We start from the raw sequence: 72089 nt of genomic DNA on the forward strand, positions 1-72089 counted from the left end.
ACAGATTATTTTTTATTAACGTGGACGCATTGATCAATGTATGCAAACATTTGTTCATTCTCTAGTCTTACTGTGTAAGTGATCTCTTCTGCTGTTAATATATGACTCGTGACGGACTGTGGAATAATGTTGTTTGTTTCATACATGTAAAATATTGTCTAGGTTGACGCCATAATATAATTTGAAAATATTATTCTGTATGTAACGTAATACTATAGCCCTGTTAGATGTATATTTTATTTACGTTAAATGTTGTAGCTACTGAAATCCTTGTACGTCAATGTCGACTTACGAGCTGAATTTCACAAATACAATGGCAGAAAAGTTATCACTTTCGAGAAACAAGTCTTTTGTAATTAAACATAAAAAGGAACACTTCAACTGTGAAAATTTAAGTAATGTAAATAATCAACATTCGTGATTGTTAATAATACACTACTCGCCACTGAAATTGGGTAGATCACATAACTAATGATGAGATATTGAATAGAATTGGGGAGAAGTGGAGTTTGTGGCTCAAGTTGACAAGAAGAAGGGACCGGTTGGTAGGACATGTTCTGAGGCATCAAGGGATCACCAATTCAGCATTGGAGGGGAGCTTGGAGGGTAAAATCGTAGAGGGAGACCAAGAGATGAATACACTGAGCAGATTAAGAAGGATGTAGGTTGCAGTAAGTACTGGGAGATGAAGAACACAGGACAGAGTAGCATGGAGAGCTGCATCAAACCAGTCTCAGGACTGAAGACAACAACAACAAACAATGAACAAACCAGTGATGGATTTAAGCGTTCAGTGACTTCTATACCGTTGTCTCAGGTCTTTCACTGCGTGGTCCGTCTGTCACCCAGATTCTGAAGAGTAGTCTCAGTTGGGGGTTCTTTCTTGAAGCGATTAAAAAGGTTTTCCCTAATTTCATCAAACGTCTCACCCGTTCTAAGAAGACGTTATTCAGTTGTATCTTACTTAATTCATATCAACGGTCCAACGAAAAATTAACACTAATACTCTTATAAAAAATGGTACAGGCCCAAATGCTGCGGCAAGGCCGCAGCCTAGATAGCCTGCGCGTAGGTGAGGGACTGGTCCCTTGTTAGCACTAATTGTTATGGGTCCCACACTCTTGAGCAACATACTAGCACAAGGTTGCACATGAGTTTTGCAAACCTTCTCCTTAGCAGACTGATTACTGCCACCAGTTTTACCCACTGTTGAGACAATGTTATCATTCCATTTCATACTTCCATAAATCTTTACATCCAAATATTTGTACCAGTTAATTCATTCCATCTATTAACAGTTTTATTGCCTATAAGGGCACGATTAAGTAGCGTAGGAGACTCACGTTTATCGCCAAGGACAGTAATGCGTAGAGCGCGGCAAGGACGTGCTTGCGCGGCTCTGCGTAGCTACCAAAGAAAGGAGGCGGATTTCGACACCATATACAGATATCAGTGATGTTGCCAATGGTAGCGTCTACAAGGTGCGGGAAACCAAGTGTAACAATGGTCTGCAGAGCACTGAGAGGATCAACATGCTTCGAAGAGTGCACCGAATACGCTCCCTGGAATTCTGGTTGAAGAAGCTGGCCGGCCGTTGTGGCCAAGCGGTTCTAGGCACTTCAAACCGGAACCGTGCTGCGGTCGCAGGTTCGAATCCTGCCCCGGGCATGGATGTATGTGATGTCCTTAGGTTACTTAGGTTTAAGTAGTTCTAAGTCTAGGGGACTGATGACCTCAGATGTTAAAAATTGAATGTGCTGAACGGTTTGCAGCTGGCGACTCTAATCCACGGCAAGAGCGGCATCTGCTGGAGCGTTATCAATTTGTAGGATGAAGATACCATCTTTTGCATCTTCATAAGGTCGCTCACAAGCGTACACGGTGTCATCTTCACCATTCTTCTCTCCAATACGCATTTCTGTGCTACGGACAGATGATAGAGGCTGTCTACAGCACCAGTAATTCGCGTGTGTGCCAGATTTGAAGCCGAACGATGATAACAATGTGCTAATTTCTCGTCCCAATTGCTTTACGCTTTTATCTGTTATCAATTTGAATTTATTGAAAATTTTAAGGATGAGACCTGCAGTAATGGCCGAGATGCTGCAGCTCGTTTGTCATCACTGCATGGTAAAACATCTGGAAAATATTGCAGCAAGAATCCCTCTACACATATCTTTCCCGCTGCCTTTTTATCGTGTTTTGATATGCTGCTTTCTATTCTCTTACTGTTCGCTGTGTACAACTCAGACATAGAATTGGAAATTTTATAATTTCAAATGACACGTCAATATAATATCTTTATTTCACCTTAGAGCTTTGATTAAATGTATTTCTCATTCTGTCCATGTGCATCATGTCTTGGATCGGCGCTGCCCGCGGTTTCTTGTAAACTTATTTGGTACGTTCGTTGTGTCTGTGAGCTTTTTATCTTTTGACATGCTGCTGTCAATTAACTTTATCTACTGCAAGCTTCACAGACACTTATTTGCAGCTACGTTTTACAATTGATACTAATATTTCTCTTTGGACCCATGCCGAAACTGTATGTCTTTCTTTGAATGCATTTAATTGCATCCGATTTAGATCGAGACAGAATGTCTAAGATCATATTTCTGACTCTGTATTACGCCATTACAAATTACCCTCGGAAAGCGACATCTAGCGGCCACACCCTAAGCTGTTTGCTCCGTAGTTGAAAATACAATACGCCAGCGATGACTCAACATTACGGGTAATGAGTGTTTACCATTTTGTCTTGATTTTACTCTATGTGACGATGCCATTGTGGCTATACATTTTATTTGCTTACTCTGTTAACTTCATAAAGTCATGTATGTTTCGATACCTCGCAGACAACACCACGACGTCGCATGTAATATTTGTCAGCCTACTACTGCCTGCATTTGCCATAAAAATGCTTATTTGGTCTTATTGGATCAATGTGACGATGATAATAACATTTGAAATTGGCAACTGATTAAGAGAGGCTGTAGTGTTATTTACAAAATTTCACAGCACTGCATCGCTGCCACCTTTATACTGACTGTGTCATCTCTTACCATGTGTTTTTTTGTTGTTTTTTTTGTTTTCCTGTGATGATGGTGACAAAAACCGAACCCAATTGGTTGACTGATTAGTTTCAAGTTCCGTGGGTCATTTGCACGTTGCACGATAGCGAATAATTTGTAAATATGGCTATATGCTAAACATTTATAGGATTTTTAATATAGAGGTTCACACATGTATTCCTATCTGTCATCTCTTACGCACTATAATAATAAAAATTCTTCTGCAATGTACTTTTTCCTGTTTAAATTATCATCGATATGGACACCTAAGAATTCTGAACTTTCCGCCTTGAGACCATTAGCAGAACACCAGGACACTTTTTTACCATTTTTCTGTGTGTATGGCTGGCCTAATAACAATGCTAATGTCTCCCAGTTCTGATCGCTGTATATCAGACGGCGGATCAGTTACATATATGAGGAACAACAATGGGCCCGCGACGGAGCTTTGGGGAGGATATTAATTTTGCTTAGGCGAGATACTTTCCAGAATACATCACCTTCTGAAAAATTTTGGAAAACGATGTCAGCAGTGAAACAGGTAGTTACGGACATCTGTCCTACATTCTTTCTTAAGGAAGGGTCGCTGGAAAAATGTCTTGAGTAAGTGATGCATTACTAATTTAGGATAAGACAGGGCTTTTATATGCAAACAAGTGTTAGTACTATATTGGAAACAGCATCAAAACTAGATGCGATTTTATTTTCGAGAGAATATATAATTTTTTAATTTCAGAAGAAGTCGACAATATGGATGAAAATTGGGAAAGTTGCTTTCTCAACATAAGGCTGCGTTTTTTGTCTTGAACTGTTAGTTCCTACATTTCCTACTACATGATTAATAAATATATTTGCTACCTGTGATCAAAATTAATCTTTAGATTATGTGTAATTAGTAACAACAATCTCGTTTAGAACAGTTTATTCGCGAACTTATCTAACACCGATCAATAGGATAGGTAGGCTAAAAGTGAGAAGTAAAGTGATCCATTTGCCCTGAACATCGGAGACCGCATTAGTGACATTTAAAAGCCATTGATATGACGGCATTACAGAGAAAACCGCTGTCGTCGAATGTGGACATAGTAAAGCCTGAAATGGCAAGTGAAAACCCATAAGTTAAAGGAGTAAAATTTCAACATTAATAGGAAATTTAATTTGCGTTAGCGCAGGACCTCGAAGCAAGAAAACACCTCACCCAACCATGGCAATGTGCCTTGCGAAGATAGGCTAGCGATCACAGCCATATATTACTGCTCTAGACAACGCATATGCTGAAGCGAGGCGGCCTCACAGTATACTGACGTGACAACGAATTTAATGAAAGCGTCGAGTAGCGGCGCTGTTGGTAAAAGACACCGAAATAAAACAAATACTGTACGGAGCCAATTAAAATGATGGGATAGCATAAAAATGCTCTTATAATTTAAAACTAGACAAACTAGTGGCGACTTAGAAAAAAAGTATTTCAGTGAACTGCCATGTACTAAGGTGCACCGAAATACCAATGTATATGAATAGGAAGAAGGTGGAAGGGGGGGGGGGCGAGAAGGTGAGAGGTGAAGGATAGGGGACAGTAAAGATATGGAGGGGCGGGGGGGGGGGGGGGGTAGGAAGGGGAAAAACATAAAAACCTAAATAACGAAAAAAAATTTAAAAAATTGCAATATTGGGAAAAATGAGGATCAGCGCCAACAGTCTCGAAAAAAAGAATAAAGAAAACTATTTAAATTTTCGCTTTATTGCCATTACACCAGTGGTTTTTCAGTGTGACTAATGCGGTTTCCTCTGTTCAAAACAAGGAAATCACTTTGGTCGTCATCTTTAGCTTAGCTATCCCATTGATCGGTGCTAGATAGGTTCGCAAATCAATTGTTATGTAACAAGATTGTTGTTACCAATTACAGATAATTTGAAGATGAGCTAGCCGCGACGAAACGTGTCATTTTTAATAAAGCACTAGCAACCTAGACTGTTTTCTGTTTTGGAATACTGAGCCGCTGTCAAAATGGAGTGGAGCAATGTGTCCTGCCTGAAACTTATCATTAACAGAGTTTCGATTCAATTCAGTAGTGACGTCATCCTATTCTGTGGCTTCTTGTGCTGTCTCTCGTTTCACTAAATTCCTTGTTCTTTTTTTTAAAAAAATAACTTTTCTTAGTAATTTTGACAATTTTTTGTAGTGTGCAACTACTGCAGGATTGCTAGTTATTCTTGCCAACAGATACTTAAAGTTGAATGTGTACAGGTGGTGGCTACAAAACTGTTTTTCTTCAAATCCAGCAGGTTTCAGATCCAAAAGCATAATACTATTAATACCTTACGTTTTACCGATGGCCTAGCTGCTAATGCCTCCACTGAATATACAAAAGCAGTCCACCTTCAGCATAACATAGAAGCAAAACAAAAAAAGAAAAAGGAACTGGGGCATCTCGAAACCTAGAACTAAACTTATGGTCTTTAAGCGAAAATAAATTGTATCAAAAAACATACTGATACGAGTTCTGCCTCTAACAAATGTCAGATTTTAATTACTCAGTCGGAATGTCAATTAAGAAGACGACCGAGATATCGAGAGGAATGTGACTGGTTTCTCGGGTAAGTGCGGCACAGTCGGTTGACCACTATGTAAAACCTACCATACAGACACGCGGTTGACTTTTACAACGCAATGGCTTTCCCAATTTTTCTGTACGGCAGTAAAGTAAGGTTGCCAAAGGCCAGCGACAGGAGCAGAATTCAAGCAGCAGAAATTGGTTTGAAAGAAAAGAACACTTGTAAGAGGTTGGATCACATCCGAAATGGAGAAGTTTGAGGAGAATTGAAGATGTTCTGCGAATTAGAAAAACTTCAAAACAATGGAGACCACCATACAAAATCGCATTTCCGAAAAATTCATTCGTTTTCTTCTACACAAATGAAAGTAGAAATTTCGTGTTAATTTTTTTAAATTTATTTTCAACAGAACTACCACAGTTGAGAAGAGTGTATCAGTTACATGCAGGCACATATAATTTTTGGATATTTCTTACGATTATCTTTAGGATCCCCCCCCTCCCCCCCCCCCCCCCCCCCCATGAATCATGGACCTTGCCGTTGGTGGGAAAGCTTGTGTGCCTCAACGATACAGATAGTCGTACCGTAGGTGCAACCACAACGGAGGGGTATCTGTTGAGAGGCCAGACAAACATGTGGTTCCTGAAGAGGGGCAGCAGCCTTTTCAGTAGTTGCAGGGGCAACAGTCTGCATGATTGACTGATCTGGCCTTGTAACACTAACCAAAACGGCCTTGCTGTGATGGTACTGCGAACGGCTGAAAGGAAGAGTAAACTACGGCCGTAATTTTTCCTGAGGGCATGCAGCTTTATTGTATCATTAAATGATGATGGCGTCTTGGGTAAAATATTCCGGAGGTAAAATAGTCCCCATTCGGATCTCCGGGGGGGACTACTCGAGAGAACGCTGTTATCAGGAGAAAGAAAACTGGCGTTCTGCGGATCGGAGCGTGGAATGTCAGATCACTTAATGGGGCAGGTAGGTTAGAAAATTTAAAAAGGGAAATGGATAGATTTAAGTTAGATATAGTGGGAACTAGTGAAGTTCGATGGCAGGAGGAACAAGACTTTTGGTCAGGTGAATACAGGGATATAAATACAAAATCAAATAGGGGTAATGCAGGAGTGGGCTTAATAATGAATAAAAAAATAGGTGTACGGGTAAGATACTACAAACAGCATAATGAACGCATTATTGTCGCCAAGATAGACACGAAGCCCACACCTACTACAGTAGTACAAGTTTATATGCCAACTAGCTCTGCAGATAACAAAGAAATTGATGAAATATATGATGAGATAAAAGAAATTATTCAGATAGTGAAGGGAGATGAAAATTTAATAGTCGTGGGTGACTGGAATTCATCAGTAGGAAAAGGGAGAGAAGGAAACATAGTAGGTGAATATGGATTGGGGCTAAGAAATGAAAGAGGAAGCCGCCTGGTAGAATTTTGCGCAGAGCATAACTTAATCATAAAAGAAGGTTGTATACATGGAAGAACCCTGGAGATACTAAAAGGTATTAGATAGATTATATAATGGTAAGACAGAGATTTAGGAACCAGGTTTTATATTGTAAGCTATTTCCAGGGGCAGATGTGGACTCTGACCACAATCTACTGGTTATGAACTGTAGATTAAAGCTGAAGAAACTGCAAAAAGGTGGGAATTTAAGGAGGTGGGACCTGGATAAACTGACTAAACCAGAGGTCGTACAGAGTTTCAGGGAAACCATAAGGGAACAATTGACAGGAATGGGGGAAAGACATACAGTAGAAGAAGGATGGGTAGCTTTGAGGGATGAAGTAGTGAAGGGCAGCAGAGGATCAAGAAGGTAAAAAGACGAGGGCTAGTAGAAACCCTTGTGTAACAGAAGAAATACTGAATTTAATTGATGAAAGGAGAAAATATAAAAATGCAGTAAATGAAGCAGGCAAAAAGGAATACAAACGTCTCAAAAATGAGATCGACAGGAATTGCAAAATGGCTAAGCAGGAATGGCTAGAGGACAAATGTAAGGACGTAGAGGCTTATCTCACTAGGAGTAAGATAGATACTGCCTACATGAAAATTAAAGAGACCTTTGGAGAAAGGAGAACCACATGTATGAATATCAAGAGCTTTGATGGAAACCCAATTCTAAGCAAAGAAGGGAAAGCAGATAGGTGGAAGGAGTATATAGAGGGTCTATACAATGGCGATGTACTTGAGGACAACATTATGGAAATGGAAGAGGATGTAGATGAAGATGAAATGGGAGATATGATACTGCGTGATGAGTTTGACAGAGCACCCAAAGATCTAAGTCGAAACAAGGCCCCGGGAATAGACAATATTCCATTAGAACTGCTGACAGGCTTCGGAGAGCCAGTCCTGACTAAACTCTACCATCTGGTGAGCAATATGTATGAGACAGGCGAAATACCCTCAGACTTCAAGAAGAATATAATAATTCCAATCCCAAAGAAAGCAGGTTTTGACAGATGTGAAAAATACCGAACTATCAGTTTAATAAGTCACAGCTGCAAAATACTAACTCGAATTCTTTACAGACGAATGGAAAAACTGACAGAAGCCGACCTCGGGGAAGATCAGTTTGGATTCCGTAGACATGTTGGAACACGTGATGCAATAATGACCCTACCACTTATCTTAGAAAAGAAAGATTAAGGAAAAGCAAACCTACGTTTCTAGCATTTATAGACTTGGAGAAGGCTTATGACAATGTTGATTGGAATACTCTCTTCCAAATTGTGAAGATGGCAGGGGTAAAATACAGGGAGCGAAATGCTATTTACAATTTGTACAGAAAGCAGAAGGCAGTTATTAGAGTCGAGGGGTATGAAAGGGAAGCAGTGGTTGGGAAGGAAGTGACAGGGTTGTAGCTTATCCTCAATGTTATTCAATCTGTATATTGAGCAAGCAATAAAGGAAACAAAAGAAAAGTTCGGAGTAAGTATTAAAGTCCATGGAGAAGAATAAAAACTTTGAGGTTCATCGATGACATTGTAATTCTGTCAGAGACAGCAAAGAATTTGGAAGAGCACGTGAACGGAATGGGCAGTGTCTTGAAAGGAGGGTATAAGATGAACATCAACAAAAGGAAACCAGGATAATGGAATGTAGTCGAATTAAGTAGGGTGATACTGAGGGAATTAGATTAGGAAATGAGACACTTCAAGTAGTAAAGGAGTTTTGCTATTTGGGAAGCAAAATAACTGATGATGGTCGAAGTAGAGAGGATGTAAAATGTAGACTGGCAATGGCAAGGAAAGCGTTTGTTAAGAAGAGAAACTTGTTAACATCGAGTATTGTTTTAAGTGTCGGGAAGTCGTTTCTCAAAGTATTTGTATGAAGTGTAGACATGTATGAAAGTGTAACATGGACGATAAATAGGTTAGACAAGAAGAGAATAGAAGCTTTCGAAATGTGGTGCTACAGAAGAATGCTGAAGATTAGATGGGTAGATCACATAACTAAAGAGGAGGTATTGAATAGAATTGGGGAGAAGAGGAGCTTGTGGCACAACTGGACCAGAAGAAGGGATCGGTTGGTAGGACATGTTCTGAGACATCGAGGGATCACCAATTTAGTATTTGAGGGCAGCGGGGTGAGTAAAAATAGTAGAGGGAGACCAAGAGATGAATACACTAGGCAGATTCAGAAGGATGTAGGTTGCAGTAGGTACTGGGAGATGAGGAAACTTGCACAGGATGGGGTAGCATGGAGAGCTGCATCAAACCAGTCTCAGGACTGAAGACAACAACAACAACATGAGAATCTAAGAATCGTATAGGACCAATAAGGGATACCGAGCGTATATAATGAAGGGCAGCACGAATGGTCACAGGTTTGTTTAACATACGAGAGAGCGTCACAGAACTAGCATTCACCTGAAAACGGGCATTAACCATCGCGCAAAAGTTGTGTGTGATGAACACACAAAACAGATTCAGAAGGATGTAGGTTGCAGTAGGTACTGGGGGATGAAGAAGCTTGCACAGGATAGAGTAGCATGGAGAGCTGCATCAAACCTGTCTCAAGACTGAAGACCATAACAACAAAACAACCTGTAGGATCAAAATTTTTTCCTACCTTTCGCAAATAGTCATTGTATCCTACACTGCGACCAAGATACACACCTAGACGATAGTCACGCGCGTCTCATACTTCTGCGAGCATGTCTTTAGTTAATGCATCCATTGCATTCGCTTTGCGGCATCGCTTTTCAACCAAAGTTGTTGAAAAAGGATGCATATAATCACAGTCTTTTACAGTCTGACAAAAAAAAAAAAAAAAAACGGTTACCTTGAGAAAAGGCGACCTTCAGCGATCCACATGCCAATTACGATCGATCCTGTGCTGAGATAGCTCTATGTTAAGAAACGCTCTTACATACAGTGCAGTGCATAAAGCTCCGTTGTGTGGAAAAAGAAAATTTTCGGCGTGTTCTAAGAGTTGTGAAAATACTGAGACTTGTAAAATATCCGGTTACGTGATTCCTGGAACCGCCATTTCTGCAAAAAGGCACGGACTGCAAATCGATTCTCGGGAAAGTCACAAACCACACAAAGCTTTGGAGAGGTTCCCTCGTGCTAGGCTACGGTATGTGGCCTTTGCTTTCCCCATATTAGTACGTTGAGGTGGTTCGCTTTTCCACTTAAACGGAACATAGCCTCTTCTCTAAACACAAAACATGAAGAACTTTGTTATCTTACATCTCAACGCCTGTAATGAATTCACTTATCTCTACACGTCCTAGTTCATCATCATCATCATGAAAGATTCGGATTCTGTATAGTTTGAAGCAAAAACATGGCCAGAGTACGACTCAGACAAATGCATGATTACTGGCCAACTCTCGGCTGGCAGGACGAGTACACCTCTGTGGGCTTCGCACAAATCTCTATTGAATGCGCTGTACGTCTTGTACGAGCACACGGGGGCGATCTATGAGTTTCCTCTTACTTACCCCTGTGGCACATAGCGTCTACTACAATGGACAGCTGTTAATGGTCGGTTCTTTGGCATTTTCAATCAGTCCTGAGGCTGCAAATACACAGTCCACTACAGTGGGCACTCCCTACTGGTGTTGTGTCCTGCATGCATTTGCAGCCTCGTGACTCATTGAAACCGCCAGAGAATTTACCATTAAAAGTTGTCCACTGCATTGAAACTCACGCACCGCAGGGTTAAATACCCATGTCGTGATACCGCAAACGCCATCATCGAAGACTTTCAGCTGTAGGGGCTGTAGTGCCGAGCTCTAGACGAAAATCACGCAGCACTGATGTAATTGATCTGCACCTGTTGAAACTGAGAACGGAGAACACCTTCTCTTACTGTATTATTGAACCGTGTAGTATTATCAATTACGCTACGTTATATTCGAGCCGTCTTTCAGCTATTGTCAAAGACCTGAGCTATGCGGTATGTATATATACCGTTCAGCCACATTAATATGACCACCGCCTTTGTTCGATGTCAGCGTTCAGTAACCACTCACAGACGACAGGTGGCAGCACAAGCAATAGAGTGCACGTAATCATGTCGGGGGTGCGTCAGGCTGGTATTCGCGTAGTGGGATGTAGGAAACCGCCGAAAACCACACCCAGGCTGACCGGCGCATCGACCCTCGTTGGTTATCCACTGCGCAGATTCGATCTGATGCCCCGTCCCAGAAGCGGCGCAGGAACATGTGCAGCTATCCTACGATATTAGGTTCAAAGCCTCATACTAAATGAAAATTTTATCATCAATATTTTGCCCGCAGGTTCTGATTTGTACTTCATGATCACACCACTGACCTGTGTTATATCCCAAGGTCTCATAAAATAAATACTTTTTGACGGTGATCGTCAGTCGGGAAGGAACGTTAAGCTCCAATCAAAACAAGGGTTGAAAAAATTTCAAATAAGGGATAAACGATTCGTCACAGACATATTTGAGTGTCACAAAAACCCTAAGTATCTCTAATAGGACTCGGTACAGGAAATATAATTTCCGACCGCAGCTTCTGAGAGCATATATTCCAAAACGAGAAACGTACTACCATCTCCCACATAAAAGTTCGGTAATGATCATGACTCCAACATAAGAGATATTCTAACAGAAAGGCGTTCCTGCAGTCATCTTTCAAGCACATTGTAGCGAATTTAAAATGACAACGAAAAATGATAGTAAGCTGCAAAGTTTCATCACACTTCGGAAGTTCTAACGTAACATGACAGTGAAAAAAGTATACTTTGACCTTGCATTCCACCAATGTTAATTACAACCTGGAAATGGAGGACAGCTTAACATACGGTGGATATGCAAAAACACTCGAGGCAATCCAGACCGTAGGACTTATCTTAGATTGAAGAAAGACACTTATAGGATGTGTAAACTTAGGGAAACTTTTTTAACCATGTCGACTGGACTATGCCCTTTCAGATTTGGAAGACAGTAAGAATAAAATACAGTGGGCGATAGGTCATTAGGGATTCGTACAGAAAATTTTAAGAGTCGAGGAACAAAAAGCGAAGCAGTTGTTGTGACAGGAATGAGACTATGATGTAACCATTAACTAATTGTTATTAAATCTGTATACTGAGAAGTTTAGAAAGGGAATTAAAGTACAAAGAGAATACAAAAAATTTGCTGACGACATTGCAAGGACTTGGAAGTGTAGCGGAACATAGTGGATAGTGCTTCAAAATTATAACATGAGGAGCAACAACAAAAGCAAGACAGTGGTAATGTCACGTATGCTATGCTGAGAGAAACAGATTAGAAATAAGAGATTAAAAGTAGTAGATAAGCTGTACTGTTTAGGAAGCAAAATAACTGATAGTGGCCAAAAAAGACAGGAAATAAAACGCAGCCTGGCCATAGCCAGAAGAGCAGAATTTTTAAAAATCTAATATACATTCTGAGACCGTAAAAACAACTCACCGCGAATGAATTATCCGGATGGGACAGAAATTGGTATGGGTACGTGTACAGGCAAACAAATAATTACAATTTCAGAAAAACTGGATGAGAAAGAGCTTTACAAGTTGAGCAAGCGAATAGCGCGTTCGTCCACTTCTGGTCTTTATACAAAAGTTACTGGCTTGGCATTGATTGACAGAGTTGTTGGATGCCCTCCTCGGGGATATTGTGCCTAATTCTGTAGAGTTGGCGCGTGGAGGGAGTGCGAGGGGACCGGTGACAGGGGGGGGGGGGGGGGGGGGAGGGAAGGGGGAGCGTGTCCATAATGCGCCAAACGTCCACAATTTGGAAGAGATCCAGCGAAAACCTCTGTTATGATACACGGAAAAATGTCAAAAGCAATGTAAACAAAAAAAAAAGTGTTTCTTAACGTTAACGGGCCGAGCGGTTCTAGGCGCTTCAGTCTGGAAGCGCGCGACCGCTACGGACGGAGGTTCGAATACTGCCTCGGGCATGGATGTGTGTGATGTCCTTAGGTTAGTTAGGTTTAAGTAGTTCTAAGTTCTAGGGGACTGATGACCTCAGCAGTTAAGTCCCATACTGCTCAGAGCTGTTTGAACCATTTTAAGGTGAACAGCCGTATGAAGATGAGCACTTCGGTTCGAAACCTTTAACGACGTTATTGCGTGAATAAATAACAGTATTAAAAAAAGCTGGTTGCTGTTTTCTTCTCTGCAAGAATCAGCCTTTAAGAAATTTCTAGTTTGGAAACGGACGGACTGTGGGAGTGAAAATGTAGAGTAACACCTCGGCATGAATACATTAAGTAGTTTCAAATTGTAAGTTTCGTAAGTTATTCAGTAGACAAGCCAGTCTTCTGACTGAAGACCTTAACAACAACATGACGCAATCGAAAACATTCTGCATTGTTGAGTGAAGATGTAAATGCAGTTTTTAACAGTAATGGTTGATTCAAGGCCTCAATAGAAGAACATACTGTTATGATTCCTGAAGCGAAATATTAACAACTTTGTAACTCACCGATTTCTTGAAAAAAAAAAGTTCAAATATGTGTGAAATCTTATTGGACTTGACTGCTAAGGTCATCAGTCCCTAAGCATACACTAGCGCAAAATGAAAAAGAATTCTTCGGTTGCAAATTCAGTTTTTGCTTGGAGTACTCACAGATATACACTCTTGCACTGTACAATGTCTAGGGACCACGCTATCACCATCTGAACGTCGAATCCGTAAAACTGAACGGTTGTTTTCCGACCAACCCCGCTTCCTAATTATTGTTGATATAGCTGAACGCCATCGAACAGCATATTTTGTGCAGTTAATTAAATTTCAGCGCAGTCGCATTGCAGATCTATGAGAGGCTGAGGGGTCTTAACGAAAGCTTGATCCAGACCTTTGTCTTGAAATATCAGGTGTACATCTAGGTTTTGCGATCTAATGACGGTACACGTTGTGAGCATACATCATTATAATAATGTCCGTCATGGCTGAAATAAGTCACAGGCATAACTCATTTCTTGACAACGTGATAAGGGGTTCTCAAAAACTATGTTTCTATATGTCTACCGCTAGGTCTCACTGAGCACTATCAGAATATTATAGAATATTTCTTATAAACATTACATATTTTAACTTACAAACCGGATTGTGCCTTCCATGCCTAAAAAGCTGATTTTTCACATAAATGATAAGTTAGATGTTCATCGGTTCGGCTTTAGGAAAGATACAGGCACCAGCAAGGCAGTTCTGAGGTTGTGGTTGATAATGGAAGCAAGACTGAAAAAAAAATCAATACACGTCCATAGGAGATATAGATCTGAAAAAAGTGTTCGACAATATAAAATGGTGCAGCATCTTCGACATTCTGAGAAAAACAGGGGTAATCTATAAGGAAAGAAGGGTACTATTCAGTTTGTACAAGAACCAAGAGGGAACAACAAGATGGAAGACCAAGAAAGAAGCCCTAAAAATATCCAACTAAAACGTTCATATTTTTTTACGTACTACACGAATATGTAATAAAAATGGGGGTTCCTATTTAAGAAACGCAGTTGATATCCGTTTGACCTATGGCAGTGCCATAGAACGAAACTTGTGTAGCTTGAAGGGGGAAACCAAATGGCGCTACGGTTGGCCCGCTAGATGGCGGTGTCATAGATGAAACGGACATCGACAGTGTTTTTTTAAAATATGAACCTCCATTTTTATTACGTATTCGTGTAGTTAGTAAAGAAATATGAATGTTTTTGTTGGGCCACTTTTTTCGCTGTGTGATAGATGGCGCCGTAATAGACACAAACGTATAAGTACGTGGTATCACGTAACATTCCACCAGTGCGGACGGTATTTGCTTTGTGATACATTACCCGTGTTAAAATGGACCGTTTATCAGATCCGGAAAAGGTCGATATCGTGTTGATGTATGGCTATTGTGATCCAAATGCCCAACGGGCGTGTGCTATGTATGCCGCTCGGTATCCTGGACGACATCATCCAAGTGTCCGCACCGTGTGCCGGATAGTTATGTTTTTTAAGGAAGCAGGATGTGTTGAGCCACATGTGAAACGTCAAGCACGACTTGCAGCAAATGATGATGCCCAAGTAGGTATTTTAGCTGCTGTCGCGGCTAACCTGCACATCAGTTGCAGACTAATTGTGCGAGAATCGGGAATCTCAAAAACGTCGGTGTTGAGAATGCTACACCAACATCGATTGCACCCGTACCATATTTCTATCCAACAGGAATTGCATGGGGGTGACTTTGAACGTCGTGTACAGTTCTGCACTGGGCACAAGAGAAATTACAGGGCGATGACAGATTTTTTTGTACGAGTTCTATTTAGTGAAGAAGCGTCATTCACCAACAGCGGTAACGTAAACCGGCATAATATGCACTACTGGGCATCGGAAAATCTAAGACGGCTGCGACAAGTGGAACATCAGCGACCGTGGCGGGTTAATGTATTGTGCGGCATTACGGAAGGAAGGATAATTCGCCCCCATTTTATCGATGGCAACTTAAAAGTTGCGATGTATGCTGATTTCGTACGTCATGTTCTGCCTATGTTACTACAAGATGTTTCACTGCATGACAGAATGGCGATGTACTTCCATCATGAGGCATGTCCGGCACATAGCTCGCGTGCGGTTGAAGCGATACTGAATAGCGTATTTCATAACGTGTGGATTGGTCGTCGAAGCACCATACCATGTCCCGCACGTTCACCAAATCTGACGTCCCCGGATTTCTTTCTGTGGGGAAAATTGAAGGATATTTGCTATCGTGATACACCGACAACGCCTGACTACATACGTCAGCGCATTTTCAATGCATGTGCGAACATTACGGAAGGCGAACTACTTGCTGTTGAGAGGAATGTCGTTACAAGTATTGCCAAATGCACTGAGGTTGACAGACATCATTTTGACATTTATTGCATTAATGTGGTATTTACTGTTAATCACGCTGTAACAGCATGCGTTCTCAGAAATGATAAGTTCACAAAGGTACATGTACGACACGTCCCCTTAGAAAAATTTATGAGTGACTGTGTTGGAAAACCTCTTACGTTATTTGCTTTTCAAACAGCTGAGCAAAACTGAACGTACTCAGACATTAGTCTCTTTACTTATTCTGATCAACACTTAACTGACATACAATATTTTTAGCGCAAAGCAATCTGACTTTCAATAATACCTACAAAAGAATGGCCCTGACTAACAATAACCTATACCTTTCACAAAAACCTTCATTACTCGAACTACTGCAATACATCTAGGCGCGCAGTCCGGAACCGCGCTACTGCTACGGTCGCAGGTTCGAATCCTGCCTCGGGCATGGATGTGTGTGATGTCCTTAGGTTAGTTAGGTTTAAGTAGTTCTAAGTTCTAGGGGACTGATGACCACAGCTGTTAAGTCCCATAGTGCTCAGAACCATTTGAACCATTTTTTTTTTTTTTACTGCAATACAGCGAGCGCCACTACTGCCAGGTAAATAAAAGATTCAAACTACTGATAGGCATACTTAGCAAACGAAAGATTTTGATAGAGAACAAACAATGTATTTACCTTAATAGTGTTCAAAAGTCAAAATATATATAACAGTTCATGACATCCAGTCTTACAAATTTACTCTCTCTGATGGAGATACGTCCAGATCATCCGCTCTCAAAACTCCGCCATCTGACTCTCCACATTCACCACTGCTTGCGGCTCACCTCCAACTGAGCAACGCTACACGCTGTTCACATGAAACTGCCCAACACTACAATAGCGACTATTCCAACAATGCCTTCACACAGCACAGTCAGTGATTTTCATACAGAGCGCTACGTAGCGTTACCATCATAAAAACTTAAACAGTCTACTTACACATGTATCACACTGGAACAATCGAAATAAAATGTTCAAACGTACCTACGTCCTGTATTTTAATTTAAAAAACCTACATGCTACCAACTGTTCATCTAAAATTGTGATCCATATGTTTATTACAGTGCCATCTATCACAAAGCGAAAAAAGTGGTCAACTAAAACATTCATATTTCTTTACGTACTACACGAACATGTAATAAAAATGGGGGTTCCTATTTAAAAAAATACGCAGTTGATATCCGTTTGACCTATGGCAGCGCCATCTAGCGGGCCTATCATAGCGCTATCTGGTTTCCCCCTTCCAGCTAGACGAGTTTCGTTCTTTGTAGTTTTTCGTTTGATGCTTATTTCGTGAGATATTTGGCCCGGTCACTATCAATGGACCACCCCGTAGAGTGCATCAACCAGTCTTCCGGCTGAAGGCCAAACAACACAAGAATAGAAAAATAGTGCTGTATGTTTGGGTGGGAAATTCGTCAAGAATTTTGGCAGGAGTATGGCCGAGCAGCGAGTTTGAGTAGTGGCGTACCCAAAGCAGCAGTGGTCTGGGCCTGTGCGGCCCGTGCTGTAGGCAGATACGGCGGGCAGACGACACTTGGCGTGCGTTTCGCTGAGTGCGCAGGCGGCCCGGCCGCCGCCGCCGCCGCCGCCGTGGCACACGAGTCGTTGGCCGGCGAGCGTTCACCCTCCCACGCGCCGCCGCAGCCTGCCTCCGCCGCTCTGGGAAGAGCAGGCTCGCGCGCCCACGCCGCCGTCTTCCTCGTTCCGCGCCGCGACCGCTCCGCCGGACGCCCGGCTCCCTGCACGCACTCTCACTTTCAGCGCGCGTCTCCGCGCACATACGTATTCCGCGCGCGCAGCTGCTTGCTGACCGTAACAACACCAAACGCAAGTCGATATGACAGACGTAGGGGATCCAGTCAGAGTTTAACACAGCTTTGAAAGACTTGTGATCAAATGAGACAGGGCCGTAGGCACACGGACCGTGCTGTCGAACGTTAGCGTTGAGCGTGCCAAGTTCAACGTGCTCTTGAATGCTCAGGAACGATGCGACTTCTGCATACGGTACGTGGTATTCGCAATCGCAACTCACTCCAGCGGCAGTTGAGGCAAGTTTCTAGTTCGTAAATTACACTGTTTACTCAACCGGCGCTCATAAAATTCTCACGTTTGCTCTATTGAAACGCATATTTCCTCCATCGTCCACGAAAAGGAAAGTACCACGTCCAATCAGTAAGGACACAGGCTTATAAAAGTTCCATTACAAACAGCGCGGTACAAATTTGGAATACTTCTCAGCATAAGATAAACATTATTTCATCATTCCCACATTTTAGTAAAATCCCAAGGTCAGTCTTACTTGATCACTGTTCCTACCCAGTAGCAGAATCTTTGCAACATGTGAATTACGAAATGTAAAAGAAAAATGAGCAAATTATCATTATACAAGTAGCGCAAATGGTCATGTAAAATAAGCCAACCGAGCAAAGTCAGCCGGCCGGAGTGGCCGTTCGGTTCTAGGCGCTACAGTTTGGAGCCGCGAGACCGCTACGGTCACAGGTTCGAATCCTGCCTCGGGCATGGATGTGTGTGATGTCCTTAGTTTAGTTAGGTTTAAGCAGTTCTAACTTCTAGGGGACTGATGACCATAGATGTTAAGTCCCTTAATGCTCACAGCCATTTGAACCATTTGAACAAAGTCACCCCTCAAAATGTGGTGAACTTAAATTTACATAAGATCAAATATTATAGTATAGACCTATATTGAACTAATAATAAAGTACGCGAGTAAAAACGCAAATGTTAGGAAAAAAAATTTGAAGTGTCAATATGCGAACCACCACCCCAAAAAACAACTCAATTCAGGATAGTGACGATACTCATTACGATTTTTTTCTTTTTTTCATTTTGGTCGTTGTTGATCGTTGTGTTTGGTCATTGCGGACGTCACATGACATCCGTTCAAGTTCGTTTGTTGATCCTTCCACTCAGTTTTTTTGTATTATTATTATTATTATTATTGTTATTACAGAGGCCAATCGGTTAAAAATTTTTTTCGTTGATCTTATTTTGTTCCATATTGTTCGCTGAACTTGTTCGTGGGGGACGTCCGAAGAGACTAGTTCAGGTTGTTCGTTGATCCTTTCACTCACTTTTTTTCATTATAGAGGGTAGTTAAACCCTGTTACCGAACACGCTGAGCTACCGTGCGGGCTGCGATAAATCAACAATCCACACATTGCATCTAGTCATATTATGTTACCCTTGCTGAAAACCTTAATCGTATACATGTTACTAATTGAAATTTAATTATAACAAACTGTATCAAGAACAATGAGTTTTGGGTGGATCTTCAATGTGTCGCTGCCTTCTAATAGCCTAGTCTCATAATACGCAAGTTACAATAGTTCTTTTGCCACGAATATGCCGTTTCTCATTATTTTATTGGAACGAATCATACAGTTAAAAACGGGTTTTCCAGTGATTACGTTACCGCTGTTGGTGAATGACGCTTCTTCACTAAATAGAACTCGTACAAAAAAATCTGTCATCGTCCTGTAATTTCTCTTGTGCCCAGTGGCAGAACTGTACACGACGTTCAAAGTCGCCCCATGCAATTCCTATTGGATAGAAATATGGTACGGGTGCAATCGATGTTGGTGTAGCATTCTCAACACCGACGTTTTTGAGATTCCCGTTCTCGCACAATTAGTCTGCAACTGATGTGCAGGTTAGTCGCGATAGCAGCTAAAATACCTACTTTGGCCTCATCATTTGTTGCAGGTCGTGGTTGACATTTCACATGTGGCTCAACACATCCTGCTTCCTTAAATAACGTAACTATCCGGCGAATGGTCGGGACTCTTGGATGATGTCGTCCAGGATACCGAGCGGCATACATAGCACACGATAGTTGGGCATTTTGATCACAATACCCATACATCAACACGATATCGACCTTTTCCGGATTTGGTAAACGGTCCATTTTAACACGGGTAATGTATCACAAAGCAAATACCGTCCGCACTGGTGGAATGTTACGTGATACCACGTACTTATACGTTTGTGTCTATTACGGCGGCAGAGCGAAAAAAGTGGTCCAACAAAAACATTCATATTTATTTACTAACTACACGAATATGTATAAGAATGGAGGTTCCTATTTAAAAAATAACGCTGTTGATGTCCGTTTGATCTATGGCAGTGCCATCTAGCGAGCCAACCATAGCGCCATTTGGTTTCCCCCTTCAAGCTACACAAGTTTCGTTCTATGGCGCTGCCATAGGTCAAACGGATATCAACTGCGTTTTTTTAAATAGGAACCCCCATTTTTTATTACATATTCGTGTTGTACGTAAAGAAATATGAACGTTTTAGTTGGACATTTTTAGGGCTTCTTTCTTGGTCTTCCATCCTTTTGTTCCCTCTTGGTTGTTGTACAAACTGAATAGTACCCTTCTTTCCTTATAGATTAGCCTTGTTTTTCTCAGAATGTCGAAGATGCTGCACCATTTTATATTGTCGAACACTTTTTTCAGATCTATATCTCCTATCGACGTGTCTTGATTTTTTTTTTCAGTCTTGCTTCCATTATCAACCACAACCTCAGAACTGCCTTGCTGGTGCCTGTACCTTTCCTAAAGCCGAACCGATGAACATCTAACTTATCATTTATGTTAAAAATCAGCTTTTTAGGCATGGAAGGCACAATCCGGTTTGTAAGTTAAAATATGTAATGTTTATAAGAAATATTCTATGATATTCTGATAGTGCTCAGTGAGACCTAGCGGTAGACATATAGAAACATAGTTTTTGAGAACCCCTTAACACGTTGTCAAGAAATGAGTTAAACCTGTGACTTATTTCAGCCATGACGGACATTATTATAATGATCTATGCTCACAACGTGCACCGTCATTAGATCGCAAAACCTAGATGTACACCTGATATTTCAAGACAAAGGTCTGGATCAAGCTTTCGTTAAGACCCCTCAGCCTCTCATAGATCTGCAATGCGACTGCGCTGAAATTTAATTAACTGCACAAAATATGCTGTTCGATGGCGTTCAGCTATATCAACAATAATTAGTAAGCGAGTTGGTCGGAAAAGAACCGTTCAGTTTTACGGATTCGACGTTCAGATGGTGATAGCGTGGTCCCTAGACATTCTACAGTGCAAGACTATATCTGTGAGTACTCCAAGCAAAAACTGAATTTGCAACCGAAGTATTCTTTTTCATTTTGCGCTAGTGTATGCGTAGGGACTGATGACCTTAGCAGTCAAGTCCAATAAGATTTCACACACATTTGAACATTTTTTTTTCAAGAAATTGGCGAGTTTCAAAGTTGTTAATATTTCGCTTCAGGAATCATAACAGTATGTTCTTCTACTGAGGCCTTGAATCAACCGTTACTGTTAAAAACTACATTTACATCTTCACTCAACAATGCAGAGTGTTTTCGATTGCGTCATGTTGTTGTTAAGGTCTTCAGTCAGAAGACTGGCTTGTCTACTGAATAACTTACGAAACTTACAATTTGAAACTACTTAATGTATTCATGCCGAGGTGTTCCTCTACATTTTCACTCCCACAGTCCGTCAGTTTCCAAAGTGGAAATTTCTTAAAGGCTGATTCTTGCAGAGAAGGAAACAGCAACCAGCTTCTTTTAATACTGTTATTTATTCACGCAATAACGTCGTTACAGGTTTCGAACCTAAGTGCTCATCTTCATACGGCTGTTCACGTTAAAATGGTTCAAACAGCTCTGAGCACTATGGGACTTAACTGCTGAGGTCATCAGTCCCCTAGAACTTAGAACTACTTAAACCTAACTAGCCTAAGGACATCACACACATCCATGCCCGAGGCAGGATTCGAACCTCCGTCCGTAGCGGTCGCGCGCTTCCAGACTGAAGCGCCTAGAACCGCTCGACCCGTTAACGTTAAGAAACACATTTTTTTTGTTTACATTGCTTTTGACCTATGGACACGCTCCACCATCCCTCCCCCCCCCCCCCCCCTCTCTCCCGTCCCCTCGCACTCCCTCCGCGCCTCAAAGCAACTGGGGATTTTAACGACCTAACGCGCCAACTCTACTTAATTAGGCACAATATCCCCGAGGAGGGCATCCAACAACTCTGTCAATCAATGCCAAGCCAGTAACTTTTGTATAAAGACCAGAAGTGGACCAACGCGCTATTCGCTTGCTCAACTTGTAAAGCTCTTTCTCATCCAGTTTTTCTGAAACTGTAATAATTTGTTTGCCAGTACACGTACACATACCAATTTTTGTCCTATCCGGATAATTCCTTCGCGGTGAGTTGTTTTTACTGTCTCAGAATGTATATTAGATTTTAAAAAATTCTGCTCTTCTGGCTGTGGCCAGACTGCGTTTTACTTCCTGTCTTTTTTGGCCATAATCAGTTATTTTGCTTCCCAAACAGTACAGCATATCTACTACTTTTAATCTCTTATTACCTAATCTGATTCCCTCAGGATAGCCTACGTGACATTACCGCTGTTTTGCTTTTGTTGTTGCTCATCTTATAATTTTGACGCACTATCCACTATGTTCCGCTGCACTTCCAAGTCCTTGCAATGTCGTCAGCTAACTTTTTTTATTCTCTTTGTACTTTAATTTCCTTTCTAAACTTCTCCTACGTTTTCTTTTCTTGCTCAGTATACAGATTTAATAACAATTAGTTAAAGGTTAAATCATAGTCTCATTCCCGCCACAACTGCTTCGCTTTTTGTTCATCGACTCTTAAAATTTTCTGTACAAATCCTTAATGACCTTCGCCCACTGTATTTTATTCTTACTGTCTTCAAAATCTGAAAGGGTATAGTCCAGTCGACATGGTTAAAAAAGTTTCCCTAAGTTTACACATCCTATAAGTGTCTTTCTTCAATCTAAGATAAGTCCTACGGTCTGGATTGCCTCGAGTGTTTTTGCATATCCACCATATGTTAAACTGTCCTCCATTTCCAGGTTGTAATGAACATTGGTGGAATGCAAGGTTTCCCACATCCCACTACGCGAATACCAGCCTGTCACCCATGTGCCTTCTCAGTTATACGATTCGAAAATATAAAGAAACCTGTCAATCACTTTCTCATGAATAACAAAAGACACTGACAGTTGGGGCAGACATTTTCTGTAGGGGGGGGGGGGGGGGGGGAGGGGAGTATCAGTATTGTGATGGTGACATGAAGGGCATCCAGCCACCTCTTGAATTAACCATGCCAAATCCGTTCCTTACTAGCCAACTCTGCGCCGATGAAGGACAAAGGCACAAGAAAAAGAAGAAGGAGATATTGAGGTTTTGAACCAACGACCTTAGAATCGAGTACGACCTAATAAACGTGACATCTGCTACTCCAGTGCTTTAATGTAATTGTATAAGAAATACGTACATTCTGGTAGAGAATGCGATGCAATTCTTGTAGGTAAGGAAATCGGCAGTGCTGCTTACTTTTGCGTATTGTATTGTCAGCGTTGATCTTACAGAAGAAGTCAGGAAAAGGAAATGCAAATTTAATAGGGAGGTGTAGGAGGCGACGTCGAAACCCTATATCATAGAAAGAAAGGACTGTCGTGCCAAGGTTGATTGATAACCTTGAGGAATATAGTGCCTGGAAATGAACAACTTAAGAAATATAACCGAAGGTTTCTTAGAGAGATTCTTCATTTATCAACACAGCAATTAGTGGAAAAAAATGTTCAGATGTGTGTGAAATCTTATGGGACTTAACTGCTAAGGACATCAGTCCCTAAGCTTACACACTACTTAACCTAAATTATCCTAAGAACAAACACACACACCCATGCCTGAGGGAGGCCTCGAACCTCCGCCGGGACCAGCCGCACAGTCTATGACTGCAGCGCCTAAGACCGCTCTGCTAATCCCGCGCGGAGCAATTAGTTCTGGTGGGGAATTAATCATCTGAAGCAGTCCTAAAAGTAAGGTAATAAGAAAGGGAGACGGGAAGTAGGAATCTTGGGGTTTAACGTACCGTTCACGGCTAGGTAATTCGAGACAGATCACGGATGTGCTCCATCTTCAGTGATGACACACATTTTCTACCGGCTAGTCTCAGTGTACACTTGGGCCACATTTCTGTCCAGAGGAAATATGAAATTTCACTGGGCTGTAAGGCAGATAAGGTGTTACACTGACCTAAAGTTAATTAAATTCGTCGGCAGTGATGCCGGAAGTCTGTAGTGTACTGTTAGCGTGTCGTGTCAGTACATGATTCAGAATATATTCTACATAAATGATTTTTCAAAATTTCATACTCAGTATTTGTGCGCTACGCCACAGAACAGTGCAGGATACCACATAACAGTCAAAATGATAGCGTCTAACACGTAAGAAGCCATTTTAACACCAAGTGCCCATTACAGTGCAAGATGTTTACGGTTTCTGGACAATGGAAGCCGACGTAATAGCTTGCTGGCCATAAATTCAGCCCGCAGTAGACGGCGCCGAAGGGTCGACGCAAACAGATGCTTACCCGCCAGTTCAAAACAATGGATGAAACTGTGCGTTTCAATAAGGCCTAGCTGAGAGGTGGTTGTCATACAGCATTGTCGGCAACTGCGACTCCGTTTTGTCTGCTATGCTGCACAAGCGCTAAACTTTCAAGCAGCATGCCCCGTACATACAATGCGTGAAGCGGTATGTAAGCGCAGATCCTGATAAATCTTCGAAGTGGTGGAAAGATGCGCAACTTGATATAAGTGCTGAGCTCTATAAAACTGTGCTCTTCACAAAATGAAAAGAATGATGCATCCGATGAGAACAGAGTCAATTCATACAAATATCAGTGTGGAATGATCACATTTGCTCCACCGAAGGTAAAGCTGGTGGTACACTACGGGACACTAGTAGGGTACTAGGGAAATACAATCAGACTACAAAGGAGATTGCTTACAAAATGCATATGAAGATCAAGTAGGTAAAAAGGTGAGTGCTAGTAGAAATCCTTGGGTAACAGAAGAAATATTGAATTTAACTGATGAAAGGAGAAAATATAAAAATGCAGTAAATGAAGCAGGGAAAAAGGAATACAAACGTCTCAAAAATAAGATCGACAGGAAGTGCAAAATGGCTAAGCAGGGATGGCTAGAGGACAAATGTAAAGATGTAGAGGCTTATCTCACTACGGGTAAGATAGATACTGCCTACAGTAATATTAAAGAGACGTTTGGAGAAAAGAGAACCACTTGTATGAATATCAAGAGCTCTGATGGAAAGCCAGTTCTAAGCAAAGAAGGGAAAGCAGAAAGGTGGAAGGAGTATATAGAGGGTCTATACAATGTCGATGTACTTGAGGACAACATTATGGAAATGGAAGAGGATGCAGATGAAGATGAAATGGGAGATACGATATTGCGTGAAGAGTATGACAGACCTGAGTCGAAACAAGGCCCCCGGAGTAGACAACATTCCATTGGAACTACTGACGGCCTTGGGAGAGCCAGTCCTGACAAAACTGTACCATCTGGTAATCAAGATGTACGAAACAGACGAAATACTCTCAGACTTCAAGAAGAATATAATAATTCCAATCCCAAAGAAAGCAGGTGTTGACAGATGCGAAAATTACTGAACTATCAGTTTAATAAGCCACAGCTGGAAAATACAAACAGGAATTCTTTACAGACGAATGGAAAAACTAGCTGAAGCCGCCCTCGCGGAAGATCAGTTTGGATTCCGTAGAAATACTGGAACACGTGAGGCAGTACTGACCTTCCGACTTATGTTAGAAGAAAGATTAAGGAATGGCAAACCTACGTTTCTAGCATTTGTAGACTTAGAGAAAGCTTTCGACAGTGTTGACTAGAATACTCTCTTTCAAATTCTAAAGGTGGCAGGGGTAAAATACAGGGAGCGAAAGGCTATTTACAATTTGTACAGAAACCAGATGGCAGTTATAAGAGTCGAGGGACATGAAAGGGAAGCAATGGTTGGGAAGGGAGTAAGACAGGGTTGCAGCCTCTCCCCGATGTTATTCAATCTGTATATCGAGCAAGCAGTAAAGGAAACAAAAGAAAAATTCGGAGTAGGTATTAAAATCCATGGAGAAGAAATAAAAACTTTGAGGTTCATCGATGACATTGTAATTCTGTCAGAAACAGCAAAGGACTTGGAAGAGCAGTTGAACGGAATGGACAGTGACTTGAAAGGAGGATATAAGATGAACATCAACAAAAGCAAAACGAGAATAATGGAATGTACTCGAAATAAGTCGTGTGATGCTGAGGGAATTAGATTAGGAAGTGATACACTTAAAGTAGTAAAGGAGTTTTGCTATTTGGGGAGAAAAATAACTGATGATGGTCGAAGTAGAGAGGATATAAAATGTAGACTGGCAATGGCAAGGAAAGCGTTTCTCAAGAAGAGAAATTTGTTAACATCGAGTATAGGATTAAGTGTCAGGAAGTCATTTCTGGAAGTATTTGTATGGAGTATAGCCATGTATGGAAGTGAAACATGGACGATAAATAGTTTGGACAAGAAGAGAATAGAAGCTTTCGAAATGTGGTGCTACAGAAGAATGCTGAAGATTAGACGGGTAGATCACATAACTAATGAGGAAGTATTGAATAGGATTGGGGAGAAGAGAAGTTTGTGGCACAACTTGACATGTTCTGAGGCATCAAGGGATCACCAGTTTAGTATTGGAGGGAAGCGTGGAGGGTAAAATCGTAGAGGGAGACGAAGAGATGAATACACTAAGCAGATTCAGAAGGATGTAGGTTGCAGTAGGTACTGGGAGATGAAGCAGCTTGCACAGGATAGGGTAGCATGGAGAGCTGCATCAAACCAGTCTCAGAACTGAAGACAACAACAACAACATGAGAATCTAAGAATTTTGCTCAAATGCGTGGTTGCTACATCGTATAGGACCAATAAGGGATACCGAGCGTATATAATGAAGGGCAGCACGAATGGTCACAGGTTTGTTTAACATACGAGAGAGCGTCACAGAACTAGCATTCACCTGAAAACGGGCATTAACCATCGCGCAAAAGTTCAAAAATGGCTCTGAGCACTATGGGACTTAATATCTGAGGTCATCAGTCCCCTACAACTTAGAACTATTTAAACCTAACTAACCTAAGAACAGCACACACATCCATGCCCGAGACAGGATTCGAACCTGCGACCGTTGCATCGCGCGAAAGTCTGCTTATAAAGTGTCAAGAATCAGTGTTAAATAAGAAATGTAGAAATATTCCCGAAAGACAATATTAGACTAATTACAGTGTAAAAAAGGACACGTTAACAAGCAGTCATTCTTCCCTTTCTAAATACGAAGTGGAATTGGAAGAAATCTTGATATATGTTACAACGACACGTACCCTCTACCACGCACTTCACAGTAGTATATCTAGATGTAGTTTTAAAACCAGATATCTTAAACATCAGTTTGTCCCGTTCACTCACATGCTAAAACTGTGTCCTCTGTTGTGAACGAGGGTTTTTATCATTCATCCTCATATTACCACTCTCAACTGAATGAGCTTGAAGTACACGGAAGCGCCAAAGAAACTGGTATAGACATGCATATTCAAATACAGAGATATGTAAGCAGGCAGAATACGGCGCTGCGGGTGGCAACGCCTGTATGAGACTACAAGTGTCTGGCGCAGTTGTTAGATCAGTTAGTTACTGCTGCTACAATGGCACGTTATGAAGATTTAAGTGAGTTTGAACGTTGTGTTACAGTCAGCGCACGAGTGATGGGTCACACCATCTCCAAGGTAGCGATGAAGTAGCAATTTTCCCGTACGACCATTTCAAGAGTGTACTGTGAATATCAGGAATCCGCTAAAACATCAAATCTCCGATACCGCTGCATCCGGAAAAAGACCCTGCAAGAACTGGACAAACGACGACTGAAGAGAATCGTTCAACGTGACAGAAGTGCAATCCTTCCTCAAATTATTGCAGATTTCAGTGCTGGGCCATCAGATTCGACGAAACTTCATCGATATGTGTATTCGGAGATGAAAGTCCACTAGTGCACCCATGATGACTGCACAACACAAATATTTACGTCTTTTCGCCTGGGCCCGTCAACACCGACATTGGACTGTTGACCGGAAACATGTTGCCTGGTCGGACGAGTCCCGTTTCGAATTGTATCGAGCGGATGTACGTGTACGGCTGTGGAGACAACCTCATGAACCCATGGACCCTGCAGGTCAGCAGGGGACTGTTCGAACAGATGGAGGTTCTGTAACGGTGTGGGGCGTGTGCAGTTGGAGTGATATGAGACCCCTGATACCTCTAGACACGACTCTCACAGGTAACAAGTACGTAAGCATCCTGTCTTGTCACCTGCATCCATTCATGTCCACTGTGCATTCCGACGGAATTGGGCAATTCCAGCAGAACAACGCGACTCCCACACGTCCACAATTGCTACAGAGTGGCCCCACGAACACTCTTCTTAGTTTAAACACTTCCGCTTCCCAGATATGAACATTATTGAGCATATCTGGGATGCCTTGCAACGTGCTGTTAAGAAGAGAGCTCCGCCCCCTCGTACTCAAGGATTTATGGATATCCCCGCAGGATTCAAGGTGTCAGTTGACTCCAGCACTACTTCAGACATCAGTCGAGTCCATGCCCTGTCGTGTTGCGACACTTCTGCGTGCTAAAGGGAGACCCTACACGATAGTAGTCAGGTGTACCAGTTACTTTGGCTCTTCAGTGTAGCACTGGCCCTTGCGGCCATATGCCAGAGTGCGCTACTGGGCTGCATGTACGAGACCTTCCTGCAATCTAAATCACATGTTACTAGTACTCTATTTTATACATCTTCCTTATTCAGACTCATTTCGATTTCCTGCTAGTTTTCAAAAAAGTTACTGCGTCTAGGCAGATTTTTCCACCTGATGCCCTGGACGATGGTAGACCGAACATTTTGATTGCTTGGATCATATTATTCCCTTAGAAAAACTAAAGTTTTGTGGAACTGACGGTCTTACAAACAACTAGTTATAACTACACTTAAGAAAGAGAATACAATAAGTTTTGCTGACTGAGTCAAAAAATATTGGAGGGAGAGAAAACTTCACTAACTAGGAAATCTGGGACAACACACTATATTCAATTCTGAAGAACAAATAGAGGGACATCAACAACTGATATAGCACATTAACACGAGCCAGTGAACAGTGTAAAAAGCTCCAAGTGTTTTAGTTGTGCATATTTCAAATGTGAACATTTTTTTTATTAGGGCTCACCGTGACTTATTGATATCGCATAAAACACAAATTTCTTGTTACAAGTCACAATTTATTCATTTCCATGACAATTTTCAGAGACCTAACTTCCTTTATGAATTGGATTTATGTCAATTAAACAGACGACTGTGGTATAACCTGTGGAACTGTTCAGCAGAAGATGACAAAAACAAAACACTATTTCAGACTTCTTCTACTAGACGGTGCCACAGATGATGTCAACGTCGTAACTCAGTACTTAAATGGTTCACTGCAGAGTGCCATTTCGAATCAGTAAGTTATACGCTGAGGTGAAAAAAGTCATGGCGTATCTCCCAATATCGCGTCAGACCTCGTTTTTGCTGCATAGTGCAGCAATTCGACGTGTCATGGACTCAACAAGTCGTTGGAAGTCTCTTTCAAAATTAATAGCGACACTGCCTCTATAGCCGTCCACAATTGCGAAAGTGCTCACACACTGACCTTTCGATTAAATCCCGTAAATGTCGGGTGATCTGGGTGACCAAATCGTTAGCTCGATTTGTCCAGAATGTACTTCAAACCAATCGCGAATAACTGTGGCCATCGACGTGGCGCATTTTCACTCATAAAGATTCCATCGTTGTTTGGTAACATGAAGTCCATAAATGGCTGTAAATGATGTCCAAGTAGCCTAAAATAACCATTTCCAGTCAATTATCGGTTCAGTTGGATCACAGGACCTAGTCCAGTCCACAACCATAGCTTACATCGTTATGGACCCATCACCAGATTGCACAGTGTCTTCTTGACAACCTGGCTCTAGGGCTTCGTGGGGTCTGCGACACTCTCGAAGCCTAAACTCTTACCAACTAAAATCGCGACTCATCTGACCAGGCCACGGATTTCCAGTCGTCTAGACTCCAAACGATATGGTCACGAGCCCAGGAGAGGCGCTGAAGGCGATGTCGTGTTGTTAGCTAAGGCACTGGCGTCAGTCGTCTGGTGCCATAGCCCATTAACGCCATATTTTGCAGCAGTGTCCAACGAATACATTCGTCCTACGTTCTACATTGATTTCTGCAGTTATTTCGCACATTGCTGCTTGTCTGTCAGCACTGACAATTCTACGCAACCTCGCTGCTCTCGGTCGAAGGACGTCGGCCACTGCGTTGTCCGTGGTCATAGGTAATGCCTAAAATTGGGTTATCTCTGCCCACTCTTGACAATGGCTCTGGAAATATTAAATTCCCTAACGATTTCCGAAACGATTCCAATTTCCCATGCATCTAGCTCCAACTACCATTCCGCATTCAGCATCTGTAATTCCCGTCGAGCGGCAATAATCACACCGAAAACCTTGTCACATGTATCACCTGAATACAAATGACTGCGCCGTCAATGCACTGCCCTTTTATAACTTGCTTACGCGATAGTACTGCCATCTGCATATGTGCATATCGCTGTCCCATGACTTTTGTCACCTAAATGTCTCTCTTCATACTGTGTGCGCAACACTTACATCGATATCATACCAGACGAGAAGGTGGTGTAGAATTTCAATTTATATGCTCTCCTTACGCGGGAAATCCAGTGAGAACAAATATCAAGAAAATAAAAGAAATCGAAAATGTTCCCTTGCGACATTTCTGAATTGTGTTTTTAGATGTTGGTTGATCTGTCGATTCACCTGAATCAGTCCATCAGCAAATTTCCTCTTAATTCGCCTTAATTAATAATAATACATAAAAACTGTACTGGGTTTTGGAGAAGCAGGGTTCAAATCTCTTTCTGGCCATCTAGATTTAGGTGGCACATGGTTTGTCGAAGCTGGTTTAAGCTAATGACGGGATCTGAGATTTCTTTTCCCGTCTTGACAGATAAACACTAATTTTTCTTCTTTCCTCTCCTTTCCTCTCAACACTTAGAGGAAACGACAGTCTTGATATAATCTAGTTGTTCTACAACGGTTCCTATCTTGAGAAGCGCAGACTTTTAAAGTCTCTTTCTCTCTCTCTTTCTCATGAATCTGTTCATCTCAGAGTAGCACTTGCAACTAATGTCGTCAATTATTTTCTGGATGTATTCTAATGTCTGTCTTCCTCTACAGTTTTTACACTCTACAGATCTCTCTGGTACCATAAAGGTATTCTCTGCTGTCTTAACACATGTCCTATCATCCTGTCCCTTCTTCTTGTCACTGTTTTTCATATATTCCTTTACTCTCCCACTCTACGGAGAACCACCTAATTTTCAACATTCATCTATAGCACTAAATCTCAAATGCTTCGATTCTCTTCTGTTCCGGTTTTTCCAACGTCCGTGTTTCACTACCAAACAATGCTGTGCTCCAAACGCACATTTTCAGAAATTTCTTCCAAAAATTGAGGCCTGTGTTTGATACTAGCTGACGTCTATTTACTGGGAATGCCTGCTGGCCGCTTTTAATATTCGCCTTCCTCCGCCCGTCATTGGTTATTTTGCTGCCTAGGTGTCAGAATTCCTTAACTTCATCTACTTCGTGACCGACAATCGTGATTTTAAGTTTCTCGCCACTCTCATTTCTACTGCTTCTCTTTACTTTCGACTTTATTAGATTTACTAGTAATTCATATTCTGCATTCAGTAGACTGTTCATTCCTTTCAGCATTTCCTGTAAGCGATTATAGAAAAATGAAATAAGATGTTCGTTTGATATTGTTGGTAGCATCTTGGGGTCTGCCGCCTATTATTTATATAATAAAGATTGACCCGTGACTTTAAGCTTATCTTATGGTCGCATTGCATTACGAACATCGATATGTTATGCCTTGCCGGAATCGTGAAGACGTCTGTTTTATATATTGTACGAATGTTACATCTTAGTTGAAATGTTGGTGACATACGCGGTAGTATATAAGAGAAACCGTGCTTCTTCTAGCCTTTTTCGGTGAATGTCAATTTTAAGGTCGCATAAAAATCAGACCGTAATTAGGAGACAAATTTCCTATGCACAGTTTATAGATATAACCTTGTTCTATTTACCGGTGGATTTCGTTATTTTCTGATAACTCATCACATCGCTCTAATGTCAAAGCTAAGACGCTGCGATTGACCTTATTGTTGTAGCGACGAAGCAGTCGTTGGTGTCAAGCTTGAACTATTGTTGGTTACGTCTTATGTCTTTACTAAGAGTACTCAGTTATGAGTTTGTAAACAAGCTGTTAGTGGCGATGCCTGTTCGTTAGCGAAGAACGACAACATCGTGGTCGCATTAGCAATAGAGCATTGCGGGATTCAGTTATTGTTGCATGTAGAGAGAAAAAATATGGGAAATTACAGATAATGCTTGATACGCAAGCAGATAACAAAAACCAACATTTGTACAGCAGGTGTCAACAATAAACTGAAAATTCGATTAGCTTGAATAGATTCAAATAAAACCTACCTTAATAGCTTTCTCGGCTGGTTGTCTCGCTGCTGATATCGCAGTCGTCTGCCTGGATCAGCAACTGTTTTATTGCTGTGTCAAGACAGTGGGCTCTTTGTGCATAACTGTTTTCCAGTTACTGTAAATGACTAACTGAACTCCTCCACAAACTTTGGGTAACGCTTTGCAGAGCGAAGTGACACAACTGTAAAGTATCATTTATTTTAAAATTATTGTTCTCCTTTGCTACCTTGTTCTTAACAAATGCTCAAATTAGTTTGATGCTGTTCAATTCGCAGTGCGCTCCAGGCAACCACAGAAGTTTAATATTCTTGTCCACGGGTCGCAATATACTTTCCAACAGGTATTCCTGCGCCCTGAAATGCGGTCGCTCATATTCCAGTAGGTCAGCTCTAGTAAATTCGTCTTATGATGTGGCGCTAGATGGAAGCTCTTGCATTTCAGGCATTCAGTAACAGAATTTTGTAGATGGATTTCGTAATAATGGATTTATCACTGCGGATATGGAACCTAATCTAACACAGTTGCATATCTGTCTGAATTTTTCGAGAACGCTCCTAAACCACTCCTCGTGGTTTCTGTCTTTCATTTCAGAATGACAATCACCACTGCCTTTTTGCCCAGTAAAACATAAACCGGCATTTTCCATTAGTCTATCTTAGTTCTCAGTGTGCCTCATTATAACCTTTCTTCCTCAACTGGACGGTGTTTGAAATCGTTCTTTCCAACCATACTGCTTATGAATAATTGCTCTGTGATAATCGATTACAATTGCTGATGCTTTAGGCATTTTTTTCCTGCTAATCAAACTTTCACGAATGATTTGCACCACACCAACTCTCACCAGTCTAATAAATAGTCCATCCAGTGTTGTGCAAGTATCTTATTTCTAGCGAGAACTCGTCTCTTTTTCTTGATAGTTGGTTATTTTCCATCAGCAAACGTTTTTCGTTGATCATTTTGTAGCTGAAGGGCAATTTTCGAATAAGCACGCCAAAGAGTTGTTTCACACATATCAGGAAAATCTTCCACTTCTATCTTCAACTTCTCTAACACGGCTGCCACTGTTGGAAACTGCTTTTCTACACAGAAGTCGTTAATTTTTCTTCTTCCAACACGAACTACTGTCATCTGCCACAACGCTTTACTGGTGATACAAGACATGAAGATTCTCTATATTCACTCGAAATTCACTTCACTGCACTTTTACCGAGACACTCAAAAGTTCTGTTTACCAACTGCGTTACGGAACTGCTCGCGCCCTGTTCTTTTTCGGCCTCTAGGTAAGCACGCACACTGATCACCATCGACTCTTCACAACTCCGTACATGATGCATGGTTTCGCATGATACTAGCTGTCCAGCCAGTGTTGCGCAAGTGTCTTAGCAGCACTTATTTTCAACATTCATCTGTAGCACTAAATCTCAAATGCTTCGATTCTCTTCTGTTTCGGTTTTTCTAACGTTCGTGTTTCACTACCAAACAATGTTGTGCTCCAAACGTACATTCTCAGAAATTTCTTCCAAAAATTGAGGCCTGTGTTGATACTAGCTGATTTCTATTTACTAGGAATGCTGCTAGCTGCTTTTAATGCCCGCCTTCCTTCGTCCGTAATTGGTTATTTTGCTGCCTAGGTGGCAGAATTCCTTAACTTCGTCTACTTTGCACCACACCAACTCTCACCAATCTAATAAATAGTCCAGTATCCAAGAAAAGGTCGCACCAGTGTCCTATATGCGCTATCCTTTATAGGTGAACCACTCTTTACTAAAATTCTCCCAATGAACCGAAGTCGACCATCCGACTTACCTACCACAAAGGAAGTAGGTTAGAGTACGCTTGTTCGCCCACTGCTTGAACACTGCTCAGCAGTGTGGGATCCGTACCAGATAGGATTGATAGAAGAGATAGAGAAGATCCAACGGAGAGCAGCGCGCTTCGTTACAGGATCATTTAGTAATCGCGAAAGCGTTACGGAGATGATAGATAAACTCCAGTGGAAGACGCTTAGTAGCTTGGTACGGGCTTTCGTTGAAGTTTCGAGAACATATCTTTACCGAGGAGTCAAGCAGTATGTTGCTCCCTGTTACGTATATCTCGCGAAGAGACCATGAGGATAAAATCAGAGAGATTGGAACCCACCCAGAGGCATACCGACAATCTTTCTCGAACAATAAGAGACTGGAATAGAAGGGAGAACCGATAGAGCTACTCAAGGTACCCTCCGCCACACACCGTCAGGTGGCTTGCGGAGTATGGATGTAGATGTAGATGTAGAAGTACAAGACAACTAGTTATGTTACGTGGACTGTCTCAGACGAATACCTAACAACGAATGAGAGCACTTGTTTCCTATCTGACACGAAGCCGGGATGTGACCACAGCAACAATGAACAATGGGAATACTGTTCAGATGTCCTGCAACAGAGCACACACGAGCACGTGGCTTAGAGAAACACAAAAGCAAAAGTGTATAGAAACACAACAGCCGTGAAAGGCAATAACAGATCTTGTACACTCCTGGAAATGGAAAAAGGAACACATTGACACCGGTGTGTCAGATCCACCATACTTGCTCCGGACACTGCGAGAGGGCTGTACAAGCAATGATCACACGCACGGCACAGCGGACACACCAGGAACCGCGGTGTTGGCCGTCGAATGGCGCTAGCTGCGTAGCATTTGTGCACCTCCGCCGTCAGTGTCAGCCAGTTTGCCGTGGCATACGGAGCTCCATCGCAGTCTTTAACACTGGTAGCATGCCGCGATAGCGTGGACGTGAACAGTATGTGCAGTTGACGGACTTTGAGCGAGGGCGTATAGTGGGCATGCGGGAGGCCGGGTGGACGTACCTCCGAATTGCTCAACACGTGGAGCGTGAGGTCTCCACAGTACATCGATGTTGTCGCCAGTGGTCGGCGGAAGGTGCACGTGCCCGTCGACCTGGGACCGGACCGCAGCGACGCACGGATGCACGCCAAGACCGTAGGATCCTACGCAGTGCCGTAGGGGACCGCACCGCCACTTCCCAGCAAATTAGGGACACTGTTGCTCCTGGGGTATCGGCGAGGACCATTCGCAACCGTCTCCATGAAGCTGGGCTACGGTCCCGCACACCGTTAGGCCGTCTTCCGCTCACGCCCCAACATCGTGCAGCCCGCCTCCAGTGGTGTCGCGACAGGCGTGAATGGAGGGACGAATTGAGACGTGTCGTCTTCAGCGATGAGAGTCGCTTCTGCCTTGGTGCCAATGATGGTCGTATGCGTGTTTGGCGCCGTGCAGGTGAGCGCCACAATCAGGACTGCATACGACCAAGGCTCACAGGGCCAACACCCGGCATCATGGTGTGGGGAGCGATCTCCTACACTGTCCGTACACCTCTGGTGATCGTCGAGGGGACACTGAATAGTGCACGGTACATCCAGACCGTCATCGAACCCATCGTTCTACCATTCCTAGACCTGCAAGGGAACTTGCTGTTCCAACAGGACAATGCACGTCCTCATGTATCCCGTGCCACCCAACGTGCTCTAGAAGGTGTAAGTCAACTACCCTGGCCAGCAAGATCTCCGGATCTGTCCCCCATTGAGCATGTTTGGGACTGGATGAAGCGTCGTCTCACGCGGTCTGCACGTCCAACACGAACGCTGGTCCAACTGAGGCGCCAGGTGGAAATGGCATGGCAAGCCGTTCCACAGGACTACATCCAGCATCTCTACGATCGTCTCCATGGGAGAATAGCAGCCTGCATTGCTGCGAAAGGTGGATATAACTGTACTAGTGCCGAAATTGTGCATATTCTGTTGCCTGTGTCTATGTGCCTGTGGTTCTGTCAGTGTGATCATGTGATGTATCTGACCCCAGGAATGTGTCAATAAAGTTTCCCCTTCCTGGGACAATGAATTCACGGTGTTCTTATTTCAATTTACAGGAGTGTATTTACATTTTTCGTCTTAATTCTATGTATCAAGATACGAAAAATTAGAAAGCAACGACAATCCGTCTGGAAGTTGAGTATGGTTGTTTCTTTAAAACATACAAAGCAAATTCTTTTCCTAATGGTCGTCTGATTTCTACGACTCCTCAAGTTTGACACGCGCCAGAAAATGGTAGAAAAAGCACGCTTTCTACTTCTACATCTACATATATATACTCCGCAAGCCACCGTAGGGCGCATGGCGGGCGCATGGCACCACTACTTGTCATGTCTCTCCCTGTTCCAATCGCAAATGGAGCGAGGGAAAACGACTATCTGTATGCTTCCGTATGAGCCCTAATTTCTCGTAACCTATCTTCGTGGTCCTTCAGTGCAATGTATATTGGCGACAATAGAATCGTTCGCAGTCAGTTTCAAATTCCAGCTCTCTAAATCTTCTCAATAGTGTTTCTCGAAAATAACGTCACCTTCCCGTCAGTGATTCCCATCTGAGTGCCCATAGCATCTCCGTAACACTTGCGTGTTGTTCAAACCTACCAGCAACAAATCTAGCAGCCCACCTCTGAATTACTTCGACATCTTCCTTCAATCGGATCTGGTAGGGATTCCAAACACTCGAACAGTATCCAGTGTCCTATACGCGCTATCCTTTACAGGTGAACCACTCTTTCCTAAAATTCCCCCAATGAACCGAAGTCGACAATCCGACTTCCCTATCGCAGTTCTCACATGCACATTCCACCTCATATCGCTTTGCAACGTTACGCCCAAATATTTAAACGGCTTGGCAGAGTCAAGCAGGACACTAGCAATACTGTATCCGAACATTACTAGTTTGATCTTCCTGCTCAGCCGCATTAATTTCCATTTTTCCACATTTAGGTCTAGCTGCCATTCATCACACCAACTGGAAATTTTGTCTGTCTCGTATCTTCCTACAGTCACTCAACTTGGTCACCTTGCCGCACTGAACGGCGTCATTAGCAAACAACCGCAGATTGCTGCCCACCCTGTCTGCCAAATCATTTATGTACATATAGAACAATAGCGGTCCTGTCACACTTTCCTGGGGCACTCCTGACGATACCCTTGTCTCTGATCAACACTCGCCGTCGAGAACATCACATTGCATTCTATTATTTAAGAAGTCTTCACACCACTCACATGTCTGTGAACTTATTCCATATGCTCGTTCCTTCGTTACAGCCTGCAATGAGGCATCATGTCAAATGCTTTCAGGAAATCTAGAAATATGCAATGTTGCCATTCATCCATAGTCCGCAGTATATCATGTGAAAAAAGGGTAAGCTGAGTTTCGCTCAATCGATGCTTTCTAAAACCATGCTGATTCGTGGACATAAGCTTCTCAGTCTCAAGAAAGTTTATTATATTCGAACTGAAAATATTTTCAGGGATTCTGCAGAAAATCGAAGTTATAGATACTGTTCTGTAGTTTTGCAGGTCCGTTTTTATATACTGGAGTCACCTGTACATTTTCCCAGTCGCTTGATACTTTGTGCTGGGCGTGAGATTAACTATAAATGCAAGCAATGTAAGGCGCCAGTGACGTAAGAGTACTCGATGTAAAACCCAAGTGGGATTCCGTCTGGACCTGAAGATTTATTTACTTTTAAATCTTTCAGTTGTTACTCTATGCTAGGGATGCTTGTTACTATGTCGTCCAAACGGGAGTCTGACCGATGGTCAAATGATGGTATGTTTGTACGATTCTCCTGCGTAAACGATTTCTTGAGCGCGAAATGTTAAACTTCGTCTTTCGTTTTGCTATCTTCGTCACGGCATACTAGTCAACAAGGGACTGAATGGAAGCCTTAGACCCGCTTGCTAAGATGTGACGGTGGTAGTCGTATGCTTCGCCTATAGACCTTTTCACAGTCGTCCGAATCTCTACTAACCTTCGCTTGTCGTCATTTGCGCGTTTCCTTTTGAACCAAGAGTGCAGCAGCCTCTGCTTCTTAAGTATCCTCCGAATTTGTTTATTAAAGCATGGTGGGTCATTTCCATGTTTATCCACTTGCGAGGCACATAACTCTCCAGAATACGATTTACAACCTGCTTAAACTTTGTCCATAATTTCTCTAGATCCATCTTACTGGAATTACGTGACCCCAGTTCACTGTATATGCGAGATGATAATAACTTCTTATCTGCTCTATCTAGCAGAAACATTCTCCTGGAATTCTTTACTTGATAGTTTCTGTAATGACATCGTGATCGCCAATCCCCGTGTCAATAATGATATTGTCGATAAGGTCCGGACTATTTGCAGCTGCAACGTATAATATATTTACAGCGTGTGTGGGCTGCGTTTCCAGAAACGTGTTCAAAAGTATTTCGCATGACTGTCTGCCTGTACCCTCTCTCTCTCCCCCCCCCCCCCCCCCCCTCTTAATGAATCCATAGACATCCCGGTCTATACTCGGTAGGTCCAAGTCACCTCCAACTAGTACTGCATAATCTCTCTTAACTATTGCCATGTATGCCGGCCCCTTTTAACCAAACAAAACTAGACATTTCCACGATTCCAGCAAGGTATAGCACAGAAGGTATAACATATCGATGTTGGTCATGCGATGTGACCAGAATATGAGCTCAAAGTCAGGTGCCAATCATTATGAAATGGATAAAACTTTTTACTGGAAACAACTACGTTTGACTTGCGTGTCGATGATGATGATGATGATGGTGATGATGAAGACAACACAACACCCAGTCCCGGAGAGGAGACAATGTCCGACCCGGAGAGTGTTCGAACTCTGAGCCCCTCAGCCGCGCTGACGATATAGTTACGGAGGCGGACAGGGCTAACAGAACAGAGAAAGGATCGTTATTTTCAGTCAAGTTGATTTACCACCTGTTGGATAGTGTAACATGCCTACAGGCGAAACATGGTGCTATTAGGACGTGTCTATCAATAGTTTAGCCACATGAGGTGCATAGTCATACTGAAAATAAAAGAAACGAAACCAGTTCATGGTAGCCACAATGTCTTGTCATGACACGCAGAGTCAGTAAGTTGCATATGATGTTCAATGTGTAACGCGGCCGTCGGGATTTTACTAAAAAGATGTTAATTCACTGGAAATGTGACTGTGAAGGCATCGGCTTTTTCGACGACGAGCTGCAACTAAATTTCTGTGCGTGCATTATTATTATCATGAACACTAACTGACAACTACTAATTACAATGTAAATGAATGTAGCTAAACAGCAACGACAAACGGAGCATTGAAATGGAGTAGCTAATGATGTGTTACAATACATCACTGAACCACGTAATAATCTAGTAATGACTACGATAATAATGCACACCATCATATAGTCACATTAAAAAACTATTCAAGAAAATGGTTCAAATGGCTCTGAGCACTATGGGACTCAACTGCTGCGGTCATAAGTCCCCTAGAACTTAGAACTAATTAAACCTAACTAAAATAAGGACATCACATACACGCATGCCCGAAGCAGGATTCGAACCTGCGACCGTAGCAGTCGCGCGGTTCCGGACTGAGCGCCTAGAACCGCTAGACCACCGCGGCCGGCAAAATACTATTCAACTATTAAGCAGTATAACTACTCGTACAGATAATACAGCGCAGCTGCTAAGCTGAATAATTTACTACAGTGGCTGAAACAGCATGCTCATAATAAAGCTTTATACTTGAGTACAGAAATAACTTGTAATAAATAGTTGTGAAATTAAATAAAGAAATAAATCAGTTTTTTAGACTGTGTTTAACTCTTGATGTTCTGAATGGGGACTCAAAACGGTTGTACGAAATTGCACTTTACAAGTATATATCGCTTAACTTGTTTGTTGCTGTGACTTGCTGCTTGGTGGAAGGTAAATAATTTCCATATACTTCCTGGCTCACTTTACAGTCAAGTTACGTTAGTTATCGCACAGGGCTGTCTTCTTCATGTAGTATCTCCATAACCATTTCTTCGGTCATCAGATAATACAGTTGCACACTTCATCGCTACAACGAAAGATTGCCAAAGACTACTACTCTCAAAGTTGTTACAAACAGAAAGACTCTTTGGGACTAGTGTTGCTCTCGTGCAATTATAATAAATGTTTCGCATACTTTGTTTCTTGTTAACACACATTCTACTTTTTGGTATAGATAAACTTTTGAAATAACTGATTACACAAATAGTATTAAGCGCAAATGCTAAAGCGCTCAGGCAGAAATGACAATATTTGTGCAAACAGTTTCCTACGCTACCAACAGATGGCGTTGCTGCTTTACAGTTTCGGAACACTTGCACTTACTCTGAAATACCTCACGTCGGATTATGAACTGAAGTTAACAAACTCACAATTGAAAATTATGCATTCCTTCTATGTTACGCCAGTGCGTGATTTTAAGTGTATGTTACTGTCTTTGCATAACTGTGACGTTACAGGTGATATAAGGGTCGATCAAAACGTTTCTATTTGAGGCCATGGCTGCAGCGTATATGCAACGCAGTGCGACTCTCATGAGGAGAAATAAGCACTGAAATGTAGGTAAGGAGTTAGGTTGGTATTCAGTTTTTCGAAGGTGTGAGCGGTAAAGGCGGGAAAATGAACTATGGCAACGTTATTACTGCGTCCAAACAGGACCAACGTGCTGCCTCCCGCCGGCCGCGGCGGTCTCGCGGTTCTAGGCGCACAGTCCGGAACCGCGTGACTGCTACGGTCGCATGTTCGAATCCTGCCTCGGGCGTGGATGTGTGTGATGTCCTTAGGTTAGTTAGGTTTAACTAGTTCTAAGTTCTAGGGGACTGATGACCTAAGATGTTAAGTCCCATAGTGCTCAGAGCCATTTATACCATTTTTTGCTGCCTCCCGTATTTTTGCTGCCGAAGGACAAAAACAGGGAGACGTCCATCGGAGACTAAGGAATGTGGATAGAGTAGTATGTCTGTGGAAAACCACGGTTCTGGAATGGTGCGCCAAGTTCTGTGGTGGTGGTAGTTCGACACAAAACGCCCGTCAATCTAGAGGCCCATCTCATCCATTACGCAAAAGTGGGAGACGGTCGAGCGTCCGCCCTGTAGTCCTGATCTATCCCTATACGGTTATCACGCATTCTGTCCTTTAAAACAGGCTCTTAAGGGTCGACGATTGCTGTCAGACAATGATATACAGCAGGAACTAATCACGCAAAAAGACACGGTTTTTTACCAAACGTGTATTTTCAACGTGGTGTATCGTTGGGATGGCCTCCGAACGCAGACTTTTTGACCGTGCCTTACAAATTTCATAGAATGGACTGATGCACATATTTTTACTGTAAGTGTGATATTTAGTTAGTCTTAAGGAAAGTAACAACATTGCACAATATCTGTTTGGGTAAAATATTATCGCGTGAGATTGCATAATTATATTAATCGTAATAAGATTCGACATTATTATCGTAGCAACTCAACTGAAATGTCGTGTTTTATTTTATTCCAATCTGAAATATGAAAGGGCGTTGCATTCACAAATAATGTGTCAGATCTGATTGCAAAAAATGGCTCGGAGCACTATGGGACTTAACTGCTGAGGTCATCAGTCCCCTAGAACTTAGAACTACTAAAACCTAACTAACCTAAGTACATCACACACATCCACGCCCGAGGCAGGATTCGAACCTGCGACCGTAGCGGTCGCGTGGTTCCAGAGTGTAGCGCCTAGAACCGCTCGGCCACCCCGGCCGGCATTTGATTGCAACAAGAAAGCCTGTGCACTTACATCTTTAATGCACTCGTGCTTTCTTAAACAGAATATGACAAAGTAGAAAGTAACAGTGTGTTTAGCTTCAGGGAAAGAACCTCAGTGTATTTCAACATCCATTCGTTCTTGGTGAAATGTGTTTTCTCGTTTGCCTCTCAAGCTGACAGGACATGGATAACAGGTACAGTGAATGGTGGATTATAGTGTCACTCTGGATATAACGCTAGTGTAGGAAGATAAGAAAGGCGTTGACCTGTATCCGGGAGACAGCAGTCACAGTCGAGATAAGTTTGTTGGCAGAGGAATGTTACCAGGTGTGAAGTGACGCGGATGCAGTCCAAAGAAATGTCGTAGAGCTCAATCAGAGCTAAGAAATCCTAGACTTGATACATATTTTTCAATATAGTATCCTTCTTGAATTGAGTAAAGAGGGATAGGAAGTTACTGTAAAATAGCTACCGCTAATTGGTTTATTGTCATCGGCATTTCTAAGTGCTTAAACAGTATCACCCTCAATGGAAATTCTTAGTAGCGATCAAAGCACGTCCAGAGACGAATCATTACCAGAATATAGGAAGACACTACCGAGATATCTCAAATTCTGCATGAAACGAACTGACTAAATACGCGAGATTAGTTTAAAACCATCAACTCAAACGCATTTGTAATTCTAAAAAGCAATGATGATAAACACGGCAAAAGATCTAGACTAGATTTAAATAATGGAACTCTGGGTTATGGTGGCGGCACTGAAACACATATGCAAAGCAGCAAAGAAGAAGGATGTGATTTTGCAGAAGGTCATGTTCTAATACATATTTTTATTGTTTAGCAACAGGGACGTTGTAAGCGAGCATACTGAAAAAAAATTCAAGATGTTCGCATTAATTTCTTGTAGAAATCCTTCTCTTTACACAACATATAGCGCACGAGGAATCTCAGTATGGATCAGAAGGAACGCTAGAGACGTCGTTGAAATCGTCCCTGAGGCTAACGCCGGGTACAAGTGATTGAATGTAGCACCCTGTTTACAGATGTACAGAAAAAATCTATTAGAATATTGTGACAATAAAATAAACGCCGATACACTGTATTCTTCGTATCATCAGCGCTCTGCAAACCTTAATACGACGTACGTCGTGTGGCTGAGATTACTTGTGCACTACGGCCATTTAATCCTCTCTATTCCGCTCGTGGAATGTACACAGGTAGAAGGACTTACTGTAAGCCTCCGCCGTTTAAGCCTGACCTATCTGTTATTTGACAGGTTTCCCATGGCCGAATTTTCAAAATCCATGCTGGCTGTCATGGAGCAGGTTGTTCTTAGATATCTCAATACGCTTCATCTCAGAAAATGTTTAAAGATTCTATAAGCGATTGATATCAGTGATATTTGAGGGTAGTTTTATGGGTCACTTCTGTTCCCTTCTTGTGCACCCTCCAGTCACCAGCGCCTAAGTTTGATGTCAACGTGCAATAACGACACACAGACGGCAGGTGTTAGCAGTAGCAATGGATGGTGTATAATGCTTGTCAGGGGCATGGGGATTACAGTATCGACGTGGTTGTAATGCGGAAATGGAGCGATTTATCTGACGTCCTAAAGGGCATGATTAATCGCTTTCGGCCCATAGTCGAAGTATTTTCGAAACGGCCAAGTTTATAAACTGTTCGGGTCCCGTTGAGGCTAAAGTACAGTCCCTGGACAAATTATTACACGCACTGCACATTTTTAATATGATTTGTAATATTGTATTACATTGTTGAATTTATTATTTCTACGTGACATTGGATTGTTCACTTTTTGTAGGTATCGTTCTCCCGTATAACTGGTGTAATACTTCGTTCGCTTTGATCCGTGGTCGAAGGATGCCTGCACGGTAGCTCAGCGTGTTCGGTCAGAGTGCTGGCTGGCCTCCGTAATAAAAAAAACGGAGTGGAAAGGTCAACAGTGAACTTCATCGGATGTCATGTGATGTCCGCTACTGCGATAAACGTCTTTGACTCATAATCAAAACGTATTCGGTCCCGGGTTCGAATCCCACCGCTGCTTAGATTTTGATTATAATCAGCATTGGCAGCCGAAGACGTCCGGCGTAAGAGGTCACCCTTACTCTGCCAACGGCCTTGTTAAAGAGGACGGAGGAGCGGACAGAAGTTCAGGGCACTCTCTTTTCCTAGAGCGGGGTGGGGGGGGGGGGGGGGGGGAGGGGGAACTGTCCCTAAAGGCGGAAGAATCAGCAATGATCAGCGTCATGAGGATTCAGGAGGCAATGGAAACCACTGCATTAAAAACACTTATCCACAGAACACGTGGCTTGTAATTGAAGAAGTGTCACGATGATCTCTCCATTGGGAAAAGATAGAATAGTCCCCCATTTGAATCTCCGGGAGGGAACTGCAGAGGGGGATGTTAGCATAAGAAAAAGATTGAATACTCAACGGAAGGATAAAGTGCTACAAGTAGGGGCGTGGTATGTCAGAAGCTTGAACCTGCAAGGGAAACTAGAAAATCTGAAAAGGGAAATGCAAGATATGGTAGGGATCAGTGAAGTGAAGTGGAGAGAAGACAAGGATTTTTGGTCAGATGAGTGTAGGGTAATATCAATAGCAGCAGAAAGTGCTATAACAGGAGTAGGATTCGTAATGAATAGGAAGATAGGGCAGAGAGTGTGTTACTGCGAACAGTTCAGTGACAGGGTTGTTTTTATCAGAATCGACAGCAAACCAACACCTACAACGATAGTTAAGGTATTAATGCCGACGTCGCAAGCTGAAGATGAAGGTAAAGAGAAAATGTATGAGGATATTGAAAGGGTAACACAGTATGTCAAAGGATATGAAAATCTAATAGTCATGGGGGACTGGAATGCAGTTGTAGGGGAAGGAGTAGAAGAAAAGGTTACATGAGAATATGGGCTTGGGACAAAAAAAGAGAAAGGAGAAGACTAATTGACTTCTGTAACTAGTGTCAACTAGTAATAGCGAATATCCTGTTAAAGAATCACAATAAGAGGAGGTACTCTTGGAAAAAGCCGGCTGATGCGGGAAGAATTCAGTTACATTACACCGTAGTCAGACAGAGATTCCGAAATCAGATACTAGACTGTAAGGCGTACCCAGGAGCAGATATAGACTCAGATCACAATATAATAGTGATGAAGAGAAGGTAGAAGTTTGTCATTTGTCAGGATGAATCAATACGCAAAGAAGTGGGTTACGGAAGTACAAAGGAACGACGAGATACGCTTGAAGTTCTCTAAGGCTAAGATACAGAAATAGGGAATAGCACAGTAGGCAGTACAGTTGAAGAGGAATGGACATATCTAAAAAGGGCCATGACGGAAGCTGGGAAGTAAAACAGGTAAAAAGAAGGTAACTGCGAAGAAACCATGGGTAACAGAAGAAATATGGCTCTGAGCTCTATGAGACTCAACTGCTGTGGCCATCAGTCCCCTAGAACTTAGACCTACTTAAACCTAACTAACCTAAGGACATCACACACATCCATGCCCGAGGCAGGATTCGAACCTGCGACCGTAGCAGTCGCACGGTTCCGGACTTCGCGCCTAGAACCGGGAGACCACCACGGCCTGCTTAACAGAAGAAATACTTCAGTTGATTGATGAAAGGAGGAAGTACAAACATGTTCCGGGAAAATCAGGAATACAGAAATACAAGTCGCTGAGGAATGAAATAAATAGGAAGTGCAGGGAAGCTAAGACGAAATGGCTGCAGGAAAAATGTGAAGACGTCGAAAAAGATATGATTGTCGGAAGGACAGACTCGGCATACAGGAAAGTCAAAACAACCTTTGGTGACATTAAAAATGGTTCAAATGGCTCTGAGCACTATGGGACTCAACTGCTGTGGTCATCAGTCCCCTAGAACTTAGAACTACTTAAACCTAACTAACCTAAGGACATCACACACATCCATGTCCGAGGCAGGATTCGAACCTGCGACCGTAGCAGTCGCACGGTGCCGGAGTGCGCGCCTAGAACCGCGAGACCACAGCGGCCCGCGACAAAATAAATAAATAAATAAATAAATAAAAAATGAACGGGTATTCCACTGTAAAATGCAGAGGAGAGAGCGGATAGGTGGAAAGAATATGTTGAAAGCCTCTATTGGGGGGGGGGGGGAGGGGGGGAGATTTATCTGATGTAATAGAAGAAGAAACCGGAGTCCATTTAGAAGAGATAGAGGATCCAGTATTGGAAGCAGAATTTAAAAGAGCTTTGGAGGACTTAAGGTCAAATAAGGCAGAAGGGATAGATAACATTTCATCAGAATTTCTAAATTCTTTGGGGGAAGTGGCAACAAAACGACTATTCACGTTGGTGTGTAGAATATGAGTCTGGCGACATATCATCTGACTCTCAGAAAAGCATCATCCACACAATTCCGAAGACGGCAAGAGCTGACAAGTGCGAGAATTATCGCACAATCAGCTTAATAGATCATGCAACCAAGTTGCTTACAAGAATAATATACAGAAGAATGGAAAAGAAAATTGATGATGCGCTAGATGACAATCAGTTAGGCTACAGGAAAAATAAAGGCACGAGAGAGTCCATTCTGATGTTGCGGTTGATAAGGAAAGAAGACAAGAAAAATCTAGACACGTTCATAGGATTTGTCAACCTTGAGAAAGCGTTCGACAATGTAAGCTGGTGCAAGTTGTTCGAAATTCTGATAAAAGAAAGCGTAAGCTATAGGGAGAGAAGCGTCATATACAATGTGTACAACAGCTAAGAGGGAATAATAAGAGTGGACGACCAAGAACGAAGTGCTGGTATTAAAAAGGGTCTGACACAAAGCTCTAGCCTTTGCCCTTACTGTTCAATCTGTACATAGAGGAAGCAATGATTGAAATAAAAAAAAAGTTCAGGAGTGGAATTACAATTCAAGATGAAAGAATATCAATGATGCCATTCGCCGATTACATGGCTATCCTAAGTGAAAGCGAAGAAGAATTACATGATCTGCTGAACGGAATGAACAGTCTAATGAGTAAAGATTATGGATTGAGAGTTAATTGAAGAAAGACGAAGGTGATGAGAAGTAGCAGAAGTGAGAACAGCTACCCGAGAAGGAAGAATAGATGTGAAAGAAAACCAATTTTTACCCCAAGATCAGAAAGATTTCTCAAAAGAATTTACCTAGAAAACTGATTTGCAACCACGAAACAGATAAAATCTGAAAGGGAAGAGGCTAATATGAATGCATCTGAACGCACTGTTCGCAGAAAGTTGAAGGATATTAATTTTAAGGCCTGTCGACTCGCTAGAAAACCAAAGTAAACAGCCACAATGAAAGCAAAGTCTCTGACGTGGGCTGAACAGTGGTGTGATAAGGACGTTGACTTCTGGAGATCTGTAATTTAATTTTAAAATTATTATTTACGACATGGTATAACCTACGTACATTTATTCATAGTACGTTAATTATGTTTCTTGATTGTTGCAAGTATGCTTCACTGATGAAAGCACGTTTGAAATTTTAACTAACAAATCTCATTATGTGCGCCGTCGAACAGGAGAAAAATTTCATGCCGACTGCATTATTCAGACCGTAAACACGCAACTATGGTGATGATTTGGTCTGTCATCTGTGGCAAGGGTACAGGAGGTCTTTAACTGGTTAGAGTCATAATGAGGCAAGACTAGTACAAGGAAGTCCTGCAAAAACGGTTAATGGATTTAATAGGGAACCATTTACTTGTAGGCAGGATGGAGCTCCCTGTCACACAGCCAGGTCAGTTAAATCCTATCTGAAGGAAGAAAATTTCCCTCTGTTAAACTGGCCAGATAATAAGTCCCGACACGAACCCCATAGAAGATGTATGGGAACTAATGAAGATGGATGTGGCAAAAGATGTCATCACAACGAAAACACAGCTCTTAGAGAAGATCATCCATGTGTGGTATCATAAGCCAAAAATGCAGGACACAGAACAGTCCTGCATCGACAACATGCTACGTCGTATGAAGGCTCTCATAGCTGCAAAAAGGTGGCTCAACAAGATATTAAAACTAAGGTTTTCACTTTCACAATATTTTAATTTTTGTTGTAATTATTGAAATAAAATATTTTCAACAAATACTAAATTTTATTTATTTTTTATATCACCTTAGTTATGAAGTAGACTACACATAATCATTTTGTCACAATTTATGCATTAAACAAAAGAGTTTCGTTAGACATAAATCAAAGTTTGCTTAAAAACTGTAGTGCGTCTAACAAATTGGCCAGGGTCTGTATACCATGTTTGGCAAGAAGGCGCTGTCCAAAACATGTACCAAGACATATGTGGTTCACCGTGGGCCATAGGTGAATTTTGTGAACAGCAAGCTGCGGAGATGTGTTGTACGGGTGAATAGACGTTCAACTGTTGTGACCGCCCAGACGAACGAAGGGGCTACCAACAATGTCTAATCAACAACCGTTCAGCGAACGTGCCTGCATAATTATGGGTCTCCGAAGCAGGTACTTGTTTCCTGCACCCATGTTGATAATAGTTCGTCGCCGACGGAGGCTGGAATTTCCACTCCAATATCGCAACTCCTGTGGCCCCCAATCCCTGGCTTTAAATCGAGTCGGCAGCCTGTGGGACCACGTCGATCATGTGTGATGGATCCTCAACCGAGAAGCGTGGGTGGCAACAGCACTGGAGTCGGATTGGCTCCATATGCCTGCTGGTACCTTCCAGAACGCCCTGCAAAAGGTGGCTATTCAGGCTTTCGACAGGTGGTCACATTAATGTGAATGGACAGTGTAGATGGGCGTGACCAGTTCTTTCTTCCATCTATTGAGAAGACTCTTCTGTTCGAGGCGTCTACAGAATGTTACGGTTCAAAGAGTGGCCAATTCAGTCACAAGTTTCTCATAGAATCTAATAGGGGTTACGTAAGACCCTGGGGTTTTGTTCATTTATAGCAATTTCAGCTCGAAGTCAATGACACGATTATTTATGTCACTCACCTGTTTAATGGTGCTATGATTAAACTGGGCGGTACTTCTGGATTTTGCTGTGTAAGGGAATTCTTGAAAATGCAGTTCAGCATTTCTGCTTTTGCTTCGCTATCCTCATCTTCATTTTCAGTTTGCACAGGAACTACCCATTAGCGATGCATGATGAATGTGAATGGGGATCTGATTCGCCGTCCTGCCAAATGCGATTACAGTGTCTCAACAATGCTTGGCCTCACTCACAGTCAGTAGTACTGCCATTAGAACAAGGCGCCTGATTTACCGAGATAACACATCAGTAGGTCCAGAGAAACAAGAGCATTCGCCTCACATTTGACAGCACTACGACATGAAGCGCCACGAATTAGAAGGCAGTTGACACTAACCCTGCGGCTGGTCCCGGCGGAGGTTCGAGTCCTCCCTCGGGCATGGGTGTGTGTGTTTGTCCTTAGGATAATTTAGGTTAAGTAGAGTGTAAGTTTATGGACTGATGACCTTAGCAGTTAAGTCCCAAAGATTTCACACACATTTGAACCTTTTTTGAACACTAACCATCTTCCCCCAGCACCTCTCCAACGCTGCTTGTGTATGAAACCTATTATCGTCCAGTTTTCACCAATTTTCCCATCATCAATATCCCAGCAAGAGGCCTCCCATTTTTCGAGCTTCAATAGATGTTAGAAATTCATTATTATAAATAAAATCTCAGTAACTTTAATTCCTATCACCCCGCTGATTTTTGCGCCAAACTCTCATCCAGCCTTCCGAAAATCAGCCTACGCAGAACTCACCTCCCATTCTTACACTAAAACTTTTATTCTTATACAGGGTGATTCAAAAGAACTTTACAAACTGATGTGGAACGTCGGGCATACAACCAGGAACAGCAGTTGTTTCGGAACCGAGGGTTGCAAGTGCCACGAGAGGGCTTTACGGTCACGTGTGGCCTGGCATCGTCAGAGACTTTAATTGGCCGTACATTCTCCCGGATCGACTAGACGGTCACAAGTATTTCGTATTCCGGAGAGAGATTCTGCCGCACACTGAATGATGTTCCCATGCCTTTTCGTCCCCGCATTCGATTGAAGCCTCTACTCATTTCAGTAGACTAGTGAGGGCACATCCATACGCAACACTTCCTGGCCGCTGGACTGGTCGCGGTGGGTCATTCGCATGGCCACTACAACGTTTTTTCCTGTGGGGGATATAAAGAGTCTTGTGTATGTTACACCTGTACTTTGCCGGGGAACCTAGCGGGCAGGATTGTTGCGGCAGCAGGATGCTTTCGAGATATACCAGGTACCTGCTTTGAGAGCGTAAGCCATTCAATACAGCGTCAATGTCACGTCTCTGGATGCACCTGGACAAAATTTGGAGAATGTCTTGTAGTGGGAGTCCATTTGTAGCACGTGTCTAAATAAATACAATCCCAATTAGTAGTCTCAGATGACCTTTGCGATTCCCGATTCCTGCGTGATTACTGATCTTTGTTTTATGACTTAGGGTGTAGGATCTACATTTGAGTTGGTAATGAGGTCATTAGATAGGGAGCCCTAAAATAGGGGTGTGTGTTGGAGGAAATTGTTTGAGGACTTGTTGAAGAAACGATGCACATCTATATCTACATGCTGAGCAAGCCAGCACACGGTGCTACCTTATACTACTGCTAGTCATTTCCTTTCCGATCCTATTCGCAAATGGAGCGAGAGAAAAAAAAAAATTCCGTACTAGCCTTGATTTTTCTTGTCTTTGCGGTCTCTGTGAGAGAAGTATGGTGATGGGTGTAGGATCGTTCTGAAGGCTGTCGCTTATGCCGGTTCTCTAAACTTTCTCATTAGATGTTCATCATTTTAATTTTTATGGTCCAGCAGTAGCCACGTTTACTGACAAAAAAATTACTGGGTTTCAGGTCGGTCTTTTATGCAGATACCTGTATTTTATCACCCCAAACATATATCAGCATCTTTGTACCTTCCTCAGTGGATACTTTTATTCAGTTTTTAATTTTTACATCGCTAGGTTCTGCACGATCTTCGTGACATTGCTTTACTTTGGTACCCTTTCTTATCTGTTGTGAAGATTCGCACACAACTGCAATACATGCTTTTGCGGAACTTCACTCACGAGTTACACTTTTTCGCTTTGAGAAACATAGTAGTTATGTTGCTGCTGTGTGTCCCGGCCCGGTTGATATATAACCTGTCAACCGTTAACTTTCCTTGGGTGAATTTACGCTGTTGAATCACTGGACATGAAACTGTTGACTACTTACTTGTTACCCAAACTAGCTGCTGTGACTGAGTACAGTGTTAAACTGCCAATACGTACTACGTAGAGTCTTGATGGAAGATTGGTAACAGGAATGGAAAGGAACAACAAGAAACAAATGTGAGAAGTACGCAACAATTTAGTCGTCGTTTCTCTGTTTCTCGAAATCCTATGCATATTCGGTTTCTAGATCACTCGTTTTTCTAGTAACCTGACTCAGATTTAATTACGGATATTTTCCTAACCACCTTCACTGGCCGCACGTTGTCTTTCCGCTCTTGCGAGAAGAAGAGGGCACATATCATCTTTTCTTTGAGTGCCTCAGGAAGTACTGCAGTACTTGTGAAGCTTGGCCATTTGTCGTCAACCTGTATGACAACTCTCAGCCATTTCAACACGCTGTACAGATTTAGAGTTATTTCAGGTACCAGTATCTATCACGAACAAATGACTGTGTAAAAGTGTTTTTTCTACTTTGGATTTACAAATATTATACTGTATTGGTCTACGCACAACTATATATTCCAATATGCTACTCCAGGAGAGTGTAAAATGAATGTGCACAACGGAAAATAATAAACGCTAAAATGAAGATTTGGTCCTGTCTGACTATCCCCGGAAGCAGATCTTACGATCTCTTAATTCTATAAATTACAATCTAAACACAAATGAATGATGAGGCAACTAATCCTACTAAATGATAAACGTTGTTCCTGCTTATATATTTATTATAGATTGAAAAAAAACCTTTATATTACAAAGTTTATATTTCCTAAGTGAAATTACTAACGTGTTGCCCAACTCTGCCCCTTATTATGACTGCTCGGTCTAATATCACTAACGCGAAATGACTGACATCATCTATGTAACAAGCACTAGAAGGCACTACTTTCAAAAATGATCTACCGTGGTGTGGAACCTCAGTGGAAATAAACTAACGTGATCACAGCTGTTTAGCTTTTACAGCACTAATAAACCGAAGCAATTTGCGATATCACCGTATGTACTGTGTCCGGTGCGTCGAAGTGATGGTTCTCGTACTCGTCTGTGACGATGGAAGAACTCCAGCCACAAACAACCTCTTTCAAACACTAGGACGGCACAAGGCGGTCCTCTGACTAATATACTCTAATACTGTCTTCTCCTCTCTGTGTTCTACAGACAAGAAACGCCAACTCACAGCCACAAGGACGGAGTTCAGATAACGTCTCAACGTAAGTATAGGCAGAGGAAGTGCTCTCAATTACTGAACGCTGCGTACTCAACGACGACTTACAGCCCGGAGGTGAAGTCCAGAATCGTATAGGTTCGCAACGGTACAGTTCCTAACTGTTCTAACTATAAACTCTCCTGAGAGCAAAGACAGCAAGTCAGCCCGTACCAACAAAGCTGATATCGAGCGACAGGCACACAATGGAAGACCTCGTCTCTCCACCACTGGCCTCCCAGCAACGTTCGGCTCCCTACCCTCGTAATTCCGAAAACGAATCACATTCCCTAAACCACGGAATATTCTCCCTCTCTACAGATTCTTCCGAACGCCGACCAACCATACCTTAGTCTTTAGCCGTCCAGCGCAGAAAGTTTGCGAGGAGAAACCTATACTCGTACAATGGTACGCTTCTGAATAAAAATCCTTGGAAATAACCCAGCCTGCGTGGTTTGTTCCCTTCACCTGCGTCCAAAATTTGCAGAGTTCAGAAGTATTATCCGATTATCCTTGTGGCCCTACTACAATAGAGGCCGATAGCGGCCAGTCGCCCACGTATTGTGTCTTAGCGCTCAGGTGTCACGACGTCCGTCTTGCTACTTCCTGTGCTTAAGCAGGACCAACACACCTGTGTGGGTCTTCCATCCAAGGCTTGAGTTTCGCCTGCCGTTTCATCTGCACTGGCGTTCAACGTCTGCTAGTATAAGCAATCATTAATTACGCCGTTCTGATAATAAAGACACGCCGTCACCTTTCATGCAATAAGCGCTAACAATTATTTACAACGCGTACGTGACAATATCAGTCTCCTATATGTGTTCATATATACGATGTAGAACCTATCAAATGAAACCTAATTGTGTTTGTAGATCACGGCAAAGTATGTTGAACGGTGCTTGTAAGGTGAGAAATTATAGCCACCTTACGATATGTACTGTCTTGAACACATGCGGTGTGTGTGTGTTCCAAAAAAGAAAAAAAAAATATTGCAAGAGTAATTTCATATCATATCTATTAAAATTTGTTCGAGGGCATGCTGAAACGCAACGCTTCCGAATTGTTTATGTGAAAGCTCTTAAGGCTTTTTAAACAAAACAAACGTTCAAATGGATCTGAGCACTATGCGACTTACCTTCTGAGGTCATCAGTTGCCTACAACTTAGAACTAATTAAACCTAACTGACTGAAGGACATTACTCACATCCATGCCCGAGGCAGGATTCGAGCCTGCGACCGTAACGGTCGCTCGGCTCCAGACTGTAGCGCCTAGAACCGCACGGCCACCCCGACCCGCAAAACAAACGTTATTATTATTCTACATCTTTACCTTCGTGTCTACATGTTGGCAGTTCTCTACCGCCAGAAGGCTCCGAATTGTAGCATGTAACATGGCGACTTATAAGGTAACTAGGCCGGAGATTGAGAAACAGTGTGTTGTAATCGAGTCATCACATGGAGCGCCCCCTCCTCCAGCACGTCAATGCCAGACCACACACGAGCGCTGCGACATCTGCAACAATCCGACGCCTTGGGTTCACTGTCATCGATCATCCTCCATACAGTCCCTTCTCAGCCCCATCCGATTTTAATCTGTATTCAAAACTTAACGAACACTTCATTTAAATCCCAAAGAAGCAGTGCAGACAGGGGTGACGTTGTAACTCCGTCAACAAAGTCAAACATTCTACAGTGACGGTACCGATAAACCGATCTCTCGTTGGGAGATATGAGTTCAACGCTAGGGCTATTATGTTGAGAAATAAACATGTAGACATGAAGAATAAAATGCAGGTTATTAAGAACATTAGTTTTATTTAAAAATTTTAAAGAGATTTCACATAAAAAAAATTCGGAGACATTACTTTTCAGCACGCCACTCTACATTTTATGTAAGGATAAGTTACTGTCTGATGTGAACAACGGCTAAAAAGAAACAAATAAAGGTAGCCGTTATAGCAGAGCAAACATTTACTAAGACGTGCTTTCTGCTTCACCATGCCGATTGCAATTACACTGAATCCTCCAGATGTCGCTGGCAAATGCGCGACGTGTGAGTCGTTGGTCTCATACATTTGGGGCGCGTGCCTTGGCGCGTCACGAACCTGTTTACCGATTACTCGGCGGCCGGAGAACACTTGTTTAAACACCGCGCAGGCGGAAGTCCTGCGGCAGTGGCCCTCCACAAGGCACCTGCCCGACGGATGCGTGATGCAGGCAAGGGCGGCCAGCGTCTTCTGTCGTTTAATTAGCCAACTAGCTACAGCGTAATGGGGATAATGTCCGAGTAGGATTTGTTTCTTTAAATGCTTGACCCAAAACCCAGACTACCAAATTACGTAACGACGCGCCAGTCGCACAGTAAGGCCATAACTTTTTTCGCCTCAAATTGCTACTGCCAATGGCGGTTCTGCTCCAGGTCTTTTCAGTGCATACTGAAGCGTAAATTTGAGAGCAACGCGTACACCGTCCAGTCACACCAATGTGACCATCCGTCAGAGAGCTTGGATAACCACGTCTTGCAGCGCGTACCGCTGAGGGGCGTGCAGGAGTAGGGTCAATGAGATTCTGAAACATGCTGACACGGGTGTGCAGCCGTTCAAATGGTTCAAATGGCTATGAGGGCTATGGGACTTATCATCTGAGGTCGTCAGTCCCATAGAACTTCTTAAACCTAACCTAAGGACAACACACACACACACATCCACGCCCGAAGCAGGATTCGAACCTGCGACCGTAGCAGCGGCGCGGTTCCGGACTGATGCGCCCAGAACCGCTCGTCCACAGCGGCCGGCTGTGCAGCCATGTTGGCTCCGGTGTCGTAGCCAGCTGCACTAGCCTTCCCGGCGGAGGCTCGAATCGCCCGATCGAGGTGATCCCACAGTTTCTAGACTGGGTTTAAATATGGAGAATATGGTGGCCAGAGGAGTACGGTTAGCTCATCCTGGTGCTCTTTGAACCACGCATGTACACTGCGAGCTGTGTGACACGTTTCTTTGTACTGCTCACAGATGACATCGTGCCGAGGAAAAATCAGACAGCATGTAGGGGTTGACATGGTTCCCGAGGATAGATGTATATCTGCGTTGATCCATTGCGCCTTCCAGAATAATACAATAATCCAGGGAATGTCATGAAGTCATTCCCCAGACCATAACGCTCCCTCCTCCAGCCTGGAATTTTACGCCCTGCGATTATTGAAGGCTTTTTGCCTTGTGTTATCTGTGGCCCGTGGTGCAACGGTTTTAGATAGTGCTTCCTTGCCATCTACGGTATATTTTAACAACCGGGCGGTTCTAGGCCCTACAGTCTGGAACCGCACGATAGCTACGGTCCCAGGTTCGAATCCTGCCTCGGGCATGGACGTGTGTGATGTCCTTAGGTTAGTTAGGTTTAAGTAGTTCTAAGTTCTAGGGGACTGATGACCTCAGAAGTTAAGTCCCGTGGTGCTTAGAGCCATTTGGACCATTTTATTCTCTAACCACAGTGGCACGTGAATAGTTTACGGGCTTAGCCGTTTCGGAAATACTTTCACCCTTGATGCAAAAGCCAATGATCATGTCCTTTTGGAAGACAGATAAATCGCTCCTTTTCCGCCTTTCGACAACGACTGCAGTGTTATCAGCGTCGGACACGCTTTCTATACCCTCCAATGCTAGTGCTGCCACCCGCCGCCTGTGAGTAATTATTGCACGTTCAGTCGAACATAACAGATGCTAAATGTGCCGTGGTTAGTTCAAAAATGTTCAAATGTCTGTAAAATCTTATGGGACTTAACTGCTAAGGACAAACACACACACTCATGCCCGAGGGAGGACTCGAACCTCCGCCGGGACTACCTGCCGTGATTAGTAGTAACGGTTGTAACGGCTTGCGTGATGCAGACATTACGAGGCAATACATGAAGTTATGACTCGGCTGTCATCAGAACACGGCATCTACCAACATTAACACTTTACAGAAGCTACTTCTACACGATAAGATTTATAGGGTCAATGAGGCTTTCGATACTGACTGTAAACGTTTATCAACGATAGTATCCAAATGGCAGACGTAAGGATTTATAGAAATCCAATATGCCTAACACAACCACCATGATATCACAATCGTTTGATACCTCAACTCGCAGTCAGAGTCTTAGCTTCCAACCTAACCTAGACCTCGGGCTACGGTACAGCAACCTACGTTCAAATAATAATATATATGCAAGAGAAATTTTATTAGCTTCCTTTTCTGTTTGCGCACGTATGAATTCACGCGGCTCATCATTATGTCATGGATCACGGCCGACATACTGTTCACGTATGTCCAGTTTGGCTCGACTTCTTTCAGTGACGGCTGGTAAACAAATACTCTAATTGTTTTAAATAACAAGTTGTAATTATACACATCTGCAGAAACTGAAAAGCCAGAATATTATGCGTACCTGGTTAGTAGCATGCACGCTGTCGTGCTCTTCAAACCTGTGCAGAATGATTTTGGCCTTGCCACAATGTCACTTGTCCTGCCGGAAAATGCAATCGGCATCGGGTAAAACTATAAAGATGAAGGAATGTAGGGGGACCAAATAGTGTTCATGTAGTCCATACTTGTCATAGTGGATTCGATTACTATTGCAGATCCGATGGAAGTCCAAGACAATGACATACATAGCATAACACAATACTCAGCGGCCTGCATCCGTGGCGCGGTGCATGTTTGGAGCAGCGATTCTCCTGGATGAGGGAACATACGCACACGCCCATGCGGAAAAGTGATTCATCCTACCTGATAACATGTTTCCATTGATCCACAGCCTAATATCGATGATTCTGTTCCCACTAAAGTTGTAACTGATGACACCGTTGATGATTGTGGGAACACGTAGAGGTCGTTTCGTGAGTAGCCTCAAGTTCAAAAAACTGCGCTGATCCGTGAGCTTCGAAACACTTATGCTTTCACCGGCTTTGTACCCTGTTGTTATAACTGCCACAGGTCACCGAGAATCTTATTTTACAGAGCGGGCAAGCCACCAACTTCCTTGTTTCGTGATGAGGCGTTGACGCCCAGTACCTTGCCATCTATTCGTGGTCACACCGTCCTTAGACCATTTTCCACAGATACTCCCGACAGCAGTTCGCAAACAGTTGAGCAGCTCCGCCTGATCCGAGATGATTGTTCCCAGGCGCTGTTCCGTAGCATTCTGGCCTTTATCAAAGTCTCTTATGTCAGTGCTCTTCACCACGTATGGCCCATGTCGTCGCTAGTATGATTCCTCATTCAGCTCTGCTGCGATGGTTCAAATGGCTCTGAGCACTTTGGGATTTAACATCTATGGTCATCAGTCCCCTAGAACTTAGAACTACTTAAACGTAACTAATCTAAGGACATCACACAACATCCAGTCATCACGAGTTAAGGAAAATCCCTGACCCCGCCGGGAATCGAAACCGGGAACCCGGGCGAGGGAAGCGAGAACGCGACCGCACGACCACGAGCTGCGGACAGCTCTGCTGCGCTGATATACACTCCTGGAAATTGAAATAAGAACACCGTGAATTCATTGTCCCAGGAAGGGGAAACTTTATTGACACATTCCTGAGGTCAGATACATGACATGATCACACTGACAGAACCACAGGCACATAGACACAGGCAACAGAGAATGCACAATGTCGGCACTAGTACAGTGTAAATCCATCTTTCGCAGCAATGCAGGCTGCTATTCTCCCATGGAGACGATCGTAGAGATGCTGGATGTAGTCCTGTGGAACGGCTTGCCATGCCATTTCCACCTGGCGCCTCAGTTGGACCAGCGTTCGTGCTGGACGTGCAGACCCCATGAGACGACGCTTCATCCAGTCCCAAACATGCTCAATGGGGGACAGATCCGGAGATCTTGCTGGCCAAGGTAGTTGACTTACACCTTCTAGAGCACGTTGGGTGGCACGGGATACATGCGGACGTGCATTGTCCTGTTGGAACAGCAAGTTCCCTTGCCGGTCTAGGAATGGTAGAACGATGGGTTCAATGACGGTTTGAATGTACCGTGCACTATTCAGTGTCCCCTCGACGATCACCAGAGGTGTACGGCCAGTGTAGGAGATCGCTCCCCACACCATGATGCCGGGTGTTGGCCCTGTGTGCCTTGGTTGTATGCAGTCCTGATTGTGGCGCTCGCCTGCACGGCGCCAAACACGCATACGACCATCATTGGCACCACGGCAGAAGCGACTCTCATCCCTGAAGACGACACGTCTCCATTCGTCCCTCCATTCACGCCTGTCGCGACACCACTGGAGGCGGGCTGCACGATGTTGGGGCGTGAGCGGAAGACGGCCTAACGGTGTGCGGGACCGTAGCCCAGCTTCATGGAGACGGTTGCGAATGGTCCTCGCCGATACCCCAGGAGCAACAGTGTCCCTAATTTGCTGGGAAGTGGCGGTGCGGTCCCCTACGGCATTGCGTAGGATCCTACGGTCTTGGCGTGCATCCGTGTGTCGCTGCGGTCCGGTCCCAGGTCGACGGGGACGTGCACCTTCCGCCGACCACTGGCGACAACATCGATATACTGTGGAGACCTCACGCCCCACGTGTTGAGCATTTCGGCGGTACGTCCACCCGGCCTCCCGCATGCCCACTATACGCCCTCGCTCAAAGTCCGTCAACTGCACATACGGTTCACGTCCACGCTGTCGCGGCATGCTACCAGTGTTAAAGACTGCGATGGAGCTCCGTATGCCACGGCAAACTGGCTGACACTGACGGCGGCGGTGCACAAATGCTGTGCAGCTAGCGCCATTCGACGGCCAACATCGCGGTTCCTGGTGTGTCCGCTGTGCCGTGCGTGTGATCATTGCTTGTACAGCCCTCTCGCAGTGTCCGGAACAAGTATGGTGGGTCTGACACACCGGTGTCAATGTGTTCTTTTTTCCATTTCCAGGAGTGTATTTTCCTTCCTGCGTCACACACCAGCAACTCCGAAAAGCGGCATTATATTTCGTTTTGGGCAGTCGTCATAATGTCTTAGGTTATCGGTGTATAATCTCAGCAAGTGATTACGTAATGAACAGCAGAGCGCATAGTTGGTACAGTCATTAACTACTCTCTGTTCTACCATGAAAGGAGTGAGGGAGAAGTTAAGTGTGGCTGCTTCTTGTATTATTCGTGCGCATGCGACAGTACGCGCAACCAGTATGTTCCAAAACGCCACGCATAAACAGAGTATTTTCTGGAGCTCATACCTTGGGTTCTATTCGTCATAGAAAAGTAGGATAGCCTTTTCAGCATGGGCTATTTGTATACCAAACGGAAGATCATCTTACTCTAATGTACAGTACAGGACCACAGTTTGGATATTACGAACTTCCCCCAGCTTAGGTAAATTGCAAAAATCGTATGGTTCTTTTTGCATTAGATGTGGTCTACGGAGCGCTTTAAGGGGCTTGTGCAGACACTATGTAATTCATGGGCGGTTCCTGAGAAAACCCGAGAAAAGGATTTCTCACCATTTTTTCGCCGTCAGCAGCGGATATCTAAACAACTAACCCAAACAAACTTCTCAAATTTTAACTGTACGAATATACAGTTAAAATTAGGCAATTATCTAGAAGTGCCGTTTTCCTCCGTTTCAAATATATGTATCCGCTGTCGAGCAACACCCATAAATGTAGTCTTTGAGTACCAAAACCTAGACGTGGATTCCAAGAGGGCTATGCATTGCAAATGTCTCAAATTTTTGCGGCATGTGTATAAGATCCAGATCTCGAAGAACCTTGAAGATTTTCTGATATTTTTATCTGTTTACGAGATACAGAGAGTCACGAAGTTACTCTACTTGAACACGTAAAAACAGGTGTCAGGTGAATATGTAGTTTATAAAGCGACACATAATGACAAATATGGTGAAAAAGTCCCCGTTATCATTCGAAAGGTTCTGTAAACCCCATATTGTAGCACTGAAACCCAAGAAAAATTTTTGTGGTCGTAAAATCCGATCTGAGGTATGAAATTGGTTTTGCTTGATTTCAATTTCACTTAAGTAAACTATCAAAATATTACTGACACATAAAGTTCTTTTCGCATGACTGATAAAAGGATCCAGAGGAAAAATGCTTCCTTCAAAGCACAAAAAAGGCGAATAGGCTCTAAGACAGTGAAAAGTGGGATACCTGCTGCCTCAGTCTACCTTACTCAGCACCTTTAAAAATGTTCACAAAAATTTTGGCACGGCTGAGAGAGGAGGTGACAGTGCCAATGGGAAAGAGATGGAAAAGTAATAAATACTGGAGGAGTAGACAGTAGCTGTGATTTAAAAAGAGCGGAGGAGACAATAACATTGTGAGAGAAAGAGAGGGAGGAACATAATTTAGGCGACAGAACAGTGCTAGGAAAAGAGTGAAGGAGACAGCGCCAGTGGGAGAGGAATAAGGTGAAGAAGAAAGGAGACAGCATCTATGAAAATGACAACGAGGAAGAGAGAGATACAAGGAGAAGAGTCAGCACCAGTGGGAAGGAATGAACGAGATAGTAAGCAGTAAGAGAGAGGAGACAGTAGAAGCAGAACAGAATGAAGGAGTGTGTGGCTGTGAAACAGGGGACAGTGACATAGAGACACAGAGAGATAATGACAATGAATTGCACTGAATGAGTGAGTGAGAATGGGCAAGTGGGAGTGGATAGGTATGAGCAAGTTACAATTAAGGTAGCTTGCGTGAATGAGCGGTGAGGTGAACGTTAAAACTAGCGCAAATATGTTCGCATGCCAAAACTCTTGGGAAAATGTTTAAATGGACTGAGAAAGATAGAATGAGAGAGCCAGTACCCCCACTTTTTTCAGTCAGAGTCTTTTCAACTGGAGCAGTTTCATCTCTTTGTGCTCCATTAGGATCATTTTTCCGCTCTTTTCTTATTATCACACTGCGATGGACCCAAAAGAACTTACATACATTTTAGCCTCCTAAACAGGTTCTCTAAATTTACCACACAGGGTTTCGTGAGAACAATGACCTCCTCCTTCACAGTTTCCCACATCAGTTCCCAGAAATATCTTTATACATTTTCATGTTGGCCATATCGATCTGTTGCGGTTCAAAAAAATGGCTCTGAGCACTATGGGACTTAACATCTGAGGTCATCAGTCCCCTAGAACTTAGAACTAATTAAACCTAACTAACCTAAGGACATCACACACATCCATGCCCGAGGCAGGATTCGAACCTGCGGCCGTAGCAGTCACGCGGTTCCAGACTGAAGCGCCTAGAACCGCTCAGCCACACCGGCCGGCGATCTGTTAAGGCATTAATAGCGAGTCTCCGAATTCCCTTGTTGAGTACCATCAGGCCTACTGGATAAGAAGTCAAAACATTTGAACGATTATGTAAAACTGGTTTCACTAGCGCCTTGTATTTCGTTTCCTAACCATTCTTCGCAGAATTTTACGAACAAACTTTCCATTAAACTTATCTACTGTTGATTAACGTGTTGTTTGTTTTCTGTGATTACGCAGCTTTGCCTCTACACAGGAGTGTGGTGAATGCGATTTCCACAACATAATTCCAGAGGGTGTTGGTGGATATTTTGCGACAAGGAACGTTCAGTTGCCTGTGGCTCTTTACAGAGTAAATGCCTTTCGCTTGACTTCTTACAGTCTCTGATCATTGTATCAGTATACACTGACAATACCTTCAGCAAAATACGTATCTTCTCTATAGAAACTGTATATTTTGTTTGGAAAATCAAGATACATTTACTCACAATGCTTACAGTTAACAACACTGATGTCCACTTCAATCTTTGCCCTGAAACTTGCGTTTAGTACTGCTTGGTTCTGACGGGTCTTTTTTCTGGCGGAGTTCTTCGGACGTTGTAGGGTCTCTATGTGAGCCTCTGCATGAGATTTTATTTAAAGTGACATTTCAGTATCTCTGGCACCTGAATCTACGGTGTTGTTAGTATATTTCCTCCGGTATAAAAAGAATGTACAGCTGAGGGCGTTCGTACCATCCACAGTTTATTCGTTTTTCATATTTTCTGCTAAACTGTCTGCTGATTGTCCGATTCAGATGCACTTCTGCAAATCCCAGTAACTTCTTCTGCTGCTTCTCTGAGTCCCACACTCATGTTTATAATGTCTAATGCAGTATTTCATTATACCTGTCCTTTCCTTTACCTCCTGTAATAATTAAACGAGTGAATGTGTGTGTGTTTGTGTGTGTATAGCTACAAATTCTATGTGCATGATTGTAGCGAAGAGGTTTCCTTCTGCCTTGGTCGTCACATTGTGGAGGTTGACATAATACAGTAGGCCTGCTCTGTTGTCACTTCCGTTGCAGCTCTTCACTGTCCATTGGAAGTTTGGGAAGGCTAGCAAGTGCTTCTCCTCGATAGTGTGCTTAATGTGTGAATTTGTCTAGGTTCTCACTCTGAAGCACTAACGCTTTGCTCTTATAACTGTATAATGACGAATTTTATTTTCATATAGCGAGTGTTGCGTACTAAGACATTTATGTGATTTCGTAGGCTCTTGTCTGACTCTACTAGTCACGTGAACACGTGTAAATGTGTTCTATGGGTAAGACTCACATCAATAAGTTTCTCATTTTTCTAACTACGCGTGCGTATGAATTATATGATACCACTGCGATTTTTCGCTGATTTAAGTCCATTTTATTCCGTGCCTGCCGCGGTGGCCGTGCGGTTCTGGCGCTCCAGTCCGGAACCGCGGGGCTGCTTACGGTCGCAGGTTCGAATCCTGCCTCGGGCATGGGTGTGTATGATGTCCTTAGGTTAGTTAGGTTTAAGTAGTTCTAAGTTCTAGGGGACTTATGACCTAAGGTGTTAAGTCCCATAGTGCTCAGAGCCATTTGAACCATTTTTGTATTCCGTACCTTTCATTCTTCCGTACTTGCCTTTGTTCATTAACACCACGTGCTAGTCATGATGTTTATGAGCTTTCAGCTCTTGCATCTTGCTATCTTTGCGATACAGTGCATTTACAATCCGTTTATCCGGAGATTTCCTATGCGTTCGGTACTTAACTTTTTCGTTATCACTATGTATTCGTGTTTTGGATTAAGCACTTTTTGTGCTATAGCTTCAATAATCTTCCTCTCTCGCGGTGTATTTAAATGCAACGTGTTTTTTAGTTCATGTTTGTTTATGTCAGCGGAAGCTTTACATATTCATCGTGCGTGTGGAAATCGAGGGAGCTATATCTTTTTGTTAACCACGTGTGGTCCTCGTGGAGGGCCTTTGTTCTTTTCTTTCTTCCGCCGTGTAAACGTCACAAACTGAATGTGGGTGTTGAACGCGCGCGTGGTTAATCCATCCTTTGATTATTCCTGTTACATAAAACACAATTTAAATAGTGGATTCAGAAATAAGGTTTAAGATTTATCAAGTATGGTTCAAATGGCTCTGAGCACTATGGGACTTAACATCTATGGTCATCAGTCCACTAGAACTTAGAACTACTTAAACCTAACTAACCTAAGGACATCACGCAACACCCAGCCATCACGAGGCATAGAAAATCCCTGACTCCGCCGGGAACCCGAACGTGGGAAGCGAGAACGCTACCGCACGACCACGAGATGCGGCCTATCAAGTATGGAACTTAATAGATCAGACACCTGCAATCGTCACATTTTATTATGTACACAAGTGTTTTAATTAATATATCGATGTTGATAAATGTTGTATTCAGGCCTTCAGGCACTCAAATACATCCTAGCCCCATCTGTCTCTCATTCGGGACGCTTGTACAGCACTATCTCGACGTTGCAAAAGCTGTTTAATGTGAGTGGACAGTAGAATTTCTTTCTGTTGCCATATTCTCTGGATTTGGCATCACCGAATTCTCACTCTCTTTCGTGAACTCAGTAATAAGGAAACTGCACTCGAAGGGCGGGCTGATGCGTGCTAGACGTCTTCTCTTTTCGTAGCGAAATGACACTATACTAACAGCATATTGTTGTTGTTGTGTTGTTGTGGTCTTCAGTCCAGAGACTGGTTTGATGCAGCTCTCCATGCTACACTATCCTGTGCAAGCTTCTTCATCTCCCAGTACCTACTGCAACCTACATCCTTCTGAATCTGCTTAGTGTATTCATCTCTTGGTCTACCTCTACGATTTTTAACCTCCACTCTGCCCTCCAATACTAAATTGGTGACCCCTTGATGCCTCAGAACATGTCCTACCAACCGATCCCTACTTCTGCTCCACTTGTGCCACAAACTTCTCTTCTCCCCAACCTATTCAATACTTCCTCATTAGTTATGTGATCTACCCATCTAATCTTCAGCATTCTTCTGTAGCACCACATTTCGAAAGCTTCTATTCTCTTCTTGTCCAAACTTTTTATCATCCATGTTTCACTTCCATACATAGCTACACTCCATACAAATACTTTGAGAAATGACTTCCTGACACTTAAATCTATACTTGATGTTAACAAATTTCTCTTCTTGAGAAACGCTTTCCTTGCTATTGCCAGTCTACATTTTTACCCTCTGTACTTCGACCATCATCAGTTATTTTGCTACCCAAATAGCAAAACTCCTTTACTACTTTAAGTGTCTCATTTCCTAATCTAATTCCCTCAGCATCACCCGACTTAATTCGACTACATTCCATTATCCTCGTTTTGCTTTTGTTGATGTTCATCTTATATCCTCCTTTCAAGACGCTATCCATTCCATTCAGCTGCTCTTCCACGTCCTTTCCTGTCTCTGACAGAATTACAATGTCATCGGGGAACCTCAACATTTTTATTTCTTCTCCATGGATTTTAATACCTACTCCGAATTTATCTTTTGTTTCCTTTACTGATTGCTCAATGTACAGATTGAATAACATCGGGGAGAGGCTACAACCCTGTCTTACTCCCTTCTCAATAACTGCTTCCCTTTCATGTCGCTCGACTCTTCTAACTGCCATCTGTTTTCTGTACAAATTGTAAATAGCCTTTCGCTCCCTGTATTTTACCCCTGCCACCTTTAGAATTTGAAAGAGTGTATTCCAGTCAACATTGTCAAAAGCTTTCTCTAAGTCTACAAATGATAGAAAGGTATGTTTGCCTTTCCTTCATCTTTCTTCTAAGATAAGTCGTAAGGTCAGTATTGCCTCACGTGTTCCAGTATTTCTACGGAATCCAAACTGATCTTCTCCGAGGTCGGCTTCTACTAGTTTTTCCGTTCGTCTGTAAAGAATTCGTGATAGTATTTTGCACTGTGTCTTATTAAACTGATAGTTCGGTAATTTTAACATCTGTCAACACCTGCTTTCTTTGGGATGGGAATTATTATACTCTTCTTGAAGTCTGAGGGTATTTCGACTGTTTCACACATCTTGATCAGCGGATGGTAGAGTTTTGTCAGGACTGGCTCTCCCAAGGCCGTCGGTAGTTCCAATGGAATGTTGTCTACTCCGGGGGCCTTGTTTCGACTCAGATATTTCTGTGCACTGTCAAACTCCTCTCGCAGTATCGTATCTCCCATTTCGTGATCTACATCCTCTTCCTTTTCCATAATATTGTCCTCAAGTACATCGCCCTTGTATAGACCCTCTATATACTCCTTCCACCTTTCTGCTTTCCCTTCCTTGCTTAGAACTGGGTTTCCATCTGAGCTCTTGATGTTCAGCAAGTGGTTCTCTTATCTCCAAAGGTCTCTTTAATGTTCCTGTAGGCAGTATCTATTTTCCCCCTAGTGAAATAAGCCTCTACATCCTTACATTTGTCCTCTAGCCATCCCTGCTTAGCCGTTTTGCACTACCTGTCGATCTCATTTTTGTGACGTTTGTATTCCTTTTTGCCTGCTTCATTTACTGCATTTTTATATTTTCTCCTTTCTTCAATTAAATTTAATATTTCTTCTGGTACCCAATGATTTCTACTAGCCCTCGTCTTTTTAGCTACTTGATCCTCTGCTGCCTTCACTACTTCATCTCTCAAAGCTACTCTTTCTTCTTCTAGTGTATTTCTTTCCCCCATTCCTGTCAATTGTTCCCTTATGCTCCCCCTGAAACTCTGTACAACCTCTGGTTCTTTCAGTTTATCCAGGTCCCATCTCCTTAAGTTACCACCTTTTTGCAGTTTCTTCAGTTTTAATCTACAGGTCGTAACCAATAGATTGTGGTCAGAGTCTACATCTGCCCCTGGAAATGTCTTACAATTTAAAACCTGGTTCCTAAATCTCTGTCTTACCATTATATAATCTATCCGATACCTGCTTGTATCTCCAGGGTTCTTACATGTACACAATCTTCTTTCATGATTCCTAAACCAAGTGTTAGCTATGATTAAGTTGTGGTCTGTGCAAAATTCTACCAGGCGGCTTCCTCTTTCATTTCTTAGCCTTCAATCCATATTCACCTGCTACGTTTCCTTCACTAACAGCATACAAAACACAAAAGTAGTACCCCAATACTTATCAATAATTTTTCGTAAGAGGCAATGTTTGGTTATCCTACTATTTCGAGCCTAAGAGTATAGTCCAAGACATAGAAAAAATAAAATATAAAATGTTTATCGCTCTACGCTATCGAAAGTAACAAAAGGAAATAGAGCGCGTCCAACATTGAACAACAAGAAAGCAAAGGCTCAAGTCTGAACTGTTCCTTTCCATACACAAATCAGCACGTTGTATACAATCTGTCTGTCTTGTCTGTCAGCCATTAACAGTGACGTCTTAGTTTTAAATTGCGTAATAAATTACATTTCATGAAGATGCATATTCGATAAACAATTCTTATTATAGAAAAATAATAAATTTATAGAAAAATAAAATGCTTGAGAAGAATAGTTTCTATCGAGTGCATACATCATTGTCATCGTAAAGAACTGTAGACATTAAGGAAAAATAGTTGAAATTTATTACTTCAGGGACGCAATTTTTGTAACACCTAATCGACTAGGGTGCTTGATAAAGTACCTCCAAGAAGAATTTTTTGCTTTAAACTGTGTCCTTGAATAAAAAAACAGTCATCATTATCTTGAGCCATGAACGGATGACTGCAGATACTCTCATGAGTAGCTTAACGTGTACCACTCTGACATAAATTGTAAACTGAGTGAACGGTCGTTAGCAATAGCTATCAAACATCTTTCTTATTTGACCCTCGGGTAATAAAATTGAAGGGCTTGGCATCCAGCAGAATATTTCACTTGTGGTCTATAGCAGAGAGCCCCTTTCGCCGTTACTGCACCAGTGTTCAGCAGATAAAGCATTAACATTTACAACGAGATACATTTTCACCGTCACACTTTCGTCGCGGTGTGCTCAGTGACCGACCATTAGCTGCACGAGCTGTCTATCCGTGGTCACAGGGGACATTTCTATACGAGGCAGAAAGGCGACCATCGCCCACACGCATTGGAGTCGATGTCCCCTCAGGGACACCTGGTCTCTAAGCCATCCTCTGTTTTGCTTGCGACTCGAGAGCTCGACGCAAATGTGCAGCATTGTTGCGAGAGAAGCATGCATTGAAGTTTTACGCACTCATTCCCTAGAAGAAACTTTCGATGTTACCTGCTAGACTAACAGAATGGAGCCATTTTGCACAGCAATGTGTATGTCTGTATTCTGTGACTGAGGATGTGGAATGCTAATGGTTATGGACTCAGTATTAGTAACAAACACCGCGAGCGACACACACACACACACACACACACACGCACACACACACACACACACACACACACACACACACACACACACACTCTTTAGGTGCTAAGCATCGAATAATCAATCCTGCTACACTATGTGTCACGTATACAAAATAGTGTACATCTTTATTTTAATGCGAAAAGGAAGGAAGGAAGACTTCGTTTAGCGCCAAGTCGATATCGAAATCGTTAGAGAAGGAGCACAAGTACGGAGTTTGTGAAGGATAGGTTTGAACCGTCGCCTTCCCGAATACGTGTCCAGTTTGCTAAGTGCTGCGCCACTTCACTCTTTTCTGATGCCAGACATTCCGAACTTACGTTAGCAATACACGATAAATCAAGGAAACAATACACCTTAAAATAAAAGACGATCTTACATCACTTTCGCTGCTATTCATAGTCTACGACTCTCGAAAACGCTTCCGGGAATTGTATCGTAACGTTCGGAGAAAAGGGAGCTACTGGGAACTATTTAAAGATAAAATAGGGAACACGAAATAAATAAGCAACGACACATCTGAAACGGAAGACAGCTGGCCGGTGTGGCCGAGCGGTTCTAGGCACTTTAGTCCAGAACCACGCTGCTCCTTCGGATGCAGGTTTGAATCCCGACTCGAGCATGGATTTGTGTGACAGATTAGTTAGGTTTAAGTAGTTCTAGGTCTAGGGGACTGATGACCTCAGATGTTAAGTCCCATAGTGCTTAGAGCCATTTGAACCAATTTGAAACGGAAGATAATGATTGCGCAGCGTGTCAACGGAGAGGAATTTGTTCCTCGAATTTTGCAGTAATAATATGCGTTCTCTTCCCTCTAAAGAAACCTCGTATCCCGCCAAAAGTGTTCAACGATTGAAAGAAAACAATCACAATATGACGATGGAGTATTTGAGGTCCAAAGGGATCAGTATTGAGCCCACTGCAAATAACACATTTACGCTGACGACTTTCATTCATATTTGAGTCCAATACAATAAATCTGTGCACAGCCATCCAGCGTTAACTGCTGATTTAATTGCCTTGTCAGAGTGGGAGCAGAATATAAATTTTGAAAATTGACGCATATAAAACGCAAGCAGTCTTAGCCGCTCACAAAACACATACTATCACGCTTTTCAGAGACTCTGTTCCATCTCCAGTCCTAAACATCATAAAAATAACTTTTTTCTTCTTCTCCAAAGAATTTGCGGATAGTTCTGCATCATCACTTACGAGTAAACTGCACTGAACACACAGCTACAGTCTGTAAGAAGGTGTCAGCATCACTTCATTCACTGTCGATATGTAATGAAGTATTTCCTTTCGATTAAAAAAACAAAAGAAAACTCATAGTCACTAATACTCCCAATACTTAAGTATGGTCATGTTGCTCTCCAATGACTTTCGTGCGAAAGCCCACACAGCCTAGAACTGGCCATGAATGCTTGTGTGCGATACATTTGTGACGTACGCTACTATGACCATTGTCGTATCACTCCGACCTATGAACAGTTATAATGGGTACGTGCCGATAAGCGTAGACACTTTCATAGTCAATGTTTCCTTTTTATCTTCTCAACCAAATACAATCCGCTCCGCTCCATCGCATAACAATGCCATGTTCTCAAATAATTTTCTGCAGTCATTCTCAAAATATCAGGGAAATTATGCTCCTCCAAGCTTCCCAAAGGCAGCTAATAGCCCATCTTGTATCACAATAGCCATCTCTCCCATAAATACCTTGTGTTCTGCCATACGGCAGGTCTTGTCATGGGGGAAGCCTCATCAGAGATGTCCACCGCATGAGCGTCTAGGGAAGCGATTCCAGTGGTTGTTTCCATTTGCTTTCCACTGATGATGATGAAATTATAGTGAGGACAACACGACACCCAGCCACTGAGCTGAGAAAATCTCCGACCCAAACGGGAATCGAACCCGAACCCCTTGGCGTGACAGACCGCCGCGCTGACCACTCAGCTATCGGGGCGGACTCTCCCATAAAATGAGGTGACAAAAGTCATGTAATACCTCCGGATATAGTGCCGGTCAAATATTGAGCCCTGCTGGCTCTATAGCCGACCATAATTGCGAATATGTTGCCGGTCCAAGATTTTGTACACAAATTGACCTCTCGATGACGTCCCAAAAATTGTCGATGGCGTTCTTGTCGTGCGATCTGGGTGGCCAAATCATTCGCTAGAATTGTCCAGAAAATTCTTCAAACCAGTCGCGAACAATTGCGGCGTTGTCGTACATAAAAATTCGATCGATGTTTGCGGCCATGAAGTCCATGAATGGCTGCAAATGGCTTGAAAGTAGCCGAACATAACCATCGTCAGTCAATTCAGTGTAAACCCATTCCATGCCATTATGTAGCCACCACCACACTCGAACCCTACCACCAGCTCTTACCAACTGAAATCTGGTCTCATTTGACCAGGCGACGGTTTTTCGGTAGTCTAAGATCGAACCGATGTGGTCACGAGCCCAGGAGAGGAGCTGTAGGCGATGTAGTGCTGTTATCAAAGGCATTCTCGTCGGTCGCCTGCTGCCATATCCTATTAATGTCAAATTTCGCCGCAATGTCCTAAAGGATACGTTCGTCACACGCTCCACATCGATTTGTGTGATTATTTCGCGCAGTATTGCTCGTCTGTTGGCACTGACAACTGTACACAAAAACCGCTGCTCTCGGTCGTTATGTAAAGACCGTCGGCCACTGCGTTGTCCGTGGTGAGAGTTAATACATGAAATCTGTTATTACCGGCACACTGCTGGTGCTGTGGATCTCGGAATACTGAATTCCCTAACGGCTTCCGAAATGGAATGTCCAACGCATGTGCACTACTGGCCATTAAAATTGCTACGCCAAGAAGAAATGCAGATGATAAACGGTTATTCATCGGACAAATATATTATACTAGAAATGAAAAAAATGGAATGTTGTGTGACGAGGGCCTCCCGTCGGGCAGACCGTTCACCTGGTGCAAGTCTTTCGATTTGACGCCACTTCGGCGACTTGCGCGTCGATGGGGATGAAATGATGATGATTAGAACAACACAACACCCAGTCCCTGAGCGGAGAAAATCTCCGACCCAGCGGGAAATCGAACCCGGGCCCTTTGGATTGACAGTCTGTCGTGCTAACCACTCAGCTACCGGGGGCGGATACTAGAAATGATAGGTGATTAGATTTTCAAATAATTTGGGTGCATAGATCCTGAGAAATCAGTACCCAGAACAACCACCTCTGGCCGTAATAACGGCCTTGAGACTCTTGGGCATTTAGTCAAACAGAGCTTGGATGCCGTGTACAGATACAGCTGCCCATGCAGCTTCAACACGATACCACAGTCCATCAAGAGTAGTGACTGGTGTATTGTGACGAGCCAGTTGCTCAGTCACCATTGACCAGACGTTTTCAGTTGGTGAGAGATATGGAGAATGTGCTGGCCAGGGCAGCAGTCGAACATTTTCTGTATACAGAAAGGCCTATACAGGACCTGCAACATGCGGTCGTGCACTATCCTGCTGAAATGTAGGTTTTCACAGGGATCGAATGAAGGGTAGAGCCACTGGTCGTAACACATCTGAAATGTGACGTCCACTGTTCAAAGTGCCGCAACGCGAACAAGAGGTGACTGAGACGTGTAACCAATGGCACCCCATACCATCACGCTGGGTGATACGCCAGTATGGCGATGACGAATACACGCCTCCAATGTGCGTTCACCGCGATGTCGCCAAACATAATGATGCTGT

This window comes from Schistocerca gregaria, chromosome 3 (assembly GCF_023897955.1).
Source record: "Schistocerca gregaria isolate iqSchGreg1 chromosome 3, iqSchGreg1.2, whole genome shotgun sequence".
In the NCBI taxonomy this organism is placed as follows: Eukaryota; Metazoa; Arthropoda; class Insecta; order Orthoptera; family Acrididae; genus Schistocerca; species Schistocerca gregaria.